Source organism: Apodemus sylvaticus, chromosome 22 (assembly GCF_947179515.1).
Source record: "Apodemus sylvaticus chromosome 22, mApoSyl1.1, whole genome shotgun sequence".
Lineage (NCBI taxonomy): Eukaryota > Metazoa > Chordata > Mammalia > Rodentia > Muridae > Apodemus > Apodemus sylvaticus.
Window position 1 is genome coordinate 49,099,748 of NC_067493.1, and position 72,089 is coordinate 49,171,836.

Sequence of the window (72,089 nt, forward strand, 5' to 3'; positions counted from 1 at the left end):
TGGCAAACCTGTAGCGTATGTTCTTAATGATTGAGGAGAAGGGCTCAGCCATTGTGGGCAGGGCTACCCCCGGGGTTGGTGGCCCTGGGTTCTATAAGAAAGCAGACAGAACAAGCCATGGAGAGTAAGCCAGTTAGCATCCCTCCGTGGCCTCTGCATCAGCTCCTGGCTCCAGATTCCTGCCCTGCTTGAGTTCCTGTCCTGACTTCCTTTAGTAATGAACAATGCTGTGGAAGTATAAGCCAAATAAGCCCTCTCTGCCCCAAGTTGCTTTTGGTCCTGGTGTTTCATCCCAGCAATTGTTACCCTAACTAGGACAGGCCCACTCAGTAATGAGTTCATTCCTGGCACTTTAAACCTAGCCAACAATCCCTAACTACCCTTGGCTGGTGACGTTATAGCCCCAGAGAATACCTTCTCTTGCCACTTCCTGAAACCAGCACACTTTTCTAACTGAATTTTACATGCTTATCCTTAGACCCAGAGATAAGTGTGACTTCCACCTCCTCAAAGGGTCCCCCCCCCCTACAACAGAGGGGAGTAGTTCTCAAATTCAGAGAAAACTGATGGGGGAAAGGGTCCCCAGTCCCAATAGATAAGCTCATCAAAATGTCATCCCTACACCTAAAGGCTCAGAGAAGACAGAGGCAGCATGATTTTAATAGTTCCTTCCAGGAAATCTCAACAAAATGGCCGCCTAAAGATGACCTACACAATGATACCACATTCAACCTAAGGGGATAGAGGAAGACCCTGGAGCCCTAGGTAATGCTACAGGCAACAACCACAGGTAGATAGGGCAGGTGAATATGAATCAGGCACGATCTCTTCCCCACTGTGCTTATGCAATCCCATGTGGTCAGACCCAAACACGAACACACAGGAGCAGTACTCTAAATGGACTCAGTGGGATGCATATGTATGTGTATATGTATATGTGCATGTGCAGGTGTATATGCATATATATGCGTATGCACATGTATATGATGTATGTGTATGTGTGTGTATTTATAGTAAATATGTAATAGGAAGCAGAGATTTAATTTGAGGTGATGGAAACATGAGAGTCCTGGGGAAGGGTAAAAATAATGTAAATTCAGCACTCCTGTGTGAAATTCTCAGTTTACTTTTAACACTGTTTCTAATGTCTCCGTGGAGAGGTTCACGTGGTTCGGCCTCTAAACACTTAGTTTTTCCCGTCTGACATCTAAAGTCAGCCAGAGGGGACCAAGAACCACACCCAGTTGCTACCCTGTCCCTCAGATGCTCCCTCCTGAGCTTTTAGAAGGTTCCTGTTGACCCAGGAAGCTCTGAGCTTCCAGATTGACTACCAGCTTTGTTCTTAGACCGACCCAAGCTCCCTGACTGTTTCACAAGTGCAGGCGATTTCAGGGGATTAGAACCCTCACCTCTGGGGACCTTCTCACACTCTGCTAGGTGCGTTTTAATCACCATGAGAGGCCCTGGCTGTCATGTCTCATTACTTAAATATATTATCATGGCCTGGCCTTGGCTGGTTTGGTGGGATTAAAGCAATAAAACTATATGGACAAGTGGCCAGCGTTAGTTACCACCCAGAACGGCTGTGGGTGATGGCGCACAGCTGCGGCAGTTTACACCCTACCCTCACCCCTACTTCCGCTCAAGCCCCACTACCCCACCTCCGGAGCCAGCAGCTGCTGCTCCCCAGCAGCAAGGCTGTCACGGGATTGGTCCAGCTTCAGGAGGGGGCAGTCCTGTTGCCTGGCAACAGACAAGCTGACTTACCTTGCTTCTCCTGGACCACGGGGGTTGGGGGAGTGGGAGAGTGGGGGAGTTGGGGGGGGTTCGGGGATCGGGGGTAGGGGTGTGAGGGAGTGGGGGGTGGAGGGAGTGGTGTGTGGTGTGTGTGTGTTTGTGTTTGTTTGTGTGTGTGTGTATGTGAGAGAGAGAGAGAGAGAGAGAGAGAGAGAGAGAGAGAGACTTTAGCTACCATGCAGATAGCAAGTGAGGCATCTTCTTATTTAATTCTTATTTATTCTTAATTGCTGTGGCAGGAGGAATATTCATCCCATGATCCAAAGTGGGGCCAGAGCATTGTTCTGAGACAGCTTTATAGAGATGTAAAACAGATGAACAATGATGGGTGAATCAAGGTTGTGGGACTTTTGTAAGAATTTCTATGCGTTTTATCGCCTACAAAAGAGAAAAAGGAAAAAAAGGGGGGGAAGCCTTGTAGGAAACTGTCTGGTACCACCACAGTTCCCTGCCCCCACCCCATTTTTGCTGAGCAATAGAACTCAAGGCCACCACACAGCTTCAGATGAACGATTATCTCAAACCGTGAGGCGTCTGAGACAGACTTTGCAAATTTGAAATTTCTGGAACTGCTTAGAATCCATCCAGATTATAGCAATGGAAAAGTTGTTGTTGTTGTGGTGGTGGTGGTGGTGGGGGTGGTGTTTGGTCTTTTGGGGTTTTGTTTGTTTGTTTGTTTTTGGAAGCAAATACCTAGGCCCTGCACTTTAAGATAATGGTGAAAATTCTTGGAAAGACCATCGGCTGTCTCTTGGGAGTCAAGTCATAAGATGAAGATGGATTCAGGATCCAGCCTGTCTCCACCTGAAAATCAGCCCCTTCCTTGCAACATTCTCTCAGGGATGCTCAGTTTTCCTCTGTTCCAAAAAGGACGAACTAGTTTCTACCTGTGTTACAAACTTCAAACATCAAGACTCAGGGTAACTTGTTTTCAGTGGTGGCAGTTATAGCCACCGGTGTGTGCTTCATAGATCTCAGCTCTCAGTATGACCTTGTTGCTTCTGAGATGCTTTGAATTTATGGTTAGCAACATTGTTTCTTAAGTCAGACAAAGCTAAAAAGGCAAGCCTGGAACTCTCAGTCCAAGTCCTGACAAGCTAGAGTCATCTGAGAGGAGGGAACCTCACATTAAAAACAAAACAGAACAAAAAAACCCCTCTAAGATTGGCCCTAGGTAAGCCTGTGGAGCATTTTCTTAGTGATTGATGGGGGAGGGCCCAGCCCATTGTGGGTGGTGCCATCCCTGGGCTGGTGGTCCTGGTTCTATAAGAAAGCAGGCTGAGCAAGCCCTGGGGATCAAACCAGTAAGCAGCGCCCTCCATGGCCTCTGCATCAGCTCCTGCCTCAAGATTTCTGCCCTGTTTGAGTTCCTGCATTGACTTCCTTCAATGGTTAATGGTGCTGTGGAAGTGTAAGCTAAATAAATGCTTTCCTCGAGTTGCTTTGGCCATAGTGTTTCCAACAGCAATAGTAACCTGACTAAGAAAGTGTGTTACACTTAACTTTGGCTTTTGACACCTTCATGTCTCCTTCTAAACCATCATTGGTTGGATTCCCTTTCTGGCAAAAATGTTTATGCAAAATATAAAAGTTACTAGAAACGGCAGTTTTGAGTTTCTGCAGAAGTGGGAAGTGCTTGTAATCGTTCAGATGGGGTGTAAGTAGTTGATGATCTCCAGTCCCCAACAGAAGCCTGGTGTACTCGGTCCACTTGTTTCTGTAAAGCAACAAAATTGAGCATTCCCAGTTTGGTTTCATAAGGGAGCATTGTAGGTACTTGGAAATCACTTGGCAAAGGTCTTGTAGAACAATTATTGGTTAGACACAACCAGTTTGATCATGTCTGTGTGTGGAGGCAAAGAACAGGATGCCTCAGATACAATCTAGTCATGCATCAATTGAACATAGAGTCTGAACGTCTAAATATGGTCTTATCTATATAAATCACTCACCTGTCAGCCCAAGGTTGGCACACGTATTAAAATGTGGCTTTAAAAAAAAAGTAGACCCATGTATAAGTCCCAGCAAGTTCTCCATAGACAGTTCAGGTTGGAAAAACCATTCATCATTCATGCTAAACTCTATTCAATTGGGAGAGACTAATGTTGGAGCTATGCCCTCACCAATGCAAGAGACTCCTGGATGTGCCCTCCCCTGAATAAGTAGAAACCACACTGTCAAACACTTAGGTACAAGGATCTTAAAGGGATAGTGCAGAGGTCTACATAGAATTCTGTGGTCATGTGGTCCAAGTAGCCACCCAGCCTCATGTGACTGATTAACAATCCTGGCCAGTCTAAGCCAGACAGGATGCTTACTCAGACTCTCCTTATTCACCCTGAGAGTGGAGGCATTATTGGAGATGTCCCATTAGCATTACTGCTCCCAGCTGTTTGCCAGGACAATGGTATTAAAGCAAGCTCAAGTATACACGGAACCCTTGAGGCCAGATTGAAGTGAAGCTGGGGACAGCAGACAGTGTATCCCTCTCTCCCCAGCCTAAGATTCAACACTGCTTAGTTTCTCCTTGGTGAGGCTTTTCCTACTGAGAACTTGTCAGGTTGAGACAACTTTGCTGATCACCCCGACCCTGTCAGAGTGGTTGGCTCCCAATGTCTGCTATCCACACGCATAGCCACGATCAGCCTTATTTTTCTGCCTTTATGCTGTTGGGCTTCTTGCCTATTCCCACACGCCCATAATTTCTAAAGGACGCCCTTCCATGAGGTTGGCTGGTTGGGCCCTGCACACTCTGTTCTCAGCTCTGTGCTCCTGTCTGGAGGTAGATCTGTGATTGATAAGCCAGATCCATCTCACCTGGGATATCACTCGTCCAGAGAATTCCAATGACGCTCAGACTCAGTAAGGTTGACAGGGAGTTGGAGAATTCAGGCTCCATTCCAAACCTAGCAGGCCTCATCCTAAGAAAACTAGTGCAGGGTAAAGGAGTTGGACAGCTTCCATATATATTTGAGGTGCTGGCCAGGCTGGGAATAGCTTGACCTTCAGAGATCTCTGTGTCTAGAAGTCCCATGCAGCCAGAAGTCAGCGTGCAATTACAAAGAGACTATCGCCATGGGCTCAGTTTTCTTCCATGAGTAAGCGAGGTGCTTGAGAACAGGTGCTGTACAAGTTAGGACAGAGCAGGCAGGAATGCCGAGACAGGTTTCCACCTGTAACTCCATGCTGAGCTGGGAACAGGATGGCATTTCTCCTCAGTGGGACGTCAAACTGGAGCCACCTCATCCCACAGAGTGAACCATCTTGTCCCTGTTTTTGGAACTGAATGATGCTAACTGCCCGCTGTTAGCTGAGCCCATGATCTTCTCCAGGGAGGATTAATGCCCACCCACAGATTCCCATCAGCTAGGCAGGGGGTGTGCCCTAGACCCTGAGAACGGACAGGTGTCTACAAAGGAGCCTTGAGAGAATTGAGTCAAGATGGGGAGAGGAGACTCCTCAGGCTGGGTACGTTTGAAAACAGGCGGATCTTGGAACAAGAAGATGAAGAAGGAGGGTTCAGGGAGATGAGAGACTTCAATGGAAAGGCTCACCTCCCCGGGGCTGCTCTCTGGATTTTGGCTTTAGCATCTTATTTCCTTAGTCTACAGGTATCCTCCCCCCCCCTTTGCTGCCCATTGAGAAAGTTTTCTCCCTGAGTTGAGGGCAGTTGTCTACCCAGCGCAGGTCCCAATGACAAACCCAATTCATATTCCAAAGCCTCCACGTCCCTACTGGGGAACAAATGAAATTATTGGAATTACTGACAGATCGTGGGTGAGGAGGGTTGATGCAGGATTGTGTGTGATTGGAGAGCAGATACACAGGAAGATCAACGTAGAGAACATGGACAGAACCCCTTCCCCCTAGTCACACCATGTATACCCCAGCCCCTCTCCAGGACCCTGAGGCTACATTCAGTCAAAGTAGAGTTGCATACAACTGGCTGGGAGGAGTGATCAGATCCTTGGATGAGGGACAAACCCTTGCTCCTTCTCTGAGAAAATATTAACAAGTCCAGGTGTGATAAACCTCTTGCAGGTAGCACAGCTGGCCTGAAGGTGGCATATGTTCTGCTCTGAACATAGCCACACAACTCTGTCATAGTGGGGATGGTCCATGAACTTTAGAGGGGAGCCCTGTGTGTCCCAGCACTGGCCCTCATCGTGTTCTTAGATCGTGGATGCCTTGTGGTCAAGCTACAACCTGGCTTCCTCACCCTTAACCACTGAACTTTTTTTTGCAAGGACTGGCAACAGTCTTTTCCCTCTGTCCCCGCCTTAGAAATGTCATGGTGCCAGAGGCCTTAGAGGAAGGCATTGGGTCAGTTAGACGCTGGCTTAAGTTAACACACCCATTTGACTGTTGGATGGAGCTAGGATTATGGGCACACTGCCACACCTAGGTTTTTTGTTTTGTTTTTGTAGGTTCCAAGTGAACTCAGGTTCCTCACGCATGCTGTGCACCAGGAGCTTGACACACAGAGCCATCAACCCAGCCCCAGTCACTGTTGACACTGTAGCTCTTTTACCTGTTTTTCAAGTCTTCCTTTCAGGAAAGGCATTTGAGTTTCCAGCTCATATAAACACTTCCCATGTAATGTCAAAAAACAAAAGATGGCAACAGGAAAGGACACCAATTGTCCCTAGAGTAACTCACCTGAAATATCAGAGACTGGTTATTCCAGGACACCTGGCCAGACTGTCCTTGCATTTACTCTATACCCATAATTCTCAGCCAAAGACCTAGGCTCTGGGAAATTGCTTTTCTGGATGGCCCTCCTGTTGGTGCCCAAGTTGGTAGTGGTTGATAATCTTCAACTCAATCAACTGTGGGTAGAAAAAGGATTCCAGGAAAGTGCTGGGCTAGAGATAACAGTCCCCTTGAGGTTTCTCTCTCAGGCATCGACTTTCAGATAGCACCCATCTGCAGGTGGGGCTGGTGATGAGATGGTCTGTTATATTGACCTTTATGTTATATCCTTCTGTCCATTCAGGATTGCCCTGATCTCCAAGACTGGACAGGTCATGGAGATCCTTCCTTTGTGAGTATCTGCCACATTCTGCTGCAGAGAGTGGTGACACAGACACTGCCTGGAAGTCTTTGCCTTGCACAGATCCTGGCTAGCCTCATGGAACAGAAGCAAGGCTTTGTCAAATGGAGACAGACTGAATCTCAGAGTCCTTAGCATGCACTTTCTTAAGAATAAACACTTTCCTCAGCTATCCCTAAGAAGCAGAAGCAAAGTCGCTATAGCTGAAGTTACCCTGAGCTTCAGACACAAGGCCCAGAGGCTGGTGAGCTGGAACTGATCTCAGTGTCTCTTCAACTCTTATGTATCCATGTATGACCAACTGATGATAAAAGGTCATCTGAGGTTGGGTAACAGGAAAACCACAGAAGCCACATACTGAGATGGCCGTGTTAAGTCAGGAGGACATTGTTGGTGGGTATTTCTGGTTAAAGTGGTTTCCAGTTCACTTCTCTGCTGAAGTTGCCTTTTGGACATAGTCTTTGGTGGGAGAGGCTTCAAGGCTGGATGCCCCATTTCTTCCCAGCATTCTTCTTAGCCTTTGGCTCTGTTATTGAAGAACCATGAACTACTGAATGATCCAAGTCAATTGCATCAAGGGTAGCTGCTACAAGGTGTGCCTTTGTGCTCTACACTTCCAGGTAGTAAACTACCAACGTAATGCTGGAAGGTATCCCTGCATCAGGGTTCTCTAGAGCACAGAACCAACAGTGTGAATCTATTAGAATGTATTACATGCATTTTCATAGTAGTAACAGCTGTCTCACACTTGAGAGGCTGGGAACCCAGCAGTTGCCAGGTGTCTTGGAATTTCTGATCTAATGCCAAAGATCCAGGGGGTTCCTGGAGATACACTGGGGCCTTCCAGTGACTTGGATGGAAGCCTGGAGATGCTGGTTCTGCTATCAGCACAAAGTCAGCAGCGGCAACGGGACACCTCAACTCAGCAGCAAGAAAGAAGGGCAAGTGGGTAAGAGGCAAATCTTTGTCATGCTCTTTCAACCGGGTTCCTCCCACATTCCAGATGGGTCTTCCCCTATCATTTAAGTCAAGACAACCCCTCCATTGAGGCTCTCCACTTGGGAAATTCTAAGTTGTGTCAAGTTGATGGTAAAAGCTAATCATCCCAGTGGACCTCAGAGAAACCCTCTTTTTTTGTTTGTTTGTTTGCTTTTGTTTTTCGAGACAGGGTTTCTCTGTGTAGCGCTGGCTGTCCTGGAACTCACTCTGTAGACCAGGCTGGCCTTGAACTCAGAAATCCACCTGCCTCTGCCTCCCAAGTGCTGGGATTAAAGGTGTGTGTACCACCACTGCTTTCAGAGAACCCCTCTCATAGAGTGCCCTTCTGACAAAGCTAGACTTGAACCTCAGAAAATTCCTGCTATAGGACCCCCTACCCTCCATGCAAAGGTAGACTTGGTGTGCCTCAGAAGGCAATTAACAAGCTTCAGAGCACCCTACTAAGTTTCTAAAATGCCAATATCCACAAAGGCACTCATGTTCAGACACCCAGAAACACTTGTGCCTGAAGTATGAGGATGTATTGAGTATGGGGATGAAGGACAGTTGGCTGGACATGGCCACCAGAGCATAGGTTAATGGAGCCACTTGCACAGTGAGGTTTGTACTTGGGCATACCCAAATGGACTCTTTCTATCCAAGTCACTGATCAAATATTGAACTCAGACACGGGTCTGATCAATAATGACCGAGCCACCAAGGCTCAGGTCATTTGCATCGACAGTTGTTTTTGTTCTGGTCTGTCGATCTTCAGGTGTCACCAAGATTGATTCGGGGATCAATCAAAGCTCATGCCTGCTAGATAAGTCACGCTAGAAAAGACCTGTATTAAGTCGAGTTCAACAAGTCAATAATGGTTTCGCCAGGGACGGTTGAAAACTTAAACCAAGGTTAAAGAAACTTAAGGTTTCTTCCCGGAGCCAATAGTTCCTACTAACTTAACTATAAACCCTACACCTCCAGATATGAGCTTTCTTAACACGACTGTGGTCTGGAAGGCATCCATTTGGGCTGATGCTGTAAAAGTGTGACTTTCTGAGCTTGGGGTTTCCTTGATCCATAAAGCTGCTGCCTCCTTGCCCTCCTCTGATTGCATGGGGTTCAGAGACCCAGTGCGTGAAGGCAGACAGTTTTAAATCTACTCAGAGCCTCCTCCTCTAACCCAACTCACTGGGTGACCTTGCAGGTTTCATTTGTAAAGCTTTGACATCAAGACAGCCTGGCATAGAGTAGGTGTTCTAGAACACAGTAGGTGGTGAATAGGACCACAGAACCTACCTACTTCTTGCCTCCAGAGTTCCAGACTAATGGCATCAGTGCTTGGAGGACCCCACTTCCTATTTTAGCATGAAGTGTCCCTCAGTTTGAAGTAGCATTGCTAAGTGTGCCACTATTCCAGGTGTGTGTCAGGTGTCATGTCTCCCAGCAGGACTAGTGAGTGACTCAGAACTTCTATAAGAGGGCCAGGAGACACACGGGGGTCCTTCCTCACTGTCACAGCCCTTTATACTCTTCCTGAACCCATTAGTGGTCAGAGTAGATGATGCTCTGGGTGTAGGTATACAATTAGCCATGGTGGTGGGACTAAAACTGTTATTCAAAGGACCCTTCCCCTTCCCTTATTTACAGGGTGCATAATGAACACTGTTCAAGGTCTCAAGGCAGAGGTGGCATTAGCATCCAGAGTTGATTCTTACACAGTTGAAAGCAGGCAAGATGGCATCTCATCACTATGGAAACCATAACCTGCTACATAGGAGGTGCCCGAGTGATGGAGCCCCTAGGTACTTAGGTATTGTGTACTGGAGACATCCATGTTCAGGAAGCAATTCTCAGGTCGAGCTGCTATCCCAACAGCAAGGGCGTGCCTTTCAGATTAGATTGGCATCTTGTTTTCTGGTCTTCTTCAGCTTCTCAGGCGTCCCAGCCCCGCCCTCCCTGCCCCCAACCCCCCACCCCGTTATCAGGGTTGGGTGGAGAGGCTGATATTAAGAGCTCTGATAAAGCTCGCTAAGTGGTAGCAAGCTGTAAACATTCTCACTGATGCCACTCGATTAGCCGGCTGGGAAAATGCCTGAAAGGATGGATGTCCTGCCTTGTCACAGATACAGCCAGCAGTGCCACATGGACTTGTTGAAAAGCAAGCGGGTGGGGGCCACCACCAGAGTTCCAGCTGAGTATCAACGGCATGGTCTGCCAGGGCGGCTGTGGGCTCACGCTCTGATAGATGTACCCACCAGGGACGCTTCAGGGCCGATAAGTTAATGACCTGTTAGTGGGGAGCTGGGCTAAGAAGATAAGGCTGCCCGCATTCCAGAGCCTACCTCGGGCTTATTGCTCTGGCTTGGTTCTGTCCCTGGGTAGGTGAACAGTTGGTGGCTGCAATCTGCTATTTAACTGGATGGGCTGGGGAGACAACAGGGTTAACTGCTGGCAGGACAGGGCCTGTGACCGAGTGAGTGAGCAAATGAGTGTCTTACACTTTGGCTCTGAAACGATCCAAGAGTGAACTTAGGTATGCACCGAGCTCAGATGGTATCTGAAGACGCAGGCTTATGCAAGAAGGGACATGGCACATCCAAATTCTGGTTTCTCTGCCTTACATACCCAGGCAGACATTTCTCTGCTAAGACCATGGATGGAGAAGCAGGCCAGGCAGACTGAGGCGGCATGTTGGCTTTCAGGAAGCACAGGAATCTCTGCATCAGGAGGACAGTGCAGGGAGGTTCAAAGTGCCTCCCCAAAGACCGTGTACTTTCCCCGGAAGGAATCAGCTTCCATTTTGCAGTATGCCCTCACCTTCAACCCCATGACCTCCTCACTAGTACCCAACTAGTGTGTCTCTTTGGTGCACTCTGTAATCCAGAAGTCGTCAGGGTGTGGTCTCCCATGAGACAAAAATCAGCGTTCAGAGCCACACATAAGGTTCTGACCCCACTCCGTCATGGGCAAAGTTTCCCTGAGTTTGGAGACTGGCAGTGTCTGCATTATAGAACCTTTTTAAAAGGGTACTCACTGCATAAGGAAACCATCCTGGTATGTTACCTCTTTAGAAAGGAAAAATATATCATCTTCATGCTAGTGAGGAAGATGAGGTAGATTAATATTGGGTAAAACTATAGAGAGAAAGATTAAGGTGTGGAGGAAGGGATGGCTCTTGGGCTCATCACTAACTGTGTACCTAATGAGGGCAGAAGCTGTGATATTGCTTGGGAGTGAACAGACCCAATAGGCATTAGTCAGAGGACAGGGGTGAATGAAGAGCAACTGGCCCCAATCATTCATTCCATAGACAGCACATTCTTCAAGCCCATCTTAGACCTCGTAGGAGACTCCTTAGCCATAGACGGGCTGGACATGTTGATGGCTGACCTGTTCACTAGCAGGTGTCTACCTGTTCATACAGCAATCAAGGGAGTTGACCGTTTTCTTGGCAGTCTACCAGGGGTAGACTACCAGGCTTTAAAAAAAGATCTTGAATATGGTATATAATTTTTGGAGTATAGTTTTCATACAACGTATTCTGATTACAGGAGCTGACCCCACACCATGTCTGTAGCCTCTGGCGAGTGTTTCATAGTCTGGAACGTGACATGCAAACTCTTGTAAACCTAAGTTGCTCTCTTAAGAGGGTTGTTACTTTGTCAACTTATCGCAGCCCTAGACATAACGAAGAGGGAGTTTCAGTTGAGTTGCCTCCATCTGATTTATCTGTGGCTGTGCCCGTAGGGGCATTTTTGTTAACTGATGTAGGTGGGGCCCGGACCATTGTGGGTAGTATCAACCCCCAGGTAGGTGGCCCTGGGCTCTATAAGGAAGGGCACTGAGCAAGCCAAAAGAACAAGCCAGCAAGCAGTGCTCCTTCACAGTTTCTGCTTCCCTTGATGATGGACTATAACTTATAAGACGAAATAAACCCTTTCTTCACCTGCAAGTTGGTATTGAACAATGTCTTATTGTGACAGAAAGCCAGCCAGGGCTGCAGGTGAGAGGACTTAGACTCAGCCAAGACTTTAGGAGCAGGCATTGCCGCTTACAACTGGAGTTTGTCTCTACTTTAGACACTAGAAAGACAAAGTAGCCTTAAGTAGCTTTTCCTAGACCACACACAGTCGTCTTTCTGCAACATACAGATTACCCCACCCACCTGCTGCCCCTGGGAACGGAAAATGCCTAGACTTCAGCAGTGGCAACCAGAGCCATGCTTTCATACCATGTGACCTTACTATGTACAGGCCACCTGATTGGACTGGGGTGGCCCCCGCCCTTAAGGCAGCTGATTGTTGACCGAGGAGCCTCCACAGCAGAAAGCTCAGCCAAGTCAAAGTAGGTTTGAATTGAGATAGACTCTCTGTGCAGCAAGGGAATACATGGCTCAGCCAACAGTGCAGGAGGCTTCAGAGAAGCCAGGGATTAAAAAGAGTCTTGAATATGGTTTATAATCTTTGGAATACAGTTTTCATACAACATATTCTGATTATAGTATCTCCCATCTTTCCCCTTGTCTCCCAGATTCTCTCCACCCATCCATCTCTTTCCATCCATTTCTTTCCATCTCTCAACAGGAAAATAAAGCAAAAAAAAAAAAAAAAAAAAAAAAAACCAAAAAACCAAGGAGCACATGACTTGCACACACACACACACACAAAACCCAAGGAAATGGAAAATCAAAAATAGACACAAGCAAAAAGACAAGTAAGGTAAAGGGAAAAATGCCCTAACCAAGTGTTATGAGACATGAAATCTCCAAAAACACCTTCCAATTCATTTTGTGTCAGACATCTACCAATGGGCACAGGACCTGGCCTGAAGTGTGGTTTTATATCAAGTGAGACTTCCCTTGGGGAAACCAAGTTTTCTTTCTTTTTTTTTTCCATTTTTTTATTCGATATATTTTTTATTTACATTTCAAATGATTTCCCCTTTTCTAGCCCCCCACTCCCCGAAAGTCCCATAAGCCCCCTTCCCTCTCCCTGTTCTCCCACCCACCCCTTCCCACTTCCCTGTTCTGGTTTTGCCTTATACTGCTTCACTGAGTCTTTCCAGAACAAGGGGCCACTCCTCCATTCTCCAAGTTTTCTTTTGTGAGCAGTTGTCAATTAGAGATAGCTTCTTGGTGAGGGCTTATGTTGACTTATCCCTCTCAGCGGTGGGACTCCCCCGCCTGGACTCTGGGTAGAAAGGCAGGTTACATATATGCATCCATGGTCTAAGTTCACATGTGCCTCAGTCCTATTGCGTCTGGAAGATGATTTTTTGGGGTGTTACTCACCACCTTTGGCTCTGACAATCTCCTGAGGAGAGGGATTTGAGGATGACGTCCCATTCGGGACTGAGCGTTCCAAGGTCTCACTCTGCACATTACTCAGTCTGCGGGCCCACGATGGTTCTCGCGAGAAGCCGAGCCTTGTAGCTCAGAACCCTGCCCTTCCCTCGGTTCCCACCAGGTACGCTGTCCTCCCTTTCCGACATGAGCCTTACACTAAACAGCAATGGCCACCGCCCAGCAGCTGCTTCCCTCACAGCTGAGAAGTGGTGTGAACATGCGGGAACTCCTTGCCCTCCCCCGTGTTGGTGGGAACACATCGTGCACACCACACCACCGTTAACGCCTCGTTCATAGTTGAGATGGGCTGACTTTAAGCCTCGTGTAAGAGAAGGATGTGTAGCAAATGCAGCTCTCGTAGAACGGATGGTTGGGCAAACTGGACCATCAGTGACAGAAAGTCCTAAGTGGTTGGAACGGGAGCTCCACCACAAAGCCAAGAGTGCCCTCCGACTGGCATTGCCATTAGGTGACTTTGAGTGGCGTGTGGCTCTGTTCTGAATGGCTAGCTGTGCTAAAGTTTCAGAGGTACAAGACTTTGGGTCTCGTTAACGGGTGTGATTTTGTTTGTTTGTTTGTTTGTTTTTCGAGACAGGGTTTCTCTGTGTAGTCCTGGCTGTCCTGGAACTCACTCTGTAGACCAGGCTGGCCTTGAACTCAGAAATTCACCTGCCTCTGCCTCCCAAGTGCTGGGATTAAAGGTATGTGGCCACCACCGCCCGGCCGGGTGTGATTTTTTTTTTTTTTAATTGGCAAGCTTATATACAAAGTTTACGAAACTTAAGATCTAAACTTTGAGAGACAACGACATGCTGGCTATTGTCTGGCCTCCCCCAGCAGACCAATTGTGGAGGCCAGATGGGTGCACACACTGAATTTAAAAACGTGTTTTCCTTTCTGCAAGAGAGGCTAGGAGTCTATAGAGAGTCAGAATTCCATAAAACCAAGATGACTGCAGAACTGGACACCACACAGCTGGGCACCCCCTGAGAGAGCTCCCCAAGACCAATTTACCTCCCATTTTATTCTTTCAGAAGCTGAACTCCAGCATCCCTTCCTGATCGAGGGCCAGTGCCTATGACATCACCTCTCATCACACCAGAGAAGAATCTACCCTGGAGATTAACGACATCCCTTCTGGTGTTTGATTCTAAAAAAATATATATATATATATGCTTGCTGATAGCAAAAATCACTGTGGTGGTTTGAACACATTTGTCCCCCTATAGACTCACTATTAGGAGGTGTGTCCTTGTTGAAGTGGGTGGGTACTTGCTGGAGGGGGTGTGGCCTTGTTGAAGTGGGAGTGGCCTTGTGGAAGTGGGTGTGTCCTTGGTGGGGGGAGTGGCGCTGAGGAGTTCTCACATTATATGTTCAAGTCTGGCTAGAAGGAGTCTTTGCAGTAGTCCTTTGAGGATACTTCAGAAGCTTGAGTGGCTAGATTATAAACGAAGTAGAAATACAGAATTGTGTTTCTCAGATGATTTCTTTCAAACTCGCGGCAGTAATCCTCCTGCCTTAGCCTCCTCCACAATACTGATATTACAAGGCATGAACCACCATATATATGCCTGGTTGACAAAACATTCCTTTTCTATAAGAGTTAAAGTTATTTTCTGAACAAGGATGTAGAATGTGAAAACGCTTGCAAAGTCTATCTCAGCAACCTGTGCCAACCACGAGACTTGGCAACGTGGTACCTCTGAAGGTGCTTGGAAACTCTTGGAATGAACCCTCTAAGGAGCTCAAATTGGGGGACCCAAGATCTTACTTTGTAGCCTGAGCTATACTGAATAAGTCTCAATCTCAGACAGACATGGTCCATCTCAGGAAAATAGTTGTACCCAGTTCATTCATATACCACAGGGTCCTGTCAGGGTACACATAGGATACTTCATCCTGGCATCATGGTTTTATGTTTTTATAAAGCCATGGGCTGCTGTGATTTATATTCACGCCCTCTGTCCTTTTGTCTCCCACCATCTCTGTCCCCAAGTAGTTCTTTTATGTCTTTAGAAGAAATCTAGCTTCTGCATATAAAATACAGCATTGTATTTGGATATATTTTGATATTTCCCTCAGCCTATCTTGGAAGGATGCCATCCGATAAGCTATACACACAGGCCCGTGTATCACTATGTATTGTGGGGCCGGGCTCTAAAAGCTCTGGCCAATGCATGAAGTCAAAGCTGAGTACAGGTTTTACTATCTGTATCTCACATGCAGCCTTAAGTGTCTGCCCAAAAAATATCAGTTGTGCTTAAGCCAAAGCTCCAAGCCAAGACCACATATCGCTAAACTGGAAGTCAGCCTCTTTCTAGCTTAAAAGACTCCCAGAGCCCTGTATTGGACAGCACACACATGCTCTACCCATCTCCAACGACTCATACCACAAAGGGCCAGAGCCATGGAAGCCAAGTCAGAGAGGCTCCCGCATTGTTGGCTGACCTGTGTTCAAGGAAGGTGAAGTATGAGCTGTGTCAGGAAACCCTGCTGAGAGGAAAAGTATCCTCGTTCCAGGGATAGCAGTGAGGATTTGGGAATGGTATGGTGGTTTGAATATGCTTGACCCATGGGGAGTAGCGCTATCGGGAGGCGTGGGCTTGTTGGAGTGGGCGTGGCCTTGTTAGAGTGGGCGTGGCCTTGTGGGAGTGGGCATGACTTCGAGGAAGTGCATCATTATGGGGGTGGGATTTGAATCTCTATCCAGTGCAGAAGAGACCCTCCTCCTGGTGGCCTGCAGAAGAGCCAGTTTCTCTTGGTTGCCTTCAGAGATGCAGAACTCTCAGCTCCTTCTCCAGCACCATGTCTGCCTGGAAAATGCCATGCTTCTTACCATGATGATAAGGGACTGAACTACTGAAATTGTAAACTAGCCCCAATAAGATGTTGTCCTTTATAAGAGTTGCCTTGGTCATGGTGTCTCTTCACAGCAATGCAACCCTAACTAAGACAAATGACTACTCTTTGCATTGGACAATGGGGCAGAGGGGTTCAAGTACAAGGTTTGTGGCACACAGGAGTGACCACGGTCCTTGTTCCCATGGAGATCCAGAAGATAAGCTGCAGAAAGGTTGTGTCAACTCGAAATAAGCTAGAGTTGGAGGAGGGAGCCTTGATGGAGTCTTCAAAAGAAATCTGAGATGAACCCCCAAAATAACACAGTCTGGGGGTCTTGACTGGAATAATTCTCTACCAGTTAAAGAATTAGGATGCAGGGAAACCTTGTTGTAACTGAGCAGAGAAATATCAGGCAGAAGCAGCAGTTTAAAAATGTGTTCATTGAGAGAGGGGAACTCACGAAGACACAAAATGACCAAGCTGGAAAATGCAGTCTCTTCTCCAGGAGAATGGGGTTCTTTAAGTCTATGGGGTTATGTCTCTAAAGAGTCTTAAGCCAGTCCATCAGCAGGGAGTCTCTGCTGCTTAGAAGTCAAAAGCCACTAAGGTCTTTGCTTTAAGCTACCCCACTTTTGTCTCAAATCAAGAGGGTAAAGAAGGAGCTGGGCATCTTGGGAGTTCACTCCTAGCCTCTCATCTTCATAACATCAGGCTGCAGGCAAGCCTGCAGGATATGATTGTAGTTCCTGATTGATGAAGGACCCAGCCCACTGTGGGTGGTACCTCCTCTGGGCTGGTCCAGGTCATGAGGTGTTGGGGTCTATAAGAAAGCAGGCTGAGCAAGACATGAGGAGCAAACCAGTAAGCAGCACCCCTCCACGGCCTCTGCCTCAGTTCCTGCTGCCCACGTTGAGTTCCTGACCTTGGTTTCTCTCCATGAACTGTGACTTGGGACCTGGAAGCCAAGTAAACCCTTTGCCTACCAAATTGCTTTTGGTCATGCGCTTTGTTACAGCAATGTAACCCATAAGACAGAAGTCCTTTACTTAACTGGCATGATTGCAAGAAACCAGACGCATCTTTCCTATTGTGATGACTAAAGAAACTCCATGCTAACTTTATGTTAGACATCCATCTTGGTACCTCAACTACCCATTTGTCTCTGACTCCAGTCCCTGGAGGATAACTTCCCAGAAACCTTTATTTGGTGCCCTTGCACCGCCAACCCAAAATATGTACAGCCCTGACCATTTACTTTCTAGGATATGTCTGCTTTCGGGCTCTTTTAACCTGCTTATGCAGACATTCAAGAACTATTTTGAGGTCTCCTTAACTATCTATTCTTGGCAGAACAAAACAGCCCTTGGCTTGCTTATGTCGATACTTGAGTTCTTGTGACTTTTGCCTTTAAAAATCCTTCCCCCTCGTCCACCTTTCTCAAGTGTGGTCAGAGATCATCCTAGAAGTAATCAATAAATCCTCCATGATAGAACTGAGTCTGGTCTCTATCCCAGGGTCTCAGATTCTATAACCCTATAACCCTTCTAGTCTCCAAAAACAGTTGATCATTTATTTCAGTGTCTGACATTAGCAGCCCTGGAAAGTCAATGCAGGAAGATCTCCAAGACTGCTAGTGAGAACCAGGACTAAAAGGGGGTCTCTATTTAGATCTTCAGGACGTATAGTAGCAGGACATTTTACATATGCTAAGCCCTTCTGTGGCCTTGGAGGTGCACAGGCCTCCTCCATTTCCTCCCCAGCTGCTCTCAACTGGAGGAGGAAATTAAGAGGGGGTGGGATGTGCTGCAGAAGGGCTAGGGTTAGCCTGCAGTCCATGACGGGCTGACGGGTCAGGGAAAGCCCTGATTTATCATCCCATCCATGGTGCGGACCATCTGTCCTCATTAGCTCGCAGGGGTTTATGGTTTTTTAATCTTTTCCACATACGCACGGTAAGCGAATGCTCCATGCCGGTCTTTCTAGCCTTGTACTTTCATGTCCTCATTGTTGGCCTCTGAGTTATGACCCAGGACGCATTCTATGTGCTTCATCTCGTTCCCACTAATGAGCAGGCATGAGTCGTTCCTCACAATGGAGGCACCTGGAGGTACAATCAAACCATGCCTGCCAAGCTAGATGAGTGAGGGCTTTGCTCTGGAGTCTGTGGACCTGTGTTTAGAAAGTTCTCATGTTTTCCACCCGATTAAAGCCCCGCAGAACAGACCTTTAACTCATAGCTAAGGCTGAGAAGTTCCTTTAGTACCAACAGAGCACCACATTCTTTCCCTCCTCTCCCCAGATACTAATAGCAGTTCCTCGAATGGTAAGGACAGCTGTCCTAGGAGACCCATTGTGATGGTTTGAATATGTTTGGCCCATGGAAGTAGCAGCATTAGGAGGTGTGGCCTTGTTGGAGGAAGTGCATCACCGTGAGGACTGGTTTTGAGGTCCTGAGCTCAAGCTCCACCCAGTATGGAAGAGAGCTTCCTGTGGATCAAGATATTAAAACTCCAGGCTCCTCCTGTACTATGCCTGCCTGCACGCTGCTATGCTCCCCACCATGATAAGAATGGACTGAACCTCTAAAATTGAAGGCCAGCCCCAGTTAAATGTTGTCCTTCTAAGAGTTGCCTTGGTCATGGTGTCTGTTCACAGCAGTGGAACCCTAACTAAGACACACCTTCCAATTTCAGGTCTTTTCGCTACCTGAATTTTTGTTTCATTTTGTTGTTTTTGTTTTCCCAGATAGGGTTTCTCTATAATAACCTGGCTGTCCAAGAATCACTCTGTACACCAGGCTAGCCTCAAACTCACAGAGATGCCCCTGCCTCTGCCTCCCAAAAGCTGGGATTAAAGGCATGGGCTACTGTGTTCAGCAAACTGAACTTTTTTTTTTATAACAAGCATTGTTAACCAAAATCTCCCCCACCTTGTTCAGAGCAGCTCCCAACCCAATGGCAGAAGAGTTTTCTGGATTTGAGGGTGGACTGCTTTGTAAGTTGAGTGGAGGGGTGAGGAGGGGTAGCATCCACGTCAGATTCAGGTCAGTCACCAATTTCTAGACTTCCCCCCCACCCCTGCACTCTTCATGCCTGAGGCTTTTCTTCAAAAGCTCTGTCACCCCCATTGATGTCTCATTTGTGCCCATCTAGAACATTCTAGATATATAAGTAACATGGCTCCTCCCACCTCAGAGACTCAAGTCTTCAGGGCAGGCTCTGAGGTTTCAATTACTGTCACCACAGGGACAACAGTGGCCAGCTTGTATCTCCAAAGGGCAGACACCCAAACAAGCAAACATTACAAGCTAGAGATCTTCAGAATGAACTTTGGCACACTTAACATCAGAAGATGAGGTCACAAATTCCTCTGGACTCTTATACTGGTGACATTGGCCCATCCCCCACACACCAAAGTCTGAGACAGGCTGTTCCTGTCCTTAAGAGTTTGTAGCATGAGGTCCCAGACAAAAATAGCCCTGACAGTTTCAACCTATATCTAATCCAAGGACAGGCAAGAATGCCATCAGGACCAGGCCTGTGGACCATTGATACTCATTCATTCATTCATTCATTTATAGAAATCGGTGGCAAGGCTCTCAGTGCCTCACCTGAGGTTCTAGATGCCCTGGCCAGCCAGCCATGTCTATGCAATTCTACACCAACCGCATAGGATTATCCTTAGAGGGACAAGGGTATGGACACTGGAAAGGGTAATTGAAAGGAGCTCTCATCTGTATGTCTCTGAGGAAGCCACCATCCATGTTGGGTTAAGACTTTGCAGTATGGCTTGTACTGAGAATTTTGGTGTCTTTAAAAACCCAGTTGTGTCATGGGAATGTGGTTTTGTTTTAATCCCAGATGTGGGATATGGGGCTGCTTCAGACTGTCCACCACCAGCATGATTTGTCTCGTGCTGTAGGAGGGGCATGATTTTCTCCAGCTGCAGATAGTTTACCTTTGGAATTCTGGGAACTCCTGAGAGGGTATAAATTTGAGAGCCCTGAGCAGGCCTGTGGAAGCTTCTGTGTCCCCCCCCTCCCAAACCCCCCTTTCCCCAGCTGCTGGTGGTTCCTGTTGCTGTGGTTTGTCAAGTGGTTGTGAGCAGAGAAGAGATATCCTGATGATGAAGATTGGACTTGGCCCAAGGAACTCAATGTTCCGGCAGGAAGTGGACTAAAGAGATCTATGTCCCCGTTTCCCTCCAACCTCCTTTCTCACTTAAGAAGGGGGGAGGTTGGGTTGGAAAGGAGTAGGGTGGAAGGGAGGTAGAGCTGTAAGAACCCAATAAAGCAGTCCAAAAAGCATGGCTACAGGGGCTGCTTTGGGTCACCCCTCCCCCATGCGTTACCCACATGTTTATGCCCAGCCCCAATAATCTTATTGCTTCTCTACGGTGAGCATTAGTGGAATCATATTTCAGGTTTGTCATTGGGTCAATGTGTGGGGTAGGCATTCCCAGGGAGGAGTTCTCAGAGTCTCAAGAGGTTAAGTGATTTGAATTAAATACGTTGGTAGAACCTGGCCCTGATCACCGGCCTTCCTGGAAGGTCTTCGAGGCCAGATCCTCTCAAAGCCTAATTGCACTGAGACACTGGGCTCCATGTCAGTTGTATAGCCTCCCCTAAAACTTGGGTCCAGGAACTTCAGGCGACTCCAGACTCGTTTTGAGTCTCTTCAACCTGTGTTCAACATTGAACATAGCTAAAGACAATGTTCAATGTAAAGACAAAGCTGACGCAGACCTTCATCACTACCACAGAGCACGTTCCAGGCAGGGAGACTGACCATCAAAGCCACTTGCGTGACCCAAGCAGAGCCATTGCCCCAACAAGGATCAGATCAAGAGACCAACAAATACTAAACTCCTTGTACTCTTGGGAGCTGCCAGGAGAGCTACAGAAGACTGTGTAACCAGGCAAATTCTTTCTATCAACGAAGTGCGGGGATGGATTAATAATGTCTGCCACTGGTACAGGGAAGCACAGTGGCAGGTCTGCCATGAACTTTCAGTTTTTCACCTTACATACAGGGAAAGTAGGACTCACACGCATGTCAGGGCTGTTTTCCCTGCCTTTGATCCTACTCTCTAGTTCTTAATAAATCAGGATACTGGAAAACTGGCCAAGACCAAGCATAAAACAGTAACAAAGAATGAGTTTCCTGAAGTGAAAATTTCTAGTTTCTTTGGAGACTCAGTTGTGTCATGTGATATTTTCCTGGAACTGTCTTATGAGAGGATGCATTACTAAGCACAGACACTGTGGTGTTTTTCTGGAGGCATCCTGGAAAGGGGGCTTGAGAGAATACATGATGTTTGGAAAGGGTATAAATATATAGCCCAACAGACAGTGGATGACACTGGATGGTATTGGTACACCTTGCCAGTCTTTGCTAGTTATTGTTTGTCATGTATTCATAGAGAGAAACACACCTAAAACCTCCTGGTCACGGAGAGCTCCGTTGGCTGTCTGATTTCTAGACCCACAAGTCAGTTTCAAAGCCAAGAGGGTTCAGTGCATTGATGTTGGCTTGAAGGTGGGTGGAGCTCTGTGGGGCAGGAGGCTCTGGGAGCTGAGGAAATGACCATACTGACAAGTCACCAAGAAGGAGATATTTGTCCTCTCTTTCCAGGAGGAAACATGAACATGAGTTTGAGATTTCCCCCCAGGGAGGTGATAGTCCAGCTTAACACAGAAATCTCAGTATCTCAGGGGTCCCTCATTTAAGTACTCATTAAAAAGTTAGGGTTTCTACTTTGGTCTGCACTCACTGAAGTCAGTCACTTTCGACTCTTGACTGCTTGGGGGCATACCACTCCAGTTCCCACCATTGATGCTAGTCCCTGCCCACTGTGGTGAAGTCGTAGTGAGTCCATATGTAAATTAGTTTCCTCTAAGAAAGGAGCCATCTTCAACAAACTAAGACGTAAAGAAACCAGGAGTTCTTCTAGATACCCTACACACCAGGGGCCATGAGCCTTGTGCTGGGTTGACCATCAAAAGGATGGTTGGAGCCAGGGAAGCAGGTTCATTTTTCTTAGTTGACTCCTCCAGAAAAGCAGCAGCTGCTTCTTTCAAGAAGAGACAGTCCACTTAAGGACAACCTACCTTCTCAAGAGTTCAAGACCTCTTGGCTTCTGCACTGAAGAGTTCTAAGGCTATAGAATCCCAGCTGACCCAGGAACCTGCTGAGGACCTGAATTCCTGAGACACCTTGCTTCCAGGCTGGGACCAGCACAGAGCTTAACAGCCTCACAGAGCCTCACAGCCTTGGCACATCTTCCCAACCTATAAAGGAGTTGACCCAACAGGCTTCCTGCTCCATCTGATCCTCAGTATCACCCTCCCAGCTCCCGAGCAGTGCCTTCCCGTTCTATGAGAACATTAGGATCTCAGGCTGGAACCACACCTCATCCATTGACCATGCATCCCCATTTCTGTGTGCCCCAGTGTTAAGGGAAACAGTGGAGTGGCTGGTTCCCCAAACCCATCCAGAATAAAGTAATGTGAGACCTTCAAGTTTCATCCATCATTCAAACAAAGCCTCCCCCCACACCACAGAGCCCAGGGTATCTTAGGAACACCATGAGAGCTCGGAGCTCGGAGGGTAGCCTCTGTACCTATTGTTTACCTCTGCCTCTGCTCTATCTGGCTCACCGTTCAGATCTACCTCAAACATGAGTCGATGCCTGGACTAGTCATCCACACCACTGTCCATCTACTCCACACTTCTGAGTCAACATCTTCTGAGAGAGCATGTGTTATTCATCTCTAATAGGAGCCTAGTTATTCAAGGTGTCAATGGATCAATGCAGGGGGCTTCTCAAGGCGAGATGACTGATGGGGAGCACCACTGGGAACAGGATGGTACCCGTGACTATATAGGGTGTCGTGGTACTAGCGGTTCTAACACAGATGGGCTAACTTGACAGAGCATCTTCAAATGGGCCTCAGTTTCCCCTGTGTGGACAAGGGGAGAAGGAAAGGCCCAATGATATAGGACTCATCTAGTGCTCAGCTGCTAATGATGGGGGTCTGGAGTGTGAAGAGCCACTCCCAGAGCAGCTCAAGTGGCCAACACAGTTGAAACTAGTTAAGTTTTAACTAGCATAGATGCCTCCAGAAGTCAGGTTTTGCAAAAGCCATTTATTTTTTTAATAGGAGTGATTCATATCCCTAAGGCAGCAATGTCAGCTTGCCATGGTGAACATAGCTCTGGACTTCATTGCCGTGGGTGAGGGCTGGCTTCCTTTGTGTCAGTCATCCAGGCTTATACAGGTCCAGGGGCAGGATGGAAAGGAAGGAGGGAGGGTGACAAAGCCCCTTGGACCTCTACATGAGCCATGCTTGGTTCTGCTAAGACCATCAGATGGGCCCCTAAGGCTCATTTCTAGGAGTTGGTCTGACTGTATACACTCAGGGGAAGGAGGCCAGGAGCCTGTGGCAAATGTTTTCAAGACAGTGAGGAACTTGTGCCTCCAGAAGGGCGTGGATGAGCTACACCCAATGTCTGGTGCCGTTCCAAGCCCCCATTTCAGCTTGCTTGTTGGTCTCTGTGAAGTTGGCAGAAGCCTCTGGTGTGCCAGGTTGCTCCTAGAGTCAGCTTGCCCCCAGAAATGAAAGCTTGGCGCAGGTGCAGCTACGGCCAAAGGGCAACCTTGAACACCTGGCAGAGGTAGGACCCTCCAAGGAGAAGAACCAAAATATGAAGTAAAAGAGAGTCTCACGGGCCACATCTAAAACGCAGCCATTGTGGGTGGCGTAGGCCAAGAGGAGCAATAGCCACAACCAACCCAGTTCTTAACTCCGTCCGTTTAACCCCACACACTCTGGGACAGTTCATTTCCTTCATTTCAGTTGGGAGGAACAGACTCCCCTCAAACTCAGACTCTTTTAGTCAAGCCTCCATCCAGCATGAGAGCTAGCTTCACGTACTGCGTGGTTTCAAGTGTTTGATTTCAATGGTGGTACAACCTAGGTCATTACACTGCTTGACCTGGTAATCCAAGGAGTTATCAGGAGTGAGGAGTGGGCAGCCACTCTCTACTGGGCAACCCTTCCCCCTTGATAAACCAGCTTGTTCCTATGTGGTCAGCCTGCACAGCAGTGAGAGACTGAACCCCTCCTTCACACACGAGCACACGGACACACACACACACACACACATACACAAACCATACACATACGCACACCACACACACACACACACACACATCACACACACCACACACACAAACCACACATACACACATAAACACCACACACACATACACAAACCATACACATACACCACACACACACATATACACACATACACAAACCATACACATAAACACACACCACACACACACCACACACACATATACACACCACACACACACATACACAAACTATACACATACACACACACCACACACACCACACACACACATACACAAACCATACACATAAACACACACCACACACACACCACACACACATATACACACCACACACACACATACACAAACTATACACATACACACACACCACACACACCACACACACACATACACAAACCATACACATAAACACACACCACACACACCACACACACACATACACAAACCATACACATAAACACACACCACACACACACCAGACACACATATACACACCACACACACACATACACAAACTATACACATACACACACACCACACACACCACACACACACATACACACCACACACACACATACACAAACTATACACATACACCACACCACACATACACACACAAACACACATACACACCACACACACACCACATACACACACATACCATACACATACACAAACCATACACATACACACATACCACACACACACACACCACACAATACACACCACACACACATACACAAACCATACACATACACACACACCACACATACACACACACCACACATACACATACACAAACCACATACACACAGACACACCACACACACACATACACAAACCACACACACACACACACACACACACATTCCCATTCACATCCATTTCCAGAGTCTACTGTTGTTCAGATCTTATGCTATACCTCCAGGAAACCAAGAAGCTCCCAGTTCTGGTTCCTAAAACTGTGGGTCCTCCACCCGCCTCATAACCATGTCGTGCTAGTTGGAGTAACTCCTGTATTAATCACTGAGTGTCACACGCTGCCCTTCCCCCAAGGTAACCCCACTGCTCTCTTGGACTGGACTTGGGCAGAGCAGGTCCCAGCCTCAGCTTCTTGCTCCTCCTCCACACTTTGTGCCAAGGGTTCAACATCTTGAGGCACTTTTTCCTGCTTTGAGTCACCTCCATCTTCAGCCTTCTGTCTTTGCCAGCTATGATTCAAATCCACTCCTCTCCTGGGTAACTCTTCCCCCGCTATAAACCAGCGTGTTCCCTATGTGGTCAGCCTGTGCAGCAGTGAGAGGCTGAACCCCTCCCCCTGACACACACACATACACCACACATACACACACACATACACACACACACACCACACATACACACACCCCACACACACACATATACACCACACATACACACACAGATACACACCACACACACACACACACATATACCACACATACACACACACACCACACACACACACCACACACACACACATATACACCACACATACACACACACAGATACACACCACACACACACACACACACACATACACACACACACACATATACACCACACATACACACACACAGACACACACATATACACCACACATACACACACACAGACACACACACACACATACACCACACACACACACACACACACACACCACACATACACACACCCCACACATACACACACACCACACACACACATATACACCACACATACACACACACAGACACACACCACACACACATACACACACATATACCACACATACACACACACACCACACACACACATATACACTACACATACACACACACACACCACACACACATATACACTACACATACACACACACCACACACACCACACACACACACATATACACCACACATACACACACACACCACACACACACATATACACTACACATACACACACACACACCACACACACACACACACACACACACACACACACTTTCCTCTTCGAGTCAGCTCAGGATAAAGTTCTGCAGAACCTGTCCACCCCTCCCCACCACCACAGCCTCTGCCAGGTCTGAAGGGTCACCTGTGTTCCAGCCACACACCTTTCCTTCTTGGCCTGTCTCATGTATTCTAACCCAGGGGGAACAATGGACCAGTGGTCTCCTCCCTTGGATGCTTTTCTGGCATCTTTATTTGGACTCCAACCACTCAAGCATTGTTGAGAGATGCGTTAGGATGCAGTATTATCGTGACTGCCAAGCCCCAAGCTGATGACCCAGTGGCCCTCTTCCAGTGCTCCGAAGGGCTTTAAATGTCACTGCCTGAAGCTCAAAGGCTTCAGGAAATCCTTAGCCGTCTCCCCAACCCAAGGAATTCTGAGCCAACCTTCTGTAATTCATAGGAGCTGTTTGGCTCCAAGAGTTCACAACATTGTCTACAAAGAAAATCCATCCATCGAAGACACAGTCAATATAAATGTCACACGGTGGGAAAAGGTGGCTTTAAAAGTGGTTGGGTAGAGGGAGCTTGTGTTAAACGGACAAGACATCAGAAGGCCGAACATTTAGCACACCTAGACTTTGGAAACTAAAAAATAAAGTCAAAATGGAAGATCCTAACAGTGGAAAAACCTGCCAAATCTGAGGACAAGTTAGAAGGTCTGGAGCGAGCAGAGCTCTGTTTTTACAGAATTACGCAGGGAGATAGAAAAAGCTACAATTCCATCTAATGAACAGGAGTTGCAGTTTTCAAATTCTTTGGGACCAAGAGCACTGAACTCTCCGACTGCACCTAAGGGAAGGGAACAATCCTTAGCTCTCTCACGGAGAGGGAGGAGGGGGCCACACTGATGAACAACTTAGACTGCTATATCTCCAGTTTCGGATCATGAAGATTAATCAAGGCCTCATCGAGACAAGCACAAGGCATGGTCAGGATGTTAGCTGTGGTAAATACGCTGAATGCTATGCAGACTGGCGAAGACTGGAATGGTCTCATTCATAACAGTAATTCCTGCACCAGGAGAACATTCTTGTTTTTTTTAAGTAGCAACAGAGACTGCAGTCCCATTTCAGCTGCAGTATTTATTGAAACTGGGCCTTCCAAATAGACTCAGGTTTGAAAGCCTTCAATATGAAGATACACCTAAAATGTACCCAAGTTTGAAGGTTTGTTATCCCCGTTCTGAAATCCTAAACAGCCAAATTGGCATTTGCAAACCGTTCTGTGAGACTCTTAGTTGACTAGGAATACTGTATAATTTAAATACACTTAAAAATCTATGTCCTTTGCAGTATCAAAGTAAGCTTTGTCCCTGTCCTCTTCTACTCAATGTTCCTGTAGATATTTTACCATGAACTCAAGAAGGATGCTGGAGGCCATACCTTTTCATTCTAGAGCCTTGGAGGCAGAGTTGGGCAGATCTAAATCCGAGGCCTGTGTGGGTTACCCATAGCTAGTTCCAGGCAGCCAGGGCTACATGCACTGAGATCCTGTCTTTGATTATTTTTTTAAAAAAGCCACAAAACTTTTGTATAAGACAATTGGTGAAGCCAATGTGGAGACCACTCATGTTTTATTTTCCTTAGCATTGACCTCCGGTCTTCCCTGGCTAAGTTCCAGGTGACAGGACAAAGCTCAGTGGAGTCTGACAGTAGGGGATGGGGTGGCTGGGATTACACTACACTGGAGTAGGTGGGTCTTGTGCCTACTTTTGAGAAAACTGGAGTCTCGGGCCCTTGGTACCCTCACAGAAATGGGGAGAAGGGGACATTCCCTTCGGGAACGAGGTACGATGCACCTGGATGATGTAGACTTGGTCATTCTTCCAACAAGAGCATTGTACTAGCTGGTTTTGTGTGTTAACGTGACACAAGTTTGGAGTTGTCACAGTGAAAGGAGCCTCCCTTGAGGAAATGCCTCCATGAGATTCATGTAAGGCATTTTCTCAATTAGTGATCAAGGGGGAAGGGCCCCTTGAGGGTGGTGCCATCCCTGGGCTGGTAGTCTTGGGTTCTATAAGAGAGCAAGTTGAGCAAGCCAGGGGAAGCAAGCCAGTAAGAAACATCCCTCCATGGCCTCTGCATCAGCTCCTGCTTCCTGACCTGCTTGAGTTCCAGTCCTGACTTCCTTTAGTGATGAACAGCAATGTGGAAGTGTAAGCTGAATAAACCCTTTCCTCCCCAACTTGCTTCTTGGTCTTGATGTTTTGTGCAGGAATAGACATCCTGACTAAGACAAGCATGCTATAGGCACTTAAGTTTTTGTGAGACTCAGGGATAAAATGGAGCCTGCCTCCCCTGGGCATCTTGTCAATCACAAATGACTGACATCACAATAGATGTCAGAACCTGGAGTCCACATCAAGATGATATTCCTGGCTCCTGGCTCCAAGTTCAGTTTTTACGATAGAGTACATGGCTTTGAATTTCATTTACCTGCTGAAACCTTAAGGCGCCAGTGTCTGCATGCTATTAACATACCCGCAGGGGTCAGAAGTTGACCCCAGGCATTCCCTCAGTTAGTTGACTGCTTTTATCTTCAGGCCCTGGTCTCTCTGGGACCTAGAACTGACACCTTTGGGTAGCATGGGTGGTCACAAGTCCCAAGAATTTTTCAACCTCTTCAGGATGTATGTACATCATCACAGCAGTTTTTAACATATTTTTGGGGTTTGCACTCATGTGCCCATGTGTAAAGCACTCCATGTTATCTCCCCACCCCCATCCCCTTTCCCAAGTATTAACAGGAATTTCTAATGGGATCAACTTAGGAGCCTGAGGCAAAGAAGGTCCAGAGAGAGACCCAAAGACAGCTCAAGGGAAGGTCCCAAGACCTGACACTGTTACGGAGGCTATGGAGCACTCACAAAAAGGAACCAAGCATGACTGCACTCCCGGAGACCCAGCAAGCAGCTGAAAGAGTCAGATACAGATATTTGCACCCAACCAATGGACAGAAGCTGCTGATCCCTGTTGTTGAATTAGGGAAGGCTGAAAGAAGCTAAAGAGAAGGGCAATCCTGTAGGAGGACCAGCAGTCTCATTTAATCGGGACCCCCGAGATCTCTCAAACACTGGACCACCAAATAGGCAGCATACACCAGCTGACATGAGCCCCCCAACACGCATACAGTAGAGAACTTCCAGGTCAGTGTTCATTCAGAGATGATGCACCTAACCCTCAAGAGACTGGAGGGCCTAGGGAGTTTAGAGGCGGGGGGAGGGTGGGGACATCCATGTGGAGACAGGGGGTGAGGGAGAGGCATGGGATGTGGAACAGTCCAGGGTGGATGGAGGGGGCATAAAATATGGAGTGTAAAAAATTAATTAATCTATTTATTTCTTTGTTTGTTTGTTTTAACAGACACTGAAAATTGTAACCCCAAATTCCAGGAGTGACTAAGTACACTTTTAATCCCAACGTTTAGGAGGCAGAGGCAGGTAGATGAGATGGTGTCTTTAAGGTCAGCTAAGTCTGTATAGCCTGCCCTAACGACCACCAGAGAAACCCTGTCTTTAAAAATCAAATCCAAATCTAAGTAGGAAGGAAGTTAGCCCTTTCAGCCCTAGCTGGGCTGTTCTAGCCCATTGTCTCTTTTGGCTTGTGATGTTATCAATATCTGGGTCATCTAAGCATCTCTCCACTTCCCCCATGGGAATCCTTCCCTTTGCGACATTAGACTTTCAAGTCTCCCTTATGGCCACACAGGGGATGGTTAGTTACATCAAGGCTGAGACAGCAGCACCAAGTTGGATATTCATACCTAGCCCATAGTGGGCTATCAACACTGTGAGCTGCTGAGCCCAAACCACCTGAAACTGGACTCAATCTATGACCTTAGAGAGTCATAAGCCATGGAAACAGAGAAGACCAGTATGTGGGCTGAAGCCAGTAGGGGTCGTCAAGAGCTTCTCTCAACAACGGACGGTGATTGGTAAACCATGTCCCTCCCTGAGTTACTTGTGGTTGTGGGTCTTTATGGTACTATTAGAACAGCAGCCTAAACAAGTCTAGCCCTTTCCCTTCTAGAACGTTCCATCTGTCTTGTTTAATAAATTCATACGAGTACATGTTGCATGTTGGGCTCATTGAAGGAGCACATTCCATCTTTTCCCCCACCCCACCCCCCTATTCTCTTATATTCTAGACTTCCATTCACTGTGCAAACAAAATCACATCTAGACGCCCCAAGTGGAAACCTTGTTTGCCTCATGTGACTGTCTCCAGTTGCATGGTTTTCATGCATATTCCTCCCTTTCTCCTTAGGGAAGAAAGCATTCCTCTCAGTAGGAGGCTGGGGGAACAAGCAGACCCCCCAACAGCCAAAGCTAGTGGCCTCGGGTGCTTGAGGCATGAATAGGTTCTTACATGTCAGCACCTAGAGGTGTACAGATGTGCAGGGGAGTCATAGATAACCCAATGACCTCATGGCGGATACACACGATGATCACATGTAAAGTAGGTAAGCGGTGGCCTAAAACAATAAAGTGTTTAATTACTGAATAAAAAGGTACCTTGGTGAAGGAGGCTCCAAGTCATTTATATTATGGAACAAAGAATGGAGAGTGTAGGGGGTGGGGGCAAGATAGGATCAGCAATTGAAAATGCTTCTGATGGGCTGGTGAGATGACTCAACAATTAAGAACACTGACTGCTCTTCTGAAGGTCCTGAGTTCAAATCCCAGCAACCACATGGTAGCTCACAACTCTCTGTAATGAGATCTGACACGCTCTTCTGGGGTGTGTGAAGACAGCTACAGGGTACTTACATATAATAATAAATAAATCTCAAAAAGAAAAAAAGGAAGAAAATGCTCTGAGCCATCACCTCCTACCCCCTATAGAGGTTGGAACATCCTCACATGTGAGCATCTATCTCTTGTAACTTGGACCAGCCAGAGCAGCTAGAACCTTCCTTATGGCTAACACCTGTTTCTGAGCGAGGGCATGGCCAGCACCTGGCCCTGAGCCAACAGTAGAGGATCCGTGCCTACTCAGTCACAGCCCAAGGACACAAGAGAAAACAAGGTTGGAGGTGGCGACTTCAGTGGAAATGAGGTTACCATTCTTAGGGATGTGCCCCCAACAAGCTCTTTTTCAATATCAAGGAACTCCAAGTCTTTGCCTGGGTTCCTGGGGTCATCTCCTCAGGATATTATATTAGAGTATATTTAGTTCTGAGTTCTGGGGCCCAACCAAAGACCCAGGGTTCTCTAACCCACCATGAAAGGGGCTGAATGCAAGAGAAAAATGGCTACTTAGATTCCATTTATTGGAATTTAAGGAGTTTGGAGACCCAGGTCCAGCCCACTCCTCTGTGCCCCCAGACTAATATATTAGTGGTTGTGGCCCTTGTAGGTTCCAGTACAGCTCAAATGGTCCACGAAGGCCATTCTAGTAAAACCAAAAGGCTACAGATTCTTATTCAAGAGGTGATGAGGTTGGTGTCGAAAGGCATCTTCCCACTAGGAAAGAGCACTCTTGCTAATTTTCTGTGGCAGTATCTCACTTTCTCAGTCCTAGAAAGGAGATCTGCTTGCCTCTGCCTCCAGGGTGTGGAGATTAAAATAAAGCTACACTCAGCTTCGTTAAGTATCCCCAGCTACGACCCCTTCTAAGTGAGCGCCTTGGCCTCTGAAGGCAATCAGGAGGGGCTCCTTCGTGCAGATCAAGGGGAGAGTCGGATATCTGCGGAACTCTCGAAGACACACGAAGACCGACATGAGTGAGCCGTGTAAGAGCCCCTGGTAAGAGAAGTGCTTAGACATTAAATCCTAGCTACCTTGAGCCCCTCCCCCCACTCTAAGACATCTATCTTATGGGAGTAGCCAAAGGAGATGGATGGAGGAGCGGGGAGGAGTCAAGACAGAGGCAATGGAGAATACTGCCTTCTGAGCCATAATCTCTTCCCACCTGAAGAGGTGGAAACGGCCTCCCCTGTGGGCCTCTCTATCGACCTGGAGCAGCCATAGCAGCCAGCATCTTCTGAGCAAAGGTTAAGGGTAGCACCTGGCCCTGAGCCAGCAGTAGAGGATTTGTGCTTACTCGATAGTGTGTACACTTAATCACAGCCCAAAGACACCAAGAGAAAAACAAGATTGAGATCTGGGGCAACTGAAGACCCTGATTCTCTTTCCATCATGAAAGGAGCTGAATACAGGAGAAAGAAAGATAGGTTCTGGCTGGGATCTAACGAGCCAAGAACCCTTGGAGACCCAGTCCAATCCACCTCCCATAGGCCACAGAGTCAATATGTTAGCGACTGAGACCCTTGTAGGTCTCAGGACGGCTCAAGTGGCCCATGGGGGCTTTACCCTTCAAGAAGGCTTTCCCGAGTGAGTTCACTCTGTGAGTTTTAAGCTTGTGCTTTCTCATGACCATCATTTTAGCAGCAAAATCCATTCAGTCAGTGGAGTTAGATGCTCCAGCCCCTCTCAGCCAAGAGGAGCAACAGCCTGAAGAGGAACACCCCTGGTGTTCATCGAACAAGGCAGGCTGACTCCAGAGTCCCAGAACTTAATCCCCTGTGTTCTCCCGAGACTGCAGGAACCCAGAGTACTGCTGTGGGCAGCCTGATCTTCACTTCCAGGTAAGCCTGCCCTCTCTGCCGATTCCTCGGTGATTGTGGCGGTGTTGATTCTTCGGTGTCTAACCTCAACCTGTCAGGAAGTCTCTTCTGCCAGAAGTCAGCAATGACTTTGTGTGTGCTTGCGACACAGCCCAGGAGATAAGACGATGGCTGGCAACCTTGATCAGCTGAGTTCAATCTCTGGGACCCACATGGCAGAAGAGAAGAGCCAAAGTGGTCTTCTGGTCTCTACATATAACATACAGCATGTGACATATTGTCCCCTAGCACGTGCATGCACACACTATCCCCCCCCCAGCCTTTCCCCTGTACCCCCACAATGCCGTGTTTGCTGACTAGATGTTGTTTTGTGCCTTTAACTTAGGGTGCTATCTGGGTTCCTGGTTGTGGGGTAGGCAACTGCGATTTCAAGTCCTTACTCAATGATGCTAAGCCCAAACTCAGGCTCTGACGATGACCTTTCAACTCCGACCCTGCTTGAGCGTCTTCCTGTGCCCCTGTTTCCCCATCTGAAGATGTCATAGCTCCGAGATGTTCTAATGATCAAGCAAGTGCATATGTGTCATGTGATAGAGTGTGGTCAGCATTGTTAAGGCGCCTATTTATTAACAATGAGGATAGGAGAGGGAGCGAGAAGGTGCACGCCTGTAGTCCCAGCCCTGGGGAGCTTGAGGCAGGAGGATTCTGAGTTTGAAGACAGCCTAAGCTATATAGGCAAGAGACTGTCTCAAAAAGTAAGTAAATAGATAAGGCTGGTAAGGTATCTCGGTGAGAGGTGCTCACCGCTGAGATCTGAGTTCAGTCCCTGGGACCCACATGGAAGAAGGAAAGAACCAACTCTTACAAGCTGTCCTCTGACCTCCATGCTTGCACACTGGCATGCATGTGCATACATACACACAGACACACACAGACACACACAGACACACACACACACACACACACACACACACACACACGGTTAAAGAAGTCTATTGCAGTTGTGAATAAGCAGCCTTAGGGACAGGGAGCAGGCTGGTGCCTCCCAGAATCTGGGAGGAAAGAATGAGGAACTGAATGGTGGATAAGAAACTTCAGTTTATACAGCTAGAAACTCTTGGGACATTATAGAAATGGTGACTGTGAGATACTGTGAATATATGGAACACTACTGGGTTGTAAATCTCAAAGTGGTTCAGTTTTACACCTTGGGAATCTTTCCCTAATAAACGATTTTGTGGGGGGGAGACCGCCACAAACATAGATAAAAGAGGGTAGAGAAGAGCAACAGAGAGATAGGGTGGACCCTTGCTTGGGGCAAACCTGGGCGGGCTCATTCCAGCATCTGTAGCTCCCTCTAGGAACGCACATTGGAATAGTTGCTTTTGTCCATGTCTCCTCTTTACAAATCACACACAGCAAGAGGGGAAAACACGTGCAAGTGTAAGTTCAGCGGCCTTCTATGGTACCTCAGAGCACAGGTGACAAAGTTTAAGACTCTCAGGTTTCAGGGACATCTTGTGATCTCCCTGAGTCTAAGTCCCCCTATTTATAACTCTCTGTGTGCACCTTGGTGGTGATGACCCTTCAGACATCCTGCATCTAGACTGCTGAGGGGATATGAGGGAGATGGTGTGACCTTCCTGTGTATGCCCTCCTCTATGTATACTAATCTCTTTCAGACCTATGTAGGGCCAAGAACCCTGGTAACCACAGGCCGGTTCCTGTGGTCAGGGATAATCAACACAACCTGTCTTAGGAGAATACAATGTCGAGCTGGGGCAGCATCATTACATGTCGCTTCAAGGATGGATCTCTACAGGAGCCATTAGCTTTTTATTCCCTTCATTGCCCATGCCCAGAGCTATTATTGACACATAGTAGGTATTTATAAATACATAGACGTCATGACTGAGCGGATGAGCAGAGGGTAAAGGGTGTGGTGTGGAGGGAGACATGGGAAGATTGTAGCTGGAGAACTAGCTTGGCGGGTAAGATGCTTGCCCTGCAAGTGTGAAGACCTGAGTTCAGTCCGCAGAACCCATGGGAGATAAAAGGCCAGATGGGGCAGTTCACACCTGTGTGCCCAGTGCTGGGACACAGATAGGAGGATCCCTGGGGTTCACTGGGCAGCTAGTCTAGCCAATTCATGAGCTCAGTGAGATAGTCTATCTCAAAAGATGAGGTGGAGAAATGATTGAAGAAGACACAGATGGTGGCCTCTGGTCTACACACACACACACACACACATACTTACACACATGTACACACACATACATGTATATACATATACACACAGACATACACATAAACACATACACACATGCACACAATGCATATACACATACATACATGCACACACATAACACATGCATACACATACATGTACACACATACATACATACATGTACACATGCACACACATACACACATGCACACAAAGACACACACAGACATACACACAAACACACACACACATACACACAGCACACACACACACACAGAGGAAATGAGATGAACAACAGACAAATGTAAGCTCAGAGTCCATGTCTGTCTAGTTTACCTAGAGCCACTGGTCAGGATAAGAGTGTCAAAATTCTTTTAATATTTTAAAAAATTATTTTATAGTATGTGCATGCCTGTATGTAAGTTTATGCACCAAAGGCATGCCCAGTTGCCAAAAGAGGTCAGAAGAGGACATTCATTCCCTGGCGCTGGAGTTGTGGATGGTTGTGAGCCACCATGTGTGTGCCTAGAACTAAATCTGGGTTCTCCATGAGGGTAGCCAGTGCTCTTGGCCACTGAGCATCCTCTCCCTCTCACAGAGTCCTGAACATATGCATTCGAGGAGACCATTCCCTCCAGGTAAAGCAGGAGAGGGGCTCACCCCATCCACTGATCTCTAGATACCCAACCCGGGTAAAGCTTTCCTTGTCCCTGAGCCTCACTTCCTAGCACTGTTGTGGAAAGAGAGGCACTGTATACCTCTTCTCTCAGGGCTCCTGTGGGGAATGAGGGAGCTGCACACTGAGGAGTTCCTCTGTGCCTCGTAGAAACCTGGGACTAAGGGGTGATGGCTGTTCCTGCTGTCTTTCTTTACTTCAGCCGGCATAAGGGAATACAGGTGCGTCTGACATCTCCGTAGATGCTACTGAATCCCCTTAAACTCAGATCCAGTGGTGGGGCGGGGCAGGTGACCTTGGAAGCTGGAGAGATGAGCCACCACCAGCCAGAACCATAAGGGATAACGTCTCCTGTCCGTTTCCCAGCAGGGACGTGGCCTCCCTCTCCCCTGCCCCCAGCGTGTGCTCTCGGCTCTCATATCTAGCTGCTTCACCTTGATCCCCAACAGATGTTCCTCCAACGCAGCTTGCTGTAATCTCAGGGCCTTAATATAGAGCTGGGGCGTGATAAGTTCGAAGCGGCTGTCATCGTCCCTGCATGAGGATGGTCTGGTCATTGTTTGGAACTGTCCCCTTCTGACTGTCCCTTGAAGGAGAATGCATTTTCTCCCATCACCTACTTGCCACATATACCCTGCCTCCTCCAGATCTTATTCCCACCCAGATGACGAGTATGCATTAGAACCTTCTAGAAAGTGCTTGGCACGTCAGAACGAAGGGAATGGCAGAGGAAAGAGCGAGCTTAGATGAGAAGAAGAAGCCTGGTCCGATCTGAACCTAAAAAATCAATATTGTCAGGCTTTAGATTGCAGTACTGCTGACCCTTGGCTCCGTGGGGACACAAGGCAGATGTTCAGGCAGATGTTCATTGGGCAGGGAAGGGAAGAGCCGAGGCAAGGCAGCTGAGGAGCCAGCGGGGAGCTTCCATTTGCGAAGGCTCTGGGGACCCACTAATGAGAAGCCAGGAGTCTTCCAGAAGAGTGGGAAGGAGGCAGGAATGGAGACGCGTTTGTACACCTGTCTGATTTTGCTGTGTTCATCCAAATGATCTCAGAGCCCCAGGTGGGAGGTCTGCATAGTTTGGCCAGAGCAGCAAGGCTTCCTGAAGATTCTCTAAATGTCTGGCACTGTGTCCGACTCTGGCTACTGAAGCTAGGTCAAACCCGCTGCCTGTAAGGAGATAAAATAAGAAACTTTTCATTCAGAGCCACCATTGTCCGGGTGGGTCTGTTTGCTGTCTGACGTTGTGATAGCTGCAGACGCTGGTGCCAGGGCTCAGCGTGCGTGATTATCAGAATGCAGATACCCCGAATGCAGACTTCTGAAGTCTGAACTGCTTCCAAATGCTAACTTTAGCCTGCCAACATAATAATACTGGGAAGCTTTGGATTTGAGGCTACAGTTCAGTGACACTTGCCTACCTTGCATGAGACCCTAGGTTCAATTCTCCAGTCCTGCTATGGTGAGAGGGGACCATTGTCTGAGAGCTGGGGAGATGGCCTCGTGGGTGTGTGGCTTTCTTTGCAAGCATGGGGACCAGAGATCAAATCCCCTGCGTGCATGCTGATACTGGACAGATGTGATGGTTCACATGCAATCCCAGAGCATAGGAGGCGGAGACAAGGGGTCCCTGGGGCAAGATGGCTACCCAGACTAGCTGAACAAGTGAGCCATGGGTTCAAGCAAGAAACCCTGCCTCAATAGATGAGGTAGAGAAGGATAAAGACACCTGATATCAATCTTTTTCCTCCACACACATACACATACATGTGCCCCCCTCCACATGTATACACACACATGTGAACCCCTTTCACATGTGTATACACACGTGCACCCCCTCACATGTTTACACACACAATGCACCCCTTCGACATATATGGGCACACAATGAGAACACACACATTCACGCAGACCACATGCATACACACACATATGCATAAGAATACTGGGCTTTGAATGTTGAACATTGTGGGTTTGGGATTTTTAGATTAGAGGTATACCATAAAGAAATCCATACAAATATACCTCAATCCAAGATAACTGGAGTCAGGAGCAACCTATAACAATAATACTTTTAATAACATATAAGTAAGTAGCTGAAGCAATTCCTGAATGCTGAGCCAGCCTCGGGTACTAGCAAAGGGTGTTGCATACACAATTCTATTAGAATACCACCATAACTTTGATGTAGATGATTCTAGCCTCTTTGGATAGGTCAATTAACTCACGTGACCAAGGTGAGTGGCCTTCAAACTATTCGAGCTTGCAGGCATCAGACGGCAAAACCTAATTCTTCTGATGCACATACCTGCCCATCCACAGGCCTAAAGATGTGTGATTTAGCGACAGCCTAGCTGGAGATTTATTTCCTTACAACACTGAAATAAAAATATATTTATCTCCATGTCTAATAAAAGAATGTGGCTGGGTTTTCCATCATGCAATTGGAGAAACCAAAGAATCTGTTTGCACCAAGATTCTCATTTTACAGGAATTAACCTGTGCCCCATGGTCCTTCTCCCTGCCCTAAGCCCTCCAATCCTATGCTAGTCGCTTAGGGAGGGTGCAATTCATATAGAATTCACCCAAAAGACAAGACCTTAAAATTCTTCCCAAATGGAAATAGCATTGCTTCACCGCAGTGAAAGAGGAGAGGGGGGAGAGTTAAGAACCAAATGCAGCAATAAGGAGAAGCCATAAATAGCTCTCTCGTGCAGGTGAAGGAACAGTGCTTAGGGCTAGTAATCTTGTTCTGCAAAGGGTCTCATGGTAGGTGTCATAATTTATAGCCTGCTGTCACCACGCAGCTCAGCTGTTGCTTTGCATAGCAGGTTTAGACACCATTTGAACAAACAAATACGCATGCTCACGTCTCAATCTTTATTTGTAAGCAGAGATGTCTTGGGCCGTGTTGGTAGCATGGTGTTGGGAGGATGCGAACCTGCTATCCTCACCTTGTAAGTGTCTTTGTTGGGGGATTTTTATTGCTGTGAAGAGACACCATGACCACAGCAACTCTTAAGAAGGAAAATGATCCAGAGGAGCTGGCTTGCGGTGTCAGGAGTTTGTTTCATGACCACAGGTTCAGAGGTTCAGTCCATTACCACCATGGCGGGAGGCATGATGGCATTTGAGCAGACTCGGTGCTGCAGAGTAACTGGGAGTTCTACATCTGCATGAACAGGGCACAAGAACAGCAAGAGCCACCCCCTCGTAGCCCACCCCTAGTGACACATTTCCTCCAAAAAGTGACCAAGCATTCAAGTCAGGGAGCCTGTGGGGGCCATTGCTACTCAAACTACCACAGCAAGCTCTGTGGAAACTGAAGTGACCTCAATACAGTCTCGTATTATTTGGCTTCCTTCTGTGTGTTATCTCCCGGAACCCTCATCTCCTAAACGTGAGGCTTCTGTCTTTGTGGGCAAGAAGGGATGGACTGAATAAAGAGGCTGTTTACAGAGGAGGCAGGGATGCTTGCAAGGCTCTGGGGGATATTTGTGTGTGTGTGTGTGTGTGTGTGTGTGTCTGTCTGTCTGTCTGTCTGTCTGTCTGTCTCTAACTCTCAGGGTCCATGGCTTTGAGAATCCTAGCATCCAGTGTTTCCTTTGGGAAGTCCTTCCTTTACAGCATTATATGAGAGTCAGGAACAGGGATGTGGCTAGTTGCTGCACTAGAGCGCTTGCCTAGCATACAGGAAGCCCTAGGTTCAGTTCCTCAGTATCATATAGCCTGGAAATGGTGGTGCACACCTGTGGTGCCAGGTTAGGGAGGTGGAGACAGGAGGATCACAAGTTCAAGGCCACCCTCAGGTCCGTAGGGATGTGAATCTTGAAGGTCTCTCCTTGATTGTAATTTTCCAGGAGTGCCAGGATGGAGAGATTGACAAATGTTTTCAGGGACCTTTGTGGAATACCGAGATGCTGGGGATAGATCCCAGCCCCCCACACCCTCACACCCCTCTCCAGCACATTTGTTACAAGCATTCTCTCAGTGGTATACACCCCTACCCACACATATTTAAAAACAGATTTAAATTATGTGTATACATTGGTGTGTGTGTGTGTGTGTGTGTGTGTGTGTATGTGTGTGTTGGGGCAATGATACCCATCCCCCCAACAAATGATCCAGCTAAAGGTTTTGAAGTAGAACTCTCCTCCACTATGGGAACAATGACATCATAAGGAACACATGATGGGAGAGGCTGCCTGCCAGGAGCTGTGTCCTGGGGTCATAACTGCAGCTAGTCAGAGCAAGAGGAATCAGGGAAGAAATACTCTGACCTCTGGCAAATCCCTCCACCTACTCTCTGCTAACCCCACCTCCTAACTGTTCAACCCCCAACTGAAAGGCACTGGGTTGGGAGAGTCTCTGGGATCATGGAGTGCAGACAGACAGACAACAGACAGCCCACAGACAGGTCATGGTGTGTCCCGTGCCTAACAGAACATGGTCATCATTAGATTCCAAAATGGGGTGGTCACATTCTACCTGCTTGCTGTGATTTTAGGTTGATAATTTATGTTCTTCTTAAAATTCTAGTCCTGACTATGAGATGGGAAGACAAATTTCCTCAAACATGTTTTAGGTTCTGGGGTGGAGCTCAGGAATGGGGAGCAAAGAGAAGCCCTCTGTCTTCTCATCTAGCAGAGGTTTTACACACTTGGTTGATTATTGACTCAATGGGTCCTTTAAAGCACAATTGATTCTTTCCTGGTTCGCTAAAATGAAGCAAACCCAGGATTCAAATTCAATCAGCTCTGGAATTCTATGGTCTTCCATGGGCCTTTCTATTGCAAAACTGGTCTTTGTCACTTAACAATGCATTGTTAAAACAAATCACTGGTTGATTCTTCTTCTGTGAGGTATCTTGATGACCAATTCAAATTTTTGCCCCTGTATGTAACTCTGTCACAAACATTTTTCACATAAAACCTGCATGTCTCTTGATCAAACCTGCTGTGTGGCAATTTTATAGCGCTGACTGGAGCCGGACAAATCATAGCCTCAGGAACAGTTAGACCAATTTAGTTCATCCACTATAGGCCTTTCCAGTAACTCCTTAGTGACCCCTATTCTGTGTGGGTTCGCAGTGATGATTTCATTTTCTCTCATTGGAAAAGCTTTGGGAAAAAGCATGGTCAGGGTGGTCACAAATAACCCCTTTGGTCTGCCCTGGAAATGCCAGAACAACTTTGCCCTTTCCCTGAAACTTAGAGTCCAGTTGTCAGAGGAGGCTCTGTCTGTCCTGCCACCGTGGACATTGAAGACTGCTCTGTGCTGAATCTGAAATCAGGGCCCCCAAACGAAGTAGCAGTATACCTACAGCCCAAAGCCTGACAGAAAGAGAACCTAGTGATTTGAGCTGGGTTCCCTAGAGAAGTCTGACAGGGAAAAGCTCGTCCCAGAAAAACTAAGTTCAGTGCTCAGGGGCTCTGTGTAGCTCAAGTTGAGTCTTAGCTTTACCCTTGGGTATCTGAGGCTCTGGAATCCATCTCTGCTGCTGTTGATGATGATGATGATGATAAATTAGAAAAAGTACATGCTTGGAAATTATAATTTCATTATCTTTACTTTTTACTTCCAATAATACTAATGAGCAAGCATTTAAAAGAAACACTATGGTAAATCAAAAAGAAATCACGAAAGAAGAGAAAGCTTCCCTGGGTTGGTTAGCGGCTCAGCAGGTAAAGGAGTTTGCTGCCAAGCCTGGGGACCTGAGTTAGAGCCCAGGAACCCACGTGCTGGGAGAAGAGAACTGACTCCAGCTAGTTGTCGTTCAGCTTTCCCGGGTATGTGTATTAAGGCACATACATATCTAACCCATCGTGCGCGCGCGCACACCACAAATACACACAAATGAATACCTCCCCCGCCCCCCCCCCCCCAATGTAAAGAAAACTCTTGATGGGAACAAAGCTCCTTCCAGCCTGCATTAGTTACTGCGCTCCTTGCTGTGACCAAATCCCAGACAAGAAACAAGTTGAGCAGCATGAAGGGGTGCAATGCATCATGGGAAGAGGCGCCATGAGAGCAGGAGCCTCGGTCGCTGATCACATGGCTTCAGGAAGTGGGGCTGGACCGTAAAACCTCAAGGCCCACTCCAGAGAGGCTCTTACTCCTAGCTTAGCCAAAAGGTTCACCACCAGCTCTGGGGAGCGAGCATTTGAACTCACAAGCCCCCGGAGGACAGCTTATGATCAGATTGCGTGGCTCTGACCTTCACTGCTGATTATGGGGCTGGCCTGACTCCGGGCTTTCCTTGGCTTCCAGACTCCTGTATTCGACTGAACTGTTTCTCTTAAGACTCCCATGTGTTCTGTGTCTGGGCAGCACATAGCGCCCGCGCTCCCCTCCCCCACCCTGTCTCTCTGTCTCTGTCTCTCCTCTCTCTGTGTCTCTCAGTGTCTGTCTCTATCTCTCTGCGTCTCTCTCTCCTCTCCTCCCCCTTCCCCTCCCTCTCCCCTTTCCCCTCTCATCTTCCTGCCCCTCTCTCCTCCCTAGCCCCTGGCTTGTCTAGGTTTACCAGGCAAAGGCCGAAAAGTGGAAGACAGACACTACTGGATTGGTTTATTAATGCCGCACGGCCCGCAGGAGTAGGAAGGTTGGCTCTGTGTTGTGTGTTACCAGGAGTGCCCCCCTCCCCCGAACTGTGTGTTCCTGTCCTTCCTGCCTGTCTCATAGCCAAGTCCCTTCATGGGGCCGATCCACAAGCCACACACCACCCCCCCTCCACCCCCCCATCCCCGGATCCAAGGTGAGCTGATGGAAGAGAGGTTGCAGCCTGGCTGCCCCAGGACCACGCTTATAATGGGTCTGCCTGCCAGGTGGTTGCTGCCTTGAATGCCCCAGATGAGGAGGCAGTGTGCCATCCAAACAAGGGTGTGGAGTTCTGAAAAAGCCAAAGAAGGAAAAAAAAATCTAGGCAAAAATCAAAGTAAAAGGAGTTGCCAGGTTGGGCTTTTTTCCAGCTCCTCTGTTCCCTTGGCCAGGGTTCTTTGAACCCAGACCCCAGATGGTCTCCAGACACAATAGGGCAGGTCCTCAGAACTGGGTCATGCCCTGGATCCAGGGAACCAATAACTCCTGCACCTGGGAGAGGCACACATGCCCCCAAACTAATGTAGCTAAGGAAGGGAGCCACGGAGCAGGCTGCTGTCCAGGTCCCTGGACAGCAGGTGGTTTCCCGGTCTCTGTCTCCACTCACTCCCAAGTGGGGGAGTCCAGCTCTGGAGCATCCTAGCATCATCCTTGGATATAGACAACAGCGTACCTCGAAACCAGCCAAGAATCAGAAGACCCACCCTGAGGAAAACCACTGGCTGGGAGAAACTATGGGTCTCAGGTTTCTCCAGTAACAACCTTGATTAGAAATGGCAGTGGTGGCGCACGCCTTTAATCCCAGCACTTGGGAGGCAGAGGCAGGTGGATTTCTGAGTTCGAGGCCAGCCTGGTCTACAGAGTGAGTTCCAGGACAGCCAGGACCACACAGAGAAACCCTGTCTTGAAAAAACAACAACAACAACAACAAAGAAATGGATAACGTGTCCTCCCCATCCCCTGTCAGAGGCCCATGCCCATTCAGTCCTTCCCAGACCATTCAGGCTCCGCCTTGGCTGGATTAGGCAGGACTGAGGGCAGGACGTTGCAGAGCAGAGTCAGGCAAAGGATAAATACAAACTTCAGACACCAAACTCCAACTCTTGCCCATTAAGTGTCTAGGGGCAGGTGATTGTGTCTGTGTGAGCCTCAGTTACTGATCCGTAAAATGGGTAGCAGCAAGACCTACCTCAAAGGATTGTTGGGAAATTTGGGTAAGAAATATTAACACCTAGGGATTGCTAAGCCTGGGCAGAGTAAGCGGGCTGGGTACTGCACAAAGGCCGCCACAGAACTGTCCCCTCAGCTGTGCCCAACTGTCGGTTAGAAAACGGGTGAGCCAAACAACTCAAGGCCGGGATCTTACCCCAGGTATTATTATTATTATTATATCTTATTTAGTTAACAAATAAGATATAATTTATCTTGGCCTTGGGGTTTAAGTCACTACCAGTAATGTGTACACACTTGCTTTCTGGGTAACCTCAGTGTCTGGCTTTCCAACACTTTCAAGATTTAATTACCTTGAACAGAGAACTCTTAGGTAGCTCTTTAATGGATCTAGCCTGCTCATTTTCACAATTTTAGGAAGAAAGTTACCAAATCCCCATTTCACAGGTGATAAAACTGAGGCCCAGAGCATCTTAGCCATTTGCCCTCGGTCCCATAACAATTATTTGGTGGTGGCTGGTATTGCAGGGCCAGGGTCTGGGGTAGCATTGTGAACCATTGCTTAACTTACTCCTACTGGTTGAGAGTTTAAGCACTGCCCACGTGGAGCAGAGGCTAGCCCACATGGAGCAGAGGCTAGCCCACATGGAGCAGAGGCTAGCCCACACGTGTGGCTGTCCTTCGCGGAATCCTTGCTGATGATCTCCAGCCTGCGTGTTCATTCCGTGTGTCCTACCGCCGTGGGTAAACGATGCCTCCCTACTAAGATGGTGGAATCCATCCCCCACAGGGGACCCAAAGCAAAGAATGCAGAAGGGCCCCGGCTTAGCTGCATAAAGGGGATTGATGGGTGGAGAGACTCTGGGGAGGGAAGTACCCTCACCCTCCATCCCCAGCCTCATAAACCAGGCAAACCACATGCCCCCCACTGAGGATTCACATGCCCTGGCATCCATCCAGAGCAGAAGAGGCCGCACCTGTTTGCAATGTAATTCCGTCATTATCAGCCTGTACCCAGCTGAAATTCAAACACTGGGGAAGGGAGGGGAAGACGGGTGTGTGTGGGGGAGGGTGCTGGGATGCTGGGGAGGAAGGCTGATCAAGTGTCTTAAATTGCTTGCGCTTTAATGCTTTATATAAAATTTTCCTGTAATGCGTGTTACCATAAATAAGAGCGTGCTGCGCAAGCCCTCAGCCGGGGCGGCTGCACACACCGTCTCCCACACCGTCTGCAGTTGCTGGCTCCCCTCGCCAATGATCTGGCTGTAAGCTGCCTCCTCCTTTTGCCTCGCTTTACCTAGCTCTCTGGCACTCTGTATGGGAAAGCATTTGGGATTCAGGGTCCACAGACCCATTTCCTTCAGGGACTCGTCTCTGTTTTAGAGTGAATGGGGGACAAATCTCATGATCCCCACATCCTATCTGGCCACCTCCGTTCAAATCCACAGTCCACCTGGAGGGCTTCAGACAAATAGTGTAATCCCAAGTCCTGCTCCCACAAGCCCCACCAGATATTGGGGTCACTGGGGTACACTCCAACCATTCCAAAGGGAATGCATTCAGGATGCACCTGGACAACTGGCCTGGTTTCTCTGCACCGGCAGATGATAGAGGCAATTTCCTCATTGGTGAGATGCGGCTTCCTTTGCTGGTTTACCATGGGCTTGCTGGATACCCAAGGATTGCCTAGAATTGCTGCAGAGGCTGCTGGAGTGATTGTGATGATGATGATAGGAGAGGAGGAGGGGGAGCAGGAGGGGGAGGAGGGGGAGCAGGGAGAGAGGAAGAGGGTGAACAGGAAGGTTGAGCAGATAGAGAGGAGGAGGGTGAGCAGGAAAGGAGGGGGGTGAGCAGGGAGAGAGGAGAATGATGAGGGAGAGGAGAGTGAGCAGGAAGGGAAGAGGAAGATTGGGTAGGCAGAGAGGAGGAGGGTGAGCAGGAAGGGGAAAGAGGGTGAGCAGGAAGGGAAGAGGAAGGTTGAGCAGGTAGAGAGGAGGAGGGTGAGCTGGAAGGGAGGAGGAAGATTGGGTAGGCAGAGAGGAGGAGGGTGAGCAGGAAGGGGGAAGAAGGTGAGCAGGGAGAGAGGAAGAGTGTAAACAGGAAGGGAGGAGGAGGGTGAGCAGGAAGGGGAAGAGGGTGAGCAGGGAGAGAGGAAGAGGGTAAGCAGGAAGGGAGGAGGAAGGTTGAGCAGGTAGAGAGGAGGAGGGTGAGCAGGAAGGGAGGAAGAGGTGAGCAGGAAGGGAGAAAGGTGAGCAGGGAGAGAGGAGAGTGAGGAGGAAAAGAGGAGGAGGGTGAGCAGGAAGGGAAGAGGAAGGTCAATAGATGAATTTCCAGTATATTTTCTGATAACACTTCAGTGTGCTCCAAAGTCCAGGCTATAAAAGTTTGGAAAACCTGAGCTCCAGCATCGACGCCTGCTGGGGATTCTTAACAAGGTGTCCGAGCTCTCTGCTTCCTCATCCACCAGGAATTTCCAAGGCCACCACCCTGGAGTGCTGGAACAAGGGCATTGCCAGCCAACGTCCAGTGAGGTGGGGGAATCCCTTGCTCCATTACCCCTAAGCTCATCTCTGCGCTGACCCACAGCATGGCAGACTATTTGGTGTCACCGTCTTCTTTCCCTCACCTGGGCCTCCTTCCTTCTGCCTTCCTCTGAGAGAAGATTCCAGGTACTTAAGCTCCTCCTTAAGCATGGAGCAGGATGGTACAGGGACCAACTGTCCACTCTCTCATCTCTGTCCTCTCTTCTTACTGTGCCATCCTTCTGATTGCCTGGCCACCTCCCAATAAACCCCTTACATTCAGTCCCCCCATATCAAGCTTGGGGGGGGAGAGCCCACACCAAGATAAACAACATGCCTGCCTGACACTTTCTAGCACCGTGCCTGGCTTGCTGTGTTAGACTGAGACGCAGTAGCATGGTCTCTCGCACTGCATCCTGTCTGTGTCAGTGGATTCTCTGCATCCGATGGGCGTGGCCCCGAGTATCCTGTCGGACGTCATCAGTCTGTGCTAATCAACTCAGAACAGCACAGGAGCTCCTCAAGTCCTCTCCACACCTCTCCCCTTCACTGTTGCATCTCGTAGCAGCATCGTTCTGACCTGACCACAGTCACCACTTACCACTTGCATGTGTTTCCGTTTGTCTCTTGGTCTGATCTTTTGATCAGGGCATTCGTGATGAGTGGGGACTCTGCACTCCTTGGGAACTCCCCACCACAGCAAAAGCCACAGCTACTGTGTTTTCTTCATACAGACCTCCCTGTTGTTCACCATTCTTCTACTCAAGATGCCTGGGTACTAGGATTGCTGGCATGAGCCGCCACGCTTGACCTAACCGTGGTTTGATTATTGCTCCTTGAATTTATTTCTTCATTTATCTTGTTTGTGCGGAGGTCAGTTGGTCCTGACTTAAGGAAAGACATTCAGGTTATCAGATTTAACTGCAAGTGCCTTTTCTCACTAAGCCATCTTGCCAGCCCTAACCACTGGTTTGTTTGTTTGTTTGTTTGTATTCATTTTGTTTCATTTTTTTTTAAGACTGGCTTTCACTCTGTAGCCTTGGTTGGTCTGAAACTCACTGTGTACCAGGCTGGTTTTGAACTCACGGAGATACACTTGCCTCTCTGCCTGGGATTAAAGCGATGTACCCAAACCTAACCATTGTAGTTTTAACTAAGCATTTTATTTGTGTCTTCTTCTTTAGGAAACATTTATGGATTTTCATAGGTACGATGTATTTCATTTTCCCCCACTACAAGAAAACACACACACAAACACACACAACATTCCTATAACTATGACATTTAATTCTTCCCAGTTCACTGTGAAGAATTTGGAATAGTCTGGTCAACAGAAAGCCAAATGGATAAGCTGGTCTTGTCCTCACTATATTGTGACCCAATCTGGTCCAGTCTGCTCCAGGACATCATGGGAGGAGTCTTTATGCAAATATGGCTTCCCAGGCCAACCCCTGCCTTATGCTTCCTAAAGGAACTGCCCCATAGCCCTGTCTCCCTACATGGCATAAGGAGACACAGCTTAGGGCTGCTTCTGGAGACACTAGTCCACCACCTTCTCCTCACTCTCCTTTTCCATGGAACCCCTGACCAGCCCATTCAACAGGTCTTTCATTTCTGTGACCCCGGGGTCATCTGTTTTCAGAGCATGAAATATGGCCGCCTGGCCAGGACAGAAGCCAGGAAGAGGTGCACCAGGGGGGAGCCTCCTGTCCAGTGAGCGTGACTGATGGTGATGAGGGTGTTGGGCAGGGCAGGATTCGTTTGGCTCCTTGTTCCCCATGGGATTAACTCTTGGTGGGCTCTTGAGCCTCCGACCTCAGGTGCCTGGCTTTCCTGCCTTCTCGGGGCTCTGGGTTTCTGTTTATCCACATCAGGGGCAGGTCTAAGGTAAGAGGGGGAGAAAAGGAGGCAGAATATGGGGTAGAAGGAAAAGGACATACACATATAGTCACGCGTGCATGCATGCGTACACATACACACACACCAAAATATGTCAGACTTATCACTCCTTTCCCATGTGCACAAACTCCATCTCCTTCTCCCCTGACAAATCTACAAACACCCTGCCAAGTCAGGAGGGAGCCTGGGCGTGACTAGATCAGGCTGCCTGGGGAACTCCCACATGTCCTCTAGCAGGTCACCAACAAAACAGGTCAAGGGAAAGATGTCACCGGATGGAGATGACAACATATAACAGCAGAGAAGTCAGAAGAACACTAGAAGAGAAGTGTGGTGGGAGGGGGGGTGAAGCACAGAAAATTTAGTACAACACACACACTTTAAAGTGCGTTTGCTTGTTGACTCGGGGTCTCATGTAACCCTGACTGACTTCAAACTCCTTATGTGGTGGAGAATGACCTTGAGTTCCTGATCCTCCTGCTTCCAGTGCTGGGGCTCCAGGCTTGTGCCAACAACTTCTAGTTTATAGAATCTTGGGGATAGAATTCAGGGCTTCCTAGAAGCTGAGCAAACACACACACACACACACACACACACACACACACACACACATGCGCATGCTTAAAAAATAAAATAAGAAAAGAAACCTTTAACTCTTCCTGTGCCATCTCACCCTGTCAGCTAAGAAACCTGAGGTACACACAGAGTTTGGGGGGTCTTGATAAAGTTGTTTTTCTTGTATGTAGTGCCAGGACAAAGCTGAGGCCCTTAAACATTCCAGGACAGTGTTCTCACGATTGCTCCATCACCGGCTGCACCCCTGGGCCTCTATTTATTTTTCAAGTTTGAGACAGAGTCTCGCTAAGTTGTCTAGGCTGGTCCCACATTTATGATCCTCCTGCCTCAGCCTCCCAAGTAGCTGGGGTTAGAGTCCTGGGCCACCACATCGAGCTCTAACCTAGAGCTCCTGGTGTAAGTGGGCTGGGGTGTAGCTCCACAGTCTGAGTCTCCAACCAGCAGTTTTAGGGGATTCACAAAGCTCAGAAGCTGTGGCTTTGGGTCCTGATGGTGCTCAGAGAGAAATCCCAGATTTAAAAAAAAATAAAAATGACCCTAGGATCCACACAGAAGAGTCCTCCTTAAGGACCTCCCAGATCTACTCTCTGCAGTGATGGATGCATAAACTGCATGAGCTCTTCTCCCAGCCTCGGGGTTCAGGGTGCTTCGCCTTGAGGGCGCATCTCTAAGTGGTCCAGGCGCTGTGCCACGTCGCTGACTCGTCTACCTTTCGCTTTTAAAACTAGGAGGCATTCCAAGAAAATGTGATCCATATGTCAGCTTCCTCTACGTTTAAATCATGAAAGTGCTGCTGTGGGTTTTAAGAGCTATTGATGTCCAGGACACCTTGCGAAGATCTTTAAAATAAGCATCTCTGAGTGTCTTTTTACTTTCGGTTGGATTTTGCTCTCAGTAAGTGAATTCAAACAATGTGAATTGGGGGCAGGGAGGGGAGCACATGCACCAGAAACCCCAGCCATGGATGGATCTGTGAGAAACCTGACCCTCTTTTGCTCCAGCCTGCAGGTTCCCTGGAGATGTGGCCATTCGGGGCAGGAAAATGGATCCTTTCCCAGTGAGGATGGCGTGACTGTCAGACATCTTTCTTTGCATTTCGCCTCTCCATTCCAACCATTTTAGCTCTGATGAAGGGAGATCTACTCCCTCCTTCCAGTGGGTTTGTTATTATCCGAGCACAAACTTGAATCTGCAGCCAACTTCAGGTGTAGCTTCTCTGTTAAGCACCCAGAGGGCAGCTGAGTACCAGGATGGCCATTTCCTCACATACAGTGTGTTGGGCGTTGACCTGTTGAGAAACACAATTTTTCAAGATAAATAATCTTCAGGTTAGAGATTCTAACCTCAAGGAAAAAAAACTCTAAGTGTAGAGCAATACAGACTTGCACTCAGCAATATCACACGCGCGCGCGCACACACACACACACACACACACACGTATGTACATGTTTTTCCAAGAGATACTGCTCCTGGCCCACTAGCCAGGCATGTGTATGGGAACCTCCATCATCCATCCTCTGGGGAAAACACTGCAGAGATGCAAGTGTGAAGGGCTGCGGCCCTGTGTGATCTAAGGGGTCAGGTGGGTTTGTGTCCATGGACAATCAAGGAACAATACAGAAAGTTACAGCAGAAATGGTGCCCCAGAGGTGGGAAGGAGAGGCTCACAGCTTGCTGATTAGAATAAGAAGGGCAGAAGGGAAGAAAACAGACAGAAAATGAGGGACACTGGGAGAACTGTCTGCAGAGACTTGGCTCTGCCAAGGATATCGAATAGGCGACCTAGCTCGCTGGTCTGTGGCAAGAGGTCCCTTAGATCTATAGGAGGGAGCTTGGTGAGAAGGTCCCACCCCCACCCCGCCTCAGAAGAAACCTCTATTCCAGAAGTCACCTCTCTCCGAGAGGGAGCCTTTCTGCCTCCCTCCTGGCGCTGACACAGAGAGCCTAAGGGGAAACCTGGCCACCTAGACTCCCCAGAAGAGCTGGCCACGGAGATCCAGTTTCTCAGTGAAGACAGGGGAGCAGGGATGGGCTCTCAAGAAAGAACAACTTGGGCCCTGGAAGATGGCAGAGTGGTTATTGTTCTTCCATTGGATGCGAGTTTGATTCCCAGTGCCTGTCTTGGGTGGCTCACTACTACCTGTCACTCCAGCCCCCAGGGCATCTGATGCCCCCTTCTGGCCTCCTTGAGCAGCACACTCATGAGGCACATACACAGACTCATACACATACAAACATACATAATTCATGCACACACACATACATTTATACAATGAGCACACTTAAGACTCTCAGTAACACCAGGGGAAAGTTATCCCGTAGAGCTGTGTCAGGGGTGTCTGCCTGACTGGATTTAAGCTGATCCCTGGTGACCCCTGAGCACTGGGCGCCATGGTTTATATAAGCTCCTGAGCACACACCTCACTCTTCTCCTTCTATAGCCTCCTCCTATAGCCGTGCATCTAGCCCTCAAAACACGGCTGGTAGTACGCGCCTGTAACCCCAGCCCTTAGGAGGTGGAGGCAGGAGGATTATAAAATCAAAGGCCAGTCTGGACTGCATAGTGAAACCCCATCCTAAGAAAATGTTACTTCAGGGGCTGGGGAGTTGGCTCAGTAGGGTGAGCCATGGTTCAAGGTGGAGGACCTAAGCCCAGACCCCCACAACCTAGGCAAAGCCTAATATATCGCCAGAGTACCTACAGGGAAACAGGAGCTAGAAACCAGAGGGTCCCCCAGAAACTTGTGGGCTACCTAGCTTAGCATATACAGCAGCGGACAGTGAGAGACGGTGCCTAAAGCAATGTGGAAGGTGACGGCTGGCCTCTGTGCACTCGAGAGCACACACACACACACACACACAGAGAGAGAGAGAGAGAGAGAGAGAGAGAGAGAGAGAGAGAAGTTTAAGCGGTGATAGCTTGGATCCATCCCTAAAATTAGATGGGAGATGTCATATCTGAATGCCGTTTGGGAGCAGGTCTGTAGCTTTTTGTCTAGATTGTCAAAGGAACTCATACAGAAAAAGAAAAGGCACCTCACTGTCTATCCCCATCTCTGTCTCTCTCTCTCTGTGTGTCTGTCTCTGTCTGTCTGTCTGTCTGTCTCTCTTCCTTCCTCTCTCCCTTCCTCACTCCCTCCTCCCACTCCTCTGGAAGGAGCTGGCTTCACCAGGTGTGGTATAGACACTGTATGACTTGAAATGAGACTCTTGTGACATCCCAGGCCACAGCCTGCCTCACCACTCACACAGGGCCAGCATCGACCTCACTGTCACTGACCCAGCCTAGACTCAGGTGATGAGCAGGGTGCTTCCGGAGGGAGGAACTGGTTCATGTGGAAGTGAAACTGTTCTAAAGCTTACTCACCCTCACCACTCCTGAGCTTGAAACCGGGGAAACTGAGGCCCGAGGTCACTGAGGACGCATCCGCTGTCTATTTGGGGATGACAGCGCCACACCAGGCCTCCGAATGCCAGCCCAGAGCCACGGCCACCTCTTGTCCCAAATACATTTCCATAAACCAGCCAAGGAGGCCGCTCAGTCATCTGCCCTTGATCCCAGCTGGAACCCGGGACCCTTTAATGTCACAAGCGCCTTTTAACGTAGTCCTTTAAAAATCAAAGGCTCCTGCATTTGCTCTCTTGTGTCACCCTCCGGACGCTCAGCGAGCTTTATCTGCTGCACTTAAGACACAGAGAAGATGGTGATGAAGAAGCACTGCACAGAAGAATCCGCAGCCCCCGGAATCTTAACGAGCAGCTCTGGTTCTTATCAGCTTCAAAATGCCCTTATTAAGCCTCAGCGGCTCGTGCGGCCCAGCTGGCTCTTTGCAGGGTCAGATCAATCAGCGCAGTCCGTGCCTGCGCGCTGTGAGCCTACTGTGAGAGGCTGTGCCACGGGTGTTACAGGACCGCAGCAGCATGCCAAGCATGCCAAGGACGCATGACGCAACTTGCGCATGCGCGCGCACAGAATCCTAATCACAGTTTTTTCTTCTCCCACCCCCATTTTTCCCCTCTTTAAAGTGCCCTCAGGACCCCACAGAAGCTTTCAAAGCTGAATGGTGAACACGAGCCATGACAGTAGTAGTACAGACAGCATCTGCTTGGCCGTGCTGTGTCGGCGACCGTGATTTGCCCTTCACATTTTAAGCACAGTCTCGGGGCAGCGTGGTGGGTATTCAAGCTAAATGCAGGGAATGGAGGCGCCAGGTTCAAATCCTGGCTGCCTCTCTGCCTCAGGCCTTTGGGCAAGCCACTTATTCTCTCTTGGCCTCCCTTTCTGTCACTGTTGACAACCTGTCCATCACGTGGGGAAGAAAGTAAAGTTTGGGCGCCTTGCAGGAAACCACTAAGGACCTGGGACAGCGTATTCATTAGATGCTTCAACGGAACTGTTTTATTTTGGTGTGTGTGCACACAGGTGTGAGTGCCTGTGCGTGGAGGTCAAAAGTCAGCTTCTGATGTCACTTCTCAGGGACAAGAGAGTAAGAGAGAGGGAGAGAGAGAGAAACTGAGACTGGGACTTGGGCTTCAACAATTTGGCCAGGCTGACCAGCCAGCCAGTCCCAAGAATCCACCTAACTCCTCACACCCAAAGCCAGCACCACACCCGGCGTTTTTCACATAGCCTCTGAGGGTGGAACTCGGGTTCCAGTACTTATAAGGCATGCACTTTACTGAGCCATCTCTCCAGCCCCTCAACAAGTGAAGCACCTACTGTGTGCTGGATTCTTGGGTATTTCCAATATAGCCAGATGAAATGTAAGATATTTTTCCCCCTCTGCTGAGACTGTATTGGAGTCTTATGTCTCAATTCCACCCCTGGGTCTACGTTCAACCACCCTATACCTGTACCCACATTGTGGGGGAATCCTCACCCACGGACGGGTAAAAAGTTAAAGTATTGGGGGTGAGCCCAGGGACCCACACATAGAAGGTAAACATTCTACCTCAGAGCTTCAGCCTCAGCCCTTGGACTTATATTGTTTTTATTTTTATTTTGTTTGAAATTCAAATTTAGTGACATTTTATTTTGCCCCTTTCCCTTGACTATATCTATTGCATCTCTCATCCATTTTCTACCCACGTGTTTGGTCTAAAACCTGTGCCGCCACTGTCTCTGCAGGTGGGACGGAGAGAAGGAGGTACACAGGAGTCTGCATTACCAAGGAAGAAAGCCACACCTATCGGGCGGAATGGGGAAGCTGTTTCATGCTTTGGCTGAGAACAGAGGGTGTGAATGTCCTATTCCTGGGGCCACAGTCCAAAGTCAGAGAAAAACTGCAGTGCTGGAGAGAATTGCGACGTCCCATGCATCCAGGGCCAGCATCTGACCACTGAGCACTAGCTCACTCCCAACTCCATCTCATTCTCACTGGGCGATGTAACTTGACTACTCAGCAGGCCCCCACAGGCAGGTGGGAGAAAACTGAGGCGCAGACAACTCTCCTCACTTCCTCCAGGTCACACAAAGATGGTTTAGGGCTCCACTCTGCCCCACCTTTATTGCGCATGCGCTGTGGATGAAACCTCGGAGGTGAGCTGCTCTGTCATGCGCATCTGTACATATGGGAGTGCGTGCATACGTGAGTCTGTGCGTGCGTGAGTGAGTTCGTGCATGAGTGCGTGTGTGAGTTCATGAGTAAGGGTTTCAATGCGTAGTAGATGCTCGTCTTAGTTTTCTAATGATTAGCAACAGTTTGCCACGTGTTTAGAGTTTCGTTGACAACACGCGCTTCTGACCACTTGATTTCCTCAGCTCAGAAAGCTGAACACAGCCAAACTGGCTTTATCTTTTCCAGATTTCTGGGCTGAACTCTCTTAGAGACATGGCTGGGGTAGATTCGGCTCCCGGTTCATTTCTAGGGTAGGGCTTATTTTCTACTGTGTGTCTTATGAAGATGCTGGCATTCCTGGTGGCCAGCAGGAGGGGGCTCCTGACCTCAGGGAGGGATGGCCCGGTTCAGACCCCTTCACTTGGTTTCATGGCCCCATCAAGGGATAATCTCTTCTCCCCACCCTCCTTTCTTTGTCCCTCCCTCTCTCCCCTCCTTCCTTTTCTCTTTCTCCTTTCTTTTTAAATACTGGGAGGGGAAACCAGGGGCTAAATCCACACATTACATAAGTGCACTACCACTGAGCCAAACTGCATCTTCCATAATCTCCATTTTCATTAATTCAAAGCTCAATCTCACAACTAAATCTACAAAATACCTTCATATTGACCAAATGTAAACCATGGGCTACAGGCATCCTCTAGGGAAGGGAATCATACAGGGCTGGAACACAGTGTCTAGGAATCATGGTGACTGCCTTTGGATCCACCCACCTCAGTGTCAATAAGCATTTGCTGACAAAATGACCAGAAACATTGACAACACACATGGATGATTATAACCGAAGCTGGGGTCAGAAATCCAAGCCGACTCTCCCTCCAGCAACATAGTCTGTGGAGCCTCTGTCTCCTTGTCCTTGGAAGTCACCTCTAGCTTTGAGGTTTCCAGTTATCCCACCAATATCAAGTGCCTCAAGCCTGGGCCAGGCAGGGAATAAAGTACCCTAAGCAAGCAGCCAAGGAAAGGCAGAAAGCCCATATATCACACAGCGGCTGCAGGGCCAGGAGTCTTGCTGAAATGCTGACAGTGTTTTTATGCTCAGAGGACGGTGGTAATGGGGAACACATTTGCAGTAGATAGCGAAACATTGGGGTGCCTGGCAGCCGTTATCTCCTCAACCCACACGGTAGGTACTGATTGTGGGTCCAGGGCTGTGTCTCTGGGAATCCTAAGTTACATTCACCTTGCTTTCTAAAAGCTGTCTCACCCTGCTACGTTCTGCAGAACTCTTGCTACAAGAACCTAGAAGGGGTATGAGTGTATGTGTGCATGAGTGTGTACATGTGTGTGTTTGTGCATGAGTGGGCATGGGTATGTGTGTGTACATGTATGTATCTGTGTGTGCATGTGTAAGAGTGTGCATGCATGAGTGTGTGTTTCTGCATGTGCATACATGCATGCATGCATGTGAATCTGTGTGCATGTGCATGCATGTGTATATGTGTGTACACGTATGCATGAGTGTATGTGTGTGTTTGTCCATGAGTGTGTGTATGAATGGGCATGTGTATGTGTGTATCTGTGTGTGTGCATGCCTAAGTGTGTATGCATGAGTATATGTGTTTCTGCATGTATAAGTTGCATGTGTGTGCTTTGTATATATGTGTATATCTGTGTGTATGCTTACACACATGGGTGTGTGTCTATATGCATCTGTGTATGCATGCATAAGTGTATGTATACGTGTATGTATTGTGTGCATATGAATGAGCACAAATGTGTGAGTGTGTGTATATACACACATTGAGGAAGAGGGTGGTAGAATGATGAGCTACAGTGTGGCCTCAAGTCTTGTGTTCCAGCAGATGGTGTACCTGCTGGCTGGGATCTCCACTAAGCACTTCATGTGTAGAGAAGATCCTAACCCTCTCATCGGCTCTGACAGGGTCCCATCACCAACCCTATCAAGGTGCAGAAAGACTGGTAACTTGCCCAAGGCTCTGGAGCAAGGGGAGCCAAAGGGAGTATAGGAAGCACACTAGCAGCAGGTCATGATGGCATTTTTGGTGTCTAGGATGACGCCCTTTTAGTCTCTCTCTGGCTAAGACAGAGGTGCAGGAAGGCAGGGTTCAGAGTCAGCGAGGCTGGCTCTCCTCCCATCCCAGCCTCACCTCTGGTTCCTCCACAGTCTAGTTTGCCTAGGTAAAGAGTGGTTCTGGGTGGCAGAGACAGCAAGTGCAAAGGTCCTGGGGTATCACAGACCACAGTGGGCACTATGTTCTCTGTCTGCAATGCTTTCCCATTGCCTAGCCTGCCACTTAACTACCTTCGGCAGCTCGTCTTGGTGTCACCTCCTCCGGGAAGTCTTCCACTACCCTGGCTGGGCCCCGCAGCATTGGCCATTGGGGACAGTTTGTCATATTGGTGTTCTTGACAGTGACTGTGCCGATGGTATCAGAGTCCCCAGTACCGACCAGTATCTTCCCTCTTTGAAGCACTCAGGAAGCAGTGACAAAGGGGACAAAGCAAAGCCAGTGGTGGGCTGTGGGAGAGAGGAAACAGGAGACGCAGAGCTGGGGTGTACCTCAGTTACGTGATGGCACACCTCTGTGTGTGTATGACAGTCACTCCCCCATGTGCCACAACCACAACATGGTCAAGGTTACATGGACACAGACACCTGGGTTGTGACTATTGGGGACAGCTAGGTGACCATTTATTGGGGGGAGGGAATAGAGATGGATGTGGTGAGAGAGATCGAGAGGGACCTGGGGAGGTTCCCAGACATAAATGGGGTTTTGTAGACAGCAACAGAGCAGCTAGACATACCCAACAAGAAAAACAGCATCCCCAAGAAAGGCAGGACAGCAAGAGTTCACACAGCTGCTGGAGAGCCAAGAGCGAACAGCAAGAGGCAAGGGAGGGCGTGAGGGAGCCCAGAGCAGAGATGCTGGCATCAGATCTGAGTTCAAATCCCCCTGCTGCCCTCTGGAAACTACCCAGCCTCGGTCTCCACAGAAGCCAGGTCCCCTCACTCTCTGAGCCCACTTGCCTGTCCCTTGGGCTTTTCCAGATGATTAAATGAAAGTCCAAGGTGCTGGGTATACAGTGGGTGCTCAGTACATGCTAGCTACCATCATCATATCATCATCATCATCATCATCATCATCATCATCATCCCTTCACCCTCATTGTGTTGTCTGGAGTGATGGAGGTAATCTAGATGAGTGGATTCCAACTGGCCCAAGAAGAATAAAAACCTATGGGGGACACACCCAAAATGAACTGGAAGGCAGGAGAGGCAGGCTAGCCCCTGGGCAAGAAGGAAAGCATCTGGTCGGCAGGAGCCCCTCCCCCCTCCCAACCTGGGGAATCACTAGCCTCATTCCTTTTTATGAGCTTACCCCTCCTCCATCCCTAAAGAGGAGTGTCCCTGTCTTAACAGATAAGACAGACTGGTCTGCCTTAAATATTTCTATTACTTAAAAGTTCATAAATCTAATGGTTTAAAACTGTCAGCAGGATGGGAAAATTCAGAGATGGAGCCACGCTTATCGCTGGGCAAGGCGAGGAATTTACCCGAAGTGGGGGGCAAGCTGGTGTGCAGAGGGCGCAGGGGGTGCCCAGAGGCCAGCGTCTTCCTCGCCCCACACTCTGCCTTCTGCCCTAGATTCTAAACTCCCACCCTCTAAGCCAAAGATGGCTTTGCCCGTGACTTTGAAGTCCGAGGCTAGTGCACGATCTCACAAGCTAGCCGCCACCTGGAAAGCAGCAGCAAAACAAACGGGCTCCTCGTGCGCAGAGAGTGCACCAGGCTTCCTCCACCAGCCCCAGGTCCCTTCAAGTGACAGGAGAGGGTGCTGCCCAGCCCCCAAAGCACAGGGCCCAGGGCATAGGGAATATGGATTCTCCTACAAAGCAGTGTGGGGTGGCGCACGCCTTTAATCCCTGCCCTTGGGAGGCTGAGGCAGGCAGATCTCTTGAGTTCAAGGCCAGCCTGGTCTGCAGAGTGGGTTCCAGGACAGCCAGGGCCACACAGAGAAATCCTGTCTCAAAAAAACCAAAACAAACTAGATTCTCCTGCAAAAAGCTGGGGAAGACTGTGAGTTTAGGCCAGGACAGGGAATAAATTTTAACACTTGTCTGTCTCCCAAGGAAAAAAAGACAAACAACAGAAGCACTGATGTAACGTGCCTACACATTATAAACGTATGTTATAGATACTGCTGTGGGATTGCAAGGAGCTGGGAGAATCAGCACCATCATTGGGACGTACTGCACAGGCACAATATGGACGTGTGTGTGTGTGTGTGTGTGTGTGTGTGTGTGTGTGTGAGACCTAAGATCTGAGCAAACCAGGAGTCCCAACGAATCACTTTTGCCTCCAGCACAACATTGTAAACTTATAAAATGAAATGTTTCCTGAGATTGGGTTTTCCTATATGGTTCAGGCAGACCTCAAACTCACAATCTGCCCTCCTCAGCCTCCTGAGTGGTGAGATCCCAGAGGTAAACCCTAGATACAGCTTTTAGTTTTGATTTCCACTGTGTTTAGCCACTGGATGTTAAAGTCCCGACTCGAGCAGTTGTCTCTGGTGCTGAGCCATTCCAAATCAGCCCCAGCCCTATACAGGCCTCCAAGCCTCCCTTGACAGGGTGGTTTAAACTCAGAAGTGACGGCACATCCATTAATCCTAACACTTAGGAGGCAGAGGCAGGCGGATTTCTGAGTCTAAGGCCAGTCTGATCTACAGAGCAAGTTCCAGGACAGCCAGGACTACACAGAGAAACCCTGCCTCAAAAAGAAAGAAAAAAAGAAAAGAAAGAAAGAAAATAATTTAGAGAGTGCGGATGAACACCAGTCCTTCCACTTCCTGTCCTGTGCACGTGACTTTGACCACCTATCACGTATTGAGCTCGGCAGGAGCTGATGCCAGGGGTGTGTTCTTCTGCAAGATCTCTGAGGTCGATGCCATGCTCTTCCCCACTTCTGGGTGGGGAAACTGAGGTCTAACAAGACCAGGTGTTGTGGCTTTTGTTTATTTGTTTATTTTCTTTTGACACAGGGTCTCACTATATATAACCCAGGCTGGCTTCTCCTTTCTCGGTCTCTGTGAGGCAGAGACTGGGTCCCAGCCTGGAGCTCTATTGGAGGCCGTGGAACCTTTAGAAAGTGACTCCCAAAGTAAGGAAGTTAGTACACTGGGACATGACCTAGAAAGGGACTTGCCCCCCCTTTCTGTATGTGTGTCTCTGTCTGTGTCTGTCTTTTTGTTCTCTCTCTCTCTCTTTCTGTGTGTGTGTGTGTGTGTGTGTGTGTGTGTGTGGGTGTGTGTGTGTGTGTGTGGGTGTGTGTGTTGAGCAGTTTCTTCTTCCACATGCTTCAGGCATGCCTTGCCACAAGTCAGGCTAACACAGACACCTCTGGAACCCAAAGCTAAATCAAAGCTTCCTCCCCCTCCCCCCACCTTCAGCTATTTCTCTCAGATATTTTGTCATCACGTGGATGGAAAGGCGACACTCCAAATGACTTTACAAGGCCCCTGCACGCACGTGGGCGGAGGCATGGCTGGGATTTGAAGCTGGAGGCTCCTAACCACTACTCCGCCCTACCCCTCCACGTTGCTCACCTACGCCCCACCTCACCTCCACCTGATTCCATCCTCTGTGAGGATACAGGATTAAATAAGGGTCTACTCGGCATGGGAAACCCATGTATGTACTCAGGAAGCATACTGGCACCTCCCGGGTTAATGGGGACTTCCGGGTCAGTGGGAGAGGGGCTGAGTCATGTTCTATCAGCTGGCTAGGAAGAGGAGAGATGAATCACCAGTTGTCAGTCTCCTCTTATCCAGGCTTCAAGCCCCCAGCCTCTTATCTGCAATGGCTCAGCTAAAATATGGTCCCTCCTAGGAGACAGACCTCAGGGCAAGGTACAGGGATAAGGTGGGGGCGGGGGTATGTGGAAAATACAAGATTGGGGGTGTGTGGAAAAATGCAGGCAGAGTTTTCAACCTCAGTTGTGTTCCAAGCCCTGTCGTCTGGTGCACGGAACAGCACACACCTGGAAGCTCATCTCTCCTCCTAGCTCCCACCTCTGGCTGCACCAGAGGTGTCCAGACAGGTGGCAGGTGACCTAAGGATGACTCAAAGGTCTGTCCCTTTGAATGTGGGCTGGAAAAATCTCCACCTCCCTTTTGCCTGTCCTCGCCCTGTGTGTCCTGGAAACCTGTGTCAAAGTGTCACGCTGGGTTTTGCCTACCTTAGATATTCATTCTCAGAAAGTTCTGGAAACCCTTGTCACTCTGTCCATTCAAGTTTCAAGGTGACAAAGATTTGGGCATCTCTTGATTTGACCCAAGGGTTTTATTTAGTTGTTTGTTTGTTTGATGCAGGCTTTCTGTGTAGCCTGGGGGTTAAACTTGAATAATCCATTTCCTGCTCAGCCTCTTGCATGCTGGGATTACTACAGACATGCAGTTTCTGATCAGACATAAGGGACACCTTCATTCAACTCTCCTTTCCCCATCTCAGCTGTGCATCCGGTCCCTGCTAGGATATCAAAAAAACTCCTCTCACGATCCTCAGTTTACCTGCCCAAGTAAATGGGTCTCCTCTCCTTCTTCCCAGTCCTGCTCACAGAGGTTGTCTCCAGGGCATAGCAGGCAAAGTGGGAAACCCCCAGTGGGGGGGGGGGACCAAGTTCAAAGTGTCGCCCAGGAGCCAGGCATCTGTGTCATTAAAAATATCCAGATAGGTCTCCTCTGCCTCCCTCCTCCCTCCAAGTCTCTCCTCAACAGACTCCTCCCTGGTTGACAGTTCCACTGAAGCCGTCCCCCTCCCCCACCCACTCTGCCCCTCTGCGTCTGCGGAGGGATGAAGCGCCCGCCTAATATAAGTATGTTTACATTAAAATATAAGGACAATGCACCACCATCTAATAGTCGGCTCTGTATATGTTAGCGAGTGCTTAGGACTCTCTTTTAGAAACCCATTATGCCCATGTGACTCCGCTCAAAGCCTTTCTTCAGGATTTTGTTTTGACAGGAGGGCATTAAGGGGCTGAAAGTGATAGCACAAGAATACCAGTCACACACTTTGATCAAATCGCTCCGTAAGTCTCCTGAAGAAAGTCTTGTATATATTAGGAAAGGAAATTAATTTTATTGCTGCTGTGGCTTGCCTGGTTAATGGCCCGGCGAGCTGGCTGGCCTCAGAAGGCAGCCGTGGGGGTGAGTGGTTTACCCCACTCTCTTCTCTCCCAGGATACCGGCCCCAGCCACAAGGAGAGGACCAGCCTGTGGGCACCAGGCTGACAGAACCCCGGAGACTGCAGGACTCGGGGTGCAGGTGGCTGGGACCTGCTCCTGTGACTGCACCTCTTAGCAGGGCTGTCACAGCTGAAGGACAAACGGGTGCTTGCTGCCAGCTGTGGGGCTGGCCAAGGCTACAGCACAGGCCACAAGCAATCAGCATGGGGGATTCGGAGACTCGAATATGGCAGAACTAAGACATAAATGGGTGCTTCCCAAGTAAAACAAGACAAGCAGAAAATAGAGATGGCTGGAGGGGTGGCTCAGTGGTTAAGAGCACTGGCTGCTTTTCCAGAGGTCCTGGGCTCTGCTCTCACCACCCAAATGTCAGCTCGCAATTATCTGTAACACCAGTTCCAGAGGATCCAATGGCTTCTTCTGGCTTCCACAGGCACCAGGCATGCAAATGGCGCGCGCGCACACACACACACACACACACACACAATATCAGCTAAGGTAGGGGTGGCAGAGGCAAAGAATAGAAATATCAGGGATAGAGAGCAAACAACCATCCACTTGACCCCAATTAAGTGTAGTACCTGTGGTCCTCAGGCGGGATGGGGTCTCCCAAAGCCTTCCTGGTTCCTGCATGCCCAACTTGAGCCTGCAAATTAAGATGGTGGTGTTTTGCATGGCACGACCCCCAAATGCCAGCTGGCTACTTCAAAGGAAGAAATTCCAAGCTGTGCCAAACCCTGAGGGACACCAGTGGTTAAAAGAGTATTTGAGGGCTGGGAGGTGGCCCAAGTCTGTAATGTGTGTGCCAGGTAAGATGGGGACTTGAGATCGATCCCCAACACTATCATGTTAAGATAGAAACAAGGAAGGAAGGAGGAAGGGAAAAAGAAAGGAAGAAAGGGAGAAAGGAAGGGAGGGAGGAAGGAGGAGGGAAGAAAAAAGAGAGAAAGGAAAGAAGGAAGGAAGGAAGGAGGGAGGGGAGGGAAGAAGGAAGGGAGGGAGGAAGGAAGGAAGAAACAAAGAAACAAAGGCAGGCAGACAGACAGACAGACAGCTGCCACAATGGCGGTGTGTAAAGCTGGGAGTGAGGCGGTGTAGACCGGAAGTTCCGTGGAGTTCACCAGCCAGCCGGTCTAGCTGATGATGAACTCCAGGTTCAGTGAGAGAGACCCATCTCAAAACTATGGTGATCAAGGAAAACCCCTGACCTTGACAACCTCTGGCTCCAATCAATTGTCTTTAGAGCCTCAATCTGAGGTTTTCTGCCATTTGCAATGGGGAATTCTCATACAATCGTGGATGGAGGGGTCTCACACAATTACTGTTGCTGCTAACAGGGTCAGTCATAGCACCCCGTTCTCAGACAGTACCTGGCGTACCATCACCGTAACAAACACCTAAAGTACTCACTTTAAAAGGTGACAACGTTCACTCTGGCTCGTGGTGTCCAAGGGCCCAGAGCTGTTTGGGAACCTGTGGTGAAGCAATGCATCATGGTAGAAATGTGTTGTAGAGCTGACCGCAATGTACTGCTGAAATAAAGGAAAGAAAGTGATTGGCCACAACCTGGCCCTCTTGGTGCCACACATCTTTAATCCCAGCACCCAGTAAGCAGCACCAGGTGGATCTCTGTGAGTTCAAGGTCAGTTTGGTCTGCCTAGTGAGACACTGTTTCAAAAAAACAAAACAAAACAAAACAAAAAGAACCCAAACTATCCCCAGCGACTGTCCAGAAGGCGTCCCACCAAGTTCCACTTCTCAAGAGTTCCAACATTTCCCAACAGAGCCATGCAGGGGTCTCTCGCTTTTACCATGGAGACCTTTGGGAGACCTTTAAGCAGGGCATGGCAGTGTAAACCTGTACTCTTAGCCTTTGGGAGGTTGAAGGAGAAGGATCCCAAGTTTGAGGCCAGCTTTGTCACCTGTAATTACGATGTTTCTTGCTGTCAGCATCCCCGCTACATTGTAAACGTGACTGAGGGCCATGTTCTGACAAGGCTGAGGAGAGGAGGGCTATTGTGTGATGTGGGGAGGAGACAGAGCAGCAGGAAGAGGAGACATTATCTTCCCAGGAAAGTTCCCATCATCCCCGTCCCTTATTGTGACCCCTGGCAAATGACCAATAGTGTCGAGCCCTGAGTTCCCAACACCCCTTGGGGCAGACATGTAGACCATTTATGATTCTGGAATCCACCACAACAGCAAGGGGTAAGAGGGGCTGGACCAAGTTGTGTTTGGGGAGTTAGAACCACATCTGTTCATACCCCAGCTCCCCGTTGCTGGACGCAGCAATGAACACTGGCTACTATGCCTAGCCTCTGGGTAGGAAGTTAGACCCAGCACCGATGGTGAACCAGTCATCTTCTTATCACTGTGATGAAACACCCAACATAAAACACCTTATTCAGAGCAAAGGCTTTGCTTGACCACAGTTTCACTTGGCGCTGTTGCTCAGGGTGTGTGGTGACACAGAACATCATGGCCAGAGTATTCAGCAGATCCAGCTTGTTCACCTCATGCTGGTCAGGAAGCAAAGAGAGAGACGGGAAGAGTTCAGGGTCCCAATATCCCCACAGGAGCATGCACCCAATGACCTAATTTCCTCCCATCAGGCCCTGCCCCTAAAAGTCCTATTACCAACCACAAGTGCCACCAAGCCTTCACCACGTGGCCCTCTGGGGTACAGCCCAGATTCAAGCTGTACCAGTAGGGATGGCCGATGAAACCACAATATTCGTTCGGAGCTTCAGACGGGAAGTTGCGCGGATGGTAATGACTTGAACCACAGGGATTGGGGGCCAAGGGACAGAATGATCTGGATCCACCCTAAACATGTCACAGTTATCTGGACTGGGTTATCTGCCTACAGCTGGTACTGTCCTTGCCTAGAAGCTGGGGTTCTAGAGGGTGAGTTGGAAGAAGGCGCGGCCTTTGGAAACTAAAGTTGGCTGCACTGGTTCTACGTGGGTTCTCAAAACAGCCCGGGCTCAAGGGCCACCTCTTGGTGGAGAAGTGGCTGGTGGCCTTGCAGAAGAGTCTGGCAGGTAAGTATCACAGCAACCCATCATGTCCAGGGGAGACACTGCTTGCAGTGCTTAGATAGATACTGAGCCCAGCAGTTCTTCTAAGGCTGTAGCCTTCTTTATTCTCCTGTAAGGATGGAGGCTCAGGGAGGGAAACCCCGGATAGAAGTGAATGCACCCTGCTTTGAGTCTGCCTCTGCTTGAGCCTAGCTACCTGCTGCAACTTCCTCTCCCCTCTCCGCTATCTAGAGACGTGGCCCTGCTTTCTTCTGATCCCATCAGGATGGACAGAAATGCAGAGCAGAGGTGCATATAGGGAAGTGACTTGCTAAAGACAAGATCAGGGTCATGGGATCAAGCTAACCATGGAAGGGGTGGGGTTTGAGGGTGTGGCTCAGTCAGTAGAGTGCCTGCCTATCAAGAGTCCTGGGTTCAATGCCCAGCACTACATAAATCAGGAGAGTGGTATTCGCCTATAACCCTTGCACTCTGGAGGCAGTAGCAGGGGAATCAAGAGTTCAAGGTTATCCTGGGGTATATGGTGAGTTCCAGGCCAGCTTGGGATATGTGAGATCCTGTCTCAAAGAAAATACATTATCAGTGGGCCAGCTTCTGGCTTATGCACTGCCTTGGACAGGCCCCAGATGAGTCTTTCCTCTGACCCATGAGGAGGGGTCCCTCAGCCCATGTGTAGCCCTTGCTTCAACCTTTAGTCCCGTTCAGTAAATCCCTGCGTCGGCTCCCAGGGCTGTCAAGCTCCTGAAGGATGGTTTTCCTGGCCCCTGTGTCTTCCCATCTTTAACGCAATCTCCCTTTCCTCTGGCCAGCTCCAGCCGCGGGCCTCCTCAGCTATCGCATCCCCTCCCAGGGTCAGGGATTATGACGCATTCAGAGAGCGTCCAGCCCTCCGAAGTGTTTACATTGGAGGTTAGCATTTATCTCTATACTTTCAACCTCTCTCCCCAGCTCAGCGGTGCAGTCTGTGTTCCACAAGAAGGCACGGCCCCCAGGGATGAGAGGCCGCCAGGCTGGGGCCACCTCGCTGGCATCTGGAGCCCCTAGACTCTCTTTCCCACCATCCTCGGGGTCAGTCCTCCTCTGTGGTCCCTGGCTAATCTCTGAAAACCGAGTTTCAAAGGAAGCACTCAATAAAAAACGAAAGTCTGCAGCGTACTTTCCCGCAGGCACATTTACCACGGATATTTGAGTCCTGTGAACCTTTTGACCCAGAAGAGATTTTTCTAGAGTCCTTACTCTGCAGAGACGTGCATGTATGTGTGCAAAGGTACAAACATCTTCATTGCAACTTTTTTTTCGTTAGTGAACAATTACAGGAAACTATATATCTTCATTAATATTGAGCTGATCTCTGTGGCATCCACAGCCTGAACGAGGAGGCAGCTGGTCACAGCGGCAGGGTGAAGCTGGAGATGCCTGCCTGGGAAGATGAGGGTTACAGTGTTTTCTTAGGGTCTCAGCAGGAAAGTATATCAAATTTAAGTTGGGTCGTTTGAATATTTAAATAAAGGAATTGCTCGTAAAGGTGGGGTGGGGCTTAGGGAAACCGAGGAGGGACCTGGAACTATTTGTGGGGGCTAGTGAAATAAAGGTGCCATTATTACTCTAGGCTTGGGGACCTGAGGTGTTGAAGTCCCTCGCTGTCCAAGCCTTGTCAGGAACTGGCAAAGGAATCCAACACCTTCTTCCCTGGGCACTGCACAAGATGGAGAAAGACTAAGGATGTAAATGGCTACAAAGTATTCATCTCGTACACAGTGTACCTGATGAAAATATAACGTGCTGAGATGTACTGTCATCTCGAGAACCTAAATTTGTCCTGTGCAGATTTGGGGGTGGAGCTTTTTTTTTCTGGACTAGGATTTCTTTTTTCTTTTTCTTTCTTTCTTTCTTTCTTTCTTTCTTTCTTTCTTTCTTTCTTTCTTTCTTTCTTTCTTTCTTTCTTTCTTTCTTTCTTTCTTTCTTCCTTCCTTCCTTCCTTCCTTCCTTCCTTCCTTTCTTTCTTTCTTCCTTTCTTTTCTTTCTTTTTTGGATTTTTTTTTGGGGGGGGGGGGACAGGGTTTCTCTGTGTAGCCCTGGCTGTCCTGGAACTCACTCTGTAGACCAGGCTGGCCTCGAACTCAGAAATCTGCCTGCCTCTGCCTCCCAAGTGCTGGGATTACAGGCGTGCGCCACCACTGCTGGCACGGATTTCTATTTTCTTAAAGACAAAAATCTCATGTAGCCCAGGCTAGCCTCCAGCTTACTGTGTGGTTGAAGAGAACCCTGAACGCCTGATTCTCCTGCCTCCACCAAAGTGCTGGGGGGTGGGGAGGGTGTGACAGCCTATGCCACTGTGACTGATTTCTTCTGTGCCGGAGGGCTTTGTACATGCTATGAGAACTCTAATGAACTCCAGCCCCAGTTTTTATTTTTAATATTTCAGAAAAAAATAAAAATATTTTAAAATGTCATTCTTAAAAATAAGTTGACAAATAATTCTTTTCATTCAAAACTGAAACTGAAAGAATTCTAACCAATGTTGACCATGACTAAGAGGGTTTTTTTTTTTTTGCATGCATAAAAAGTCCTCCTTCCATTCCAAGCTGTCTAGCCAACATGAGAAGCTACATTTTCTTTCTTTCTTTCTTCCTTCCTTCCTTCCTTCCTTCCTTCCTTCCCTCCCTCCCTCCCTCTTTCCTTCCTTCCTTTCTGTCCATCTTTCTTTCTGTCCACCTTTCTTTCTTTCTTTCTTTCTTTCTTCCTTTCTTTCTTTCTTTCTTTCTTTCTTTCTTTCTTTCTTTCTTTCTTTCTTTCTTTCTTTGTTTTTGTTTCTGTTTTTGTTGTTTTTGTTTTGAAACAGGGTTTCTCTGTATAGCCCTGGCTGTCCTGGAACTCACTCTGTAGACTAGGCTGGCCTCGAACTCAGAAATCAACCTGCCTCTGCCTCCTGAGTGCTGGGATTAAAGGCGTGTACCACCACTGCCCAGTGAAGTTACATTTTCTTATACTAAGATGTAGTTTAAATTCATGCGTGTGTCTATGTGGTTTGTGTGTGTATGTATGTGGGGGGTGTGTGTGTCTATGTGATGTTGTGTGTTTTGTGTGTGAGTGGTATGTGTGTTGTATTGTGTGTGTGTGAGAGTGTGTATGTGTTTATGTGTTGTGTGTGTATGAGTGTGTGTGTGTGTGTATGTATGAGTGTATGTGTGTATGTATGAGTGTGTGTGTGTGTCTAGGTGTCTGAAGAATACAGAAATCATCAGAACCCCCCAGAGGAGGAGTTACAGGCAGTTGTGAGCCAGGTGATGGGGTGCTGAGAGCCAAACTGAGGTCTTCTGCAAAAGCATCACTGTGTCCTCAACTGCCGAGCCATCTCCCCATCCTTGGCTTTCACCTTTACTCGGACTAAAAGCAACAGTGGCAGTGTCACCATGGAGATACTTGTAGGGATAATGATGGAGAATACGTCCATTGCATCCATCCATCATGGTGGCCAGCACATGGCCAACACACCCATCTCTGGTCATGACTTTCAGTTGTGGGTTCTGGGACATGTTTCTGGAAGGTTCTTCCATCAATCTATTTGGTGTTCAGGGCAAGTTGCTAACGTGCAGCAGTGTGTCCCCTTCTCTTTCTGCATAACCCGTTCTGTGTCCCCAGCTCCTGTAATGCATGGGTCCCCGAGGTCATTGGGCGGAGCCTCACGTGTGGCTCTTTGTGACTGGCTGCATGCCTGTGATGGGAGCCAGCTGTCTAGGGAGGAGAAAGCATGTTGTGTGAGCCCAACAAAGGCTGCCCTTCGTGTGTGTGTGTGTGTGTGTGTGTGTGTGTGTGTGTGTGTGATATGTTCGACCTTGTTCCCAGGCAAGCCCACCAGGGACAGGTTCTGAGTAAGGGGTGGGCAAGAAGAGGAGGCCTACGTCCCTCTCTTCCCACTTCCATCCACCTAACCCAGGCCACCCCTCACAGGCGTATCCAGGAGCTTCTCTCTGCTGATTCTATGTCCTTATTTAATGCTACAAAGATGCATGATGCTTTTCAAACCTTATTCAAGGATCGAGAGAGACATCTCATTGGCTGAGAGTGCCTGTGGTTCTGGCAGAGGACCACAGTTCAGATCCCAGCACCATGTTAGGTAGCTCACGACAGCCAGTATTTCCAGGGCCACAGGATACAACGCCCCCTTCTGGTGTCCATCAGAACAACGCTTAGGTGTACATAGACACATGCATAATTTTTAAAAGACTAATGGAGAAAAAAAAGGATTTATCATATTTATGTAATAGTTTTGGTCTTCATCACCCAGACTCTCACAGGTTTCGGGGACAGATTTCCAGTCTGTTTTGTTTACTTCTAAATTGCCAGCACCTTGGACAGTGCCTGGCACGCTAGAGTCACTAAACTCTTGCTACTCAGAAAACAAACCATCTATGCGCAGTCCCTTCTCCTTGAGAAATCTCGCCGCCTCCCTGCATTTCTGCAATCAAAGAAAGAGGCCCCGGCAGAGGCTCAGCTTCAGGCCTGTGGACTAAGATCCGATCTCTGTCAGCGTCCACTTAAGTCAGGTGGTGTCACCTGTCTGAGTATCAGTATTGTTCTGCACTTAATTTGAAAGTGTCCCCTAAGCCCTCCTGAGCCCCTCCCCCATAAAACCATCTTTCTGAGAAGCATCTTCTACCTTGTTTTTTTAGGGGTCCGTGTACTGGGGAACCTACGGTTTTATGCACGCCAGCCAGGTTTGCTACCACGAAGCTCCGTAGGTTTTGTGGCCATCATTTCCTTATTCTCACTCATTAGATCCCACGCCCCCACATCTCCACACAGCATGCTGACTTTGTGTGTGTCTTTTTGCATTTTACCAATGAGCACTCAGGTCCATATGCTTGCATTGGGCTCAGCATTCCATCTTGGATGGCTTCCCATTTTGAAGAGCGGGTTATAATTATATGTTCTTCTGTTGATGGAAGCTCTGATGTATGGACATAGCACTCTCTAACTATCCATTCTGCTGAGAACAGGCCTTTGGGCAGATCCCTGGATGTTGTTACAATGAGGGAGACCACAAGGGTCTCTACCCCATGCACCAGGCATCCAGAAGCTGCTTACCTAGGAATCACTAACCTTCCTGGTATATTCTAAAGAATCTCAGATAAATGGATGAGATCCACTTTGGGAAGTAGAGTGACTCATCCAGAGAGACTGATGATGACTCATCTCAGGCAGATATCTTCAAGCAAGTTCCCCACTTGTACGTGTATGTTCTCGGGACAGCCACATTCTCTCATCTGTTTATAACTGGAGTGCAAACTCACATGCACATGCATACATACACATAATTGAACATGCACACATACATATGCACACACATTTACACACACATATATATACACACATGTACACAGTGCATACACACACTGCACACATACATGCATACATACACATAATACACACACATCTATGCACATGCACACATACATATGCACATGCATTTACACACATGTATACATACTGCACACACATATACACATATGCAAGGCAGATACACACTGCAACACACATGCATACAAACACAACACACACATATATGCACATGCACACATACATATACACATGCATTTATATACCCATGCACACACACTCACACACACACATGCACACACACCCCTTTTTCTATTACTCAACATAAAACATTCTCCAAGAGAGTATCCAAACTTCCAACTCATGCTTTCGTAAACAGTGTCGTTATTAAATTCTCCTCCAATTACCTAATGTGCACGACACCATTTCCTTTTGAGGTCCTGTGTGAAGTACTTTCCACTCAACGAATGTTATAGGCCAAAGTATGCTGGCCAATTTAGGAGCCTAAATCAAGTCAGTTTTTTTTTTAATCAACAGGAAACAAGTGCGCATATTTATAGGGTACAGTATGATATTTCAGGACAGCAAATCTGAGAACACGGCAGCCATGACACTTGCAGAATCCCCGGGGCTTCAGCAAGAACACCGAGTTCACCTACCTGGGGCAGAATAGCCGTGAGAGCACAGCTCTGATGGGTTCTCTCTGCTTGCCTCCTTTGGGGATAATTCCACTCTAAACTCTGCTAAGGAAACGAGTAAGGGAGGGCAAGAGGGTGGGGATATCCTGGGCTTGGCTTGGTCTGCCAGGCACCGTGCAAAATTTAGAAGTTGAACCTCAGTCAATGTACACTGTAGATTCAATTATTTTTATAAGGCCAGCTGTTCCTTCCCCATAAATGAGGACTGGGAAGGGAGAAGAAGGCTTAAGCCGGCATTGATCGTCCCTTGCTGGCCGCAGGCTAGGCAGGGCAAGCCCCAGATTTCTGTGGTAGGGTGGAGCCTTCGCACCCAAGCTCACTTACTGCCACACTTCAATGACTTGCAGTGGTGAAGGAGGGCCCGGAAACTACCAAGAAAGAGCCAGAAGTCAGCGAGGCAAATCCCTAGCCCATTAGTCTTGAAGCCTGACACTCGTTAATCCGAGTTGGGAGGGGGCCAAGCCAGTCCACGCAGAGAAGAGTCCAAGCAGCCTGTTTCTTTCCCCGGGGGGGGGGGGGGAGGGGGGAACCTGTCCCTTGTCCAAGTTCCAACTTCCTTCCTACAAAGTGTGAAGTTACCATGGCAATAACTGACCCTGTTTATTTTGCCTGAAATACCGTGGTGCTGGAAGGGTGACGGCCGCATAAAACCCGGTGCATTCTAGAAGGCCTGGGCTCCGAGCTCGGAGCATGGAGCTGTACCTAACTGGGGGAAACTGGGGTATCTATTCCTACCATCAAAGGTTCCCAAGCTCACAGAACCATTCCGCCAGCCTTTTCTAATTCCACCCCCCCCCCCAAAGGCAAAACAAAGCAAGCAAAAAGGCAGTTAGCAGCCAAGAAAGAGATGCAGCCATCACAGCAATGGCCAAAGGAAACGGGGCTTAAATAAAACACGCCTTTTCTTCTCTACCCAGTAAGAGTCTGAGCCTAAGGAACCCAGGCTCTCGAAGTCACTCTACAGAGCGAGAGGCATGGGATCCGTCCATTGGGTATCTCAATCACCCCAACCTACAACTCGCATCCAGCAACAGCCCAGAGAAGCTGTTTCCCATCCAAGGAACTGAGTTAGAAGGAAGATGGCACAACCAGGAAGTTACATTCAACTACCTACATCTCATTCGTGAAAATTAGTCACATGGTAATACAGCTGCAAAGAAGCCTGGGAAATGTAGTCTTTTTAAGATGGGCTTATTCCCAGGTGTAGCCTGTGAGTCTATAACCGCTTCTACCCGCAAGAGTCTAAAACACTGGTTAACAGGTGGGTTTGCAGGTTTAGGTTTAGCTCTTATATACTTTGTGAGACGTAAAAGTCCAAAATGGCCGCTGGAACCAAAGAAGGATGGTGTAAAAGAGCTGGGGCAGATATGGGTAAGAAGGATGGAGCCTGGCTAAAGTCTTGTGGGTAATGGGAATCCATCAAAAGTGTTTGAACAAGGAAGATATTTTAGTGGGATATTTCCTGGCCTGAATGTGGTTCATGAGAGACCCTTAAGTACGTGGACAGGATACTGACCGGTCCACTTTCAGGAACTAGGTTTCTCTTTGGTCCCTGGCACAGCAGAAGTCAGTTTACTTTGCAAAAGACCAAATGGTAAAGGTGCTAAACCTCACATGTCCAACTGGGGTCCTCCCTTCTCCCTGGGGTCGTTGGCCACCAGCCCACAAGGACAAGGGATGTAGCATAGATGAACGGGGTTTCAGAGAGCACGTGGGTAGGACGGAAATGACTACGGGGATCCGCTACAGAGAGGCTCAGCTT